Here is a 69,134-nt window from a genome sequence, read left to right as displayed (position 1 = left end):
TGGGGCGTGCGGGGTCAGCTCCCTTGGGGTGCTGGGGGTGGTGGCAGCACAGGATCAACACCTGAAGGGAGTGGGTGGCAGAGGCCCGTGTGAGCAGGGGCTCCACGGGCCGCACCGGCAGGCTCAGCCTGGACCCTGTTGTTCGTGGGCCATTGTGAGGGTTTTAGCGGGAGGTGACTCAGGTGTCCCAGGCCCATCCCTGGAGGCCCAGCAGCCTGGAGGGGGAAGCAGGCAGCCAGGGCTGAGGAGGGGCGGGGCCAGGAGGAGCAGGTGGGGAGCAGGCACTGGGGGTGACCAGGAGCTGAGCTGGCACGAGACAGCCTGCAGTTCAGGCCCCAGCTGAGGACGCACATGTGTGTGTCATGGCTTCCTGGGCGATAACCCCTGAGACAGGATGAGGTCACCCTGGGGCAAGGAGACCTCAGGATTGAGCCCAGGGCCCCCAGCTGCCCCCCAGCTGCTCAGAAGACTGAGACAGGGGGATTCCTCAAGCCCGGGACTTGGAAACCTCTGCCTGGGGCCTTCCACTCCTCGTCCGGAGCCCACAGGCTGTGACACACCGCGTCACCCTGGGACATTGGTGGAGGTGACGCTGCTGCACCCTCCGCAGCTGGGTTTTGAAAGCATCATTAGCCCTGGAGGAGCCCTGAGCCCCCAGGCTCCACCCTCGCCCTCAGAGGCCCAGCTGGAAGGAGAGAGGCCCCGCGCCACCCTGACCCGGGGAGACCCTGAGCAACGCAGCTGGACCCTCCGAGACCCTCGAGAGGTTAGACGGTCACCAGAGCCTTTGTGTATTATGGGAAATAGCTTATGGCCACCAACACCAAGGACTGGGCTGAGGTTTATGGTGGAGAATGAGCCCTGGGTTCGCTCCCCGGCACCACATAAAGCAAATAAATGAAGTGAAGGTGTGTGCCCAACTACAGCTAAAGATGAATATTAGGGAAAGCAAAAAGAAAGAAAGGACAGGTGGAGAAGGGGTCCAGGGTGTACTCGACCTCGTGGGCCAGCGGGAGCTACGGAGGGTGGTGCTCTGCCAGGGTCAGCACTGCGTCCCTGTCCTCAGGTAAACTGGGTGTGGGGCGGAGAGGGGTCTCCCCAGAAAGCCTGGCCACGGGTCTGAGGCCTGGGGACTCTGGGCACAACTGATCTCACCCCCTTCCCCTTCTGCCTGAGTCAGCAGATGCAGACGGAGAGGGCCGAGCCTCAGTTTCCCTATCTGGAAAAGGGAGGCATCCGGCTTAGGCATCTCAGCAGTCTGGCTCTGAACCCAAGGACAGGAAAGGGACATTTGTGTTCACAGTTCCCCACAAGGGTCCTGTGAAGAGAGCGGAAAGGGAGTGGGTGCCAGGGCCAGCCCCCCACTGCGGTCCTTTACCACGGGACACACCAAGAACAGCAGGCAAGACCCAGAGGCATCTTGGCTCCACCCACAGAACCTTCTAGAGACTGTGGGCTCTGTCCGACTGGAAGAGGTTAAGCACCAGAAACGGGGAATCTCCCATCAGGGCTATTTCCAGCTACCAGTGCGAGCTGCCCAGCTGGCCCGGCCTGCAGCCCCAGGTGGGCAGCCCCCTTGCCTGCCTGGGTCACGCGGGAGCTGGAGACCAAGCCGGGAAAGGGCAGGGTGGGGAGGCATCTGAGTGTGCCCACAGGCCAAGAGGGAAAAGGGAAAGGCCCGCTAAGGCTCCTGGGGGTCCTCGGGGTGCCACATGCCAGAAGCACATCACCCCTTGCCCAGGGCTCAGCTGGGCCATACTCCACCCCCTTCCTCCCCCGGGTCACAGGGAGCGCGGCTGGGCAGAGATCATCCCATTGTTCAGATGCACAGGAAGCTGAGGCCCAAGAAAGTGACTCACCCAAGGTCACCCAGCGAGGTGGGGCAAGGTCACGGTATAAACCTGGGCTCTTTCAAGATTCCTTCCTTAGCGGAATGCAGCAGCACCTGCCTGTAATCCCAGTGACTTGGGAGGCTGAGGCAGGAGGATCACAAGTTAGAGGCCAGCCTCCGCAATTTAGCAAGACCCTGTCTCCGAGTAAAATTTACCAAGGGCTGTGAATGTAGCTCAGTGGTAAAGTGTTTGCTTAGTATATATGAGGCCCTGGGTTTGATCCCTAGTACCACAGAAAGAGAGAGAGAGAGAGAGAGAGAGAGAGAGAGAGAGAATTCCCCATCCCCACAGGGCAGCCAGAGCCACTCCCATTATTACACAGAGCACCGTGGGGATGCCGTCTGTCACCTCCTTTAGGATGTTCAACTCTCCCCACAGCCTCCTCTCTCCGAGAGGCAGAGAGTAAAGGTCTGTCTGGTCCAGCTGGCCCAAGTTCAAGTCCTGCCTGGGTCACTCTGTCTGCATGAACCTGGGCAAGGCGGTATCCTCATTCGCACACAATGAAGAAACTAATCCCTCCGCTGGTCACTGGGAGGAGTGTCACTTCCCACACGTGGAGCTGCTAGGACACTGCGTGGAGTAGAAGTGACCTGCCACACAGCGAGGGCAGCTACCACGGCGGCATCGCCCCGCCATAGACCTGAGCCCAAGGCCTCGGCAGCAAAGCCTCGGGGACTCTCCAAGTAAACACTGAAACAGTTTGTGGGGGTGTGCCAACCTGGGGCCCTTGCTGTCTGGGAGAATTCAAGTCCCAGGCCACTGCTGTCCCTGCTGTCCCTGTTGTCCCTGCTGCTCAGCAGAGGCCGGACACTTCCCCGCTTTCTCCTCTCCGCGGTGCCAAGGCGGCTCAGACAGGCGGGCATTGTCCCTCCTGCTGGGCCCAGATCCCACAGCTGCCAGCCCATCTGGGGCGCAGGGTCTTCATGGGACCCGCCTGCTGCGTGTGGGGGGGACATTTGTGTCCCCGTTGCCACGGGAGACTCAGATTCTACACTGGACGCTCTCTCCGGTGTCCTGACGGTGACCCCCGAGCATCTCCGACCAGCAGGCCGAGGGACAAAGCTGCCTTTGGCTGCAGGCGGCCAGCCTGCGTCAGTCCCCCACCAGCTGGAGGCCGGGGAGCCGCCTTGTGGCCCCCCTCACCACGTCACTGAGCACATCTCCTATCTCTGTCATGACACGAGGTGACAAATGTTTCCCATCGATTCTGCTGCTGAAGTGTCTCTGGATCTCTGCCCTCGGTGTGCCCCACGCCCGCTGCCCAGGTCGCCTCACCCTCCTCCTGGCCTGTCGGCCGGCCCTCCGCAGCTAGAGGGAGCTTTGAGAAACGCAGTTCCACCTCCTCCAACCCTGCAGGCTTTAGGACTCTCCTGAGGGCGGGTGGCCTTGGGTGGGCATCCGGACCCTGCATCTGCATCTGCACTGAACCTGTGTGGACTCCTTAGGTCAAGACAGCAAAGACCATTTCTCAGCGTTTATTTGGCACTAGGTATTATAAACAATCTAGAGAGGATGGAAAACACACCGGAGGCTGAGTGTGGATTGATGCAAACATCACACCTTCATAAATTTTGCGAACCTCAGGGCAGGGCTGCTGGAACAGACCCCTACAGACACCGAGTGTGACAGTATTTGCAAAACATCTGGCAGTAGCCGGTGCAGTGGTGCACGCGTGTAATCCCCGGAGCTAGGGAGGCTGAGACAAGAGGATTGCCAGCCAGGGCGGCCCTAAGCAACTCAGCAAGACCCTGTCCCTAAATAAATACAAAATAGGGCTGGGGTGGGGCTGGGGATGTGGCTCAAGCGGTAGCGCGCTCGCCTGGCGTTCGTGCGGCCCGGGTTCGATCCTCAGCACCACATACCAACAAAGATGTTGTGTCCGCCGAGAACTAAAAAATAAAAAATTAAAAAAAAAAAAAAAAAAAAAAAATAGGGCTGGGGTGTGGCTCCGTGGTCCAGCGCCCCTGAGTGCAGATTCGTCCTCTCAGGGAAGAAGGAACGAAGGTTCTGGGCACCCGACGTGGCTGGGTCTGTGCGGCCGAGGGCCCCAGCCCTTTCCCAGGCTGGCTCTGCCTGTTGGAGGTCAGACCTAGGAACTGTTCCCCAAACGCTGGTCTGGACTTGGCTTTTGAGCGTTTATCGCCTTGGTCACCATCTCTTTGTTGCTGGGATTATTTTAAGATCTATGAAGGAACCGCTAGCTCCTGTCCTGTTCAGGACGGCGCTTGCCCTGCACCCAACGACCAGCACTGGACAAGGGCCGAGAAGGGTGCCCACAGCCTGCTGAGGAGGGAGTGGCCACCTCTCCGGCCCCAGAGGGGGAGCGTCCTGGGGTGGCCAGAGGGCAGGGCCTGCCGGTGCCTGAGGGAGCGCCACAGGTGCCACTGCTCAGGGAACTGGCCACGGTTCTGGAAGGAGCCAAGGGAAGCTGGTAGGAAGTGCCGTGGAGGACCTCACAGGGACCACGTCCCATGTTGCCATCACCACGATTATTACTTCATCTTTTTACTGAAGAGTAATATGTATATAAAGAAAGGGGAACCATCTTGTGCGGGTCCAGCCCAGTGAACCTTCCCAAGCTAAACACACAGGTGTAGCCAGATCCCAGGTGAAGAGGGGGCCGGAACCCGGGCCCAGGAAGCTCCCTTGCCCACCCAGGCACGAGTCCTTCCCCCTCCAAGAATGGCCTCCAGCCTGAGTCCTCTCGTCTGTTTATTTTGCTGGTTTGGGCACCAGGGATTGAGCCCAGAGGCACTTGACCGCTGAGCCACACCCCCAGCCTTTTTAGTGTTTTATTTTGAGTCAGGGTCTCCAAAAGTTGCTTAGGGTCTCGCTCAGTTGCTGAGGCTGGCTTTGAACTCGCGATCCTCCTGCCTCAGCCTCCCCAGTCGCTGGGATGACAGGTGTGCGCCACCACATGCGGCTGACACGGGATTTACTGAGCCCAGCTTACAAGAGATCAGCCGCTGCTCCAGAAGAGGTCGAGGGGACCCCCTGACAGAGCCTCTCCGTCCCTCGAGGTGCAGGGCCCAGCACTGCTCCTCTCCCTCGTGCCTTTTGTCCAGGGCGGCTGGCTGGATGAGTGACACATGTCCTTTCCACAGTGCCCTCAGCTCTGTCCCCATTGCCACTGAGGGGGATGTCACATGTCAGGCTGCAGAAACAGTGACATCCTCAGCATTGGCTTGTGTGACCAGCAACTGTCCAGCCGTATCTGTAAGAAGGTGGCTTCCTGCCACCCTCTGGTCCTTGTTCCCAGGTGCCTAGGAGATGGCCGGTGCCCTCCCAGATAATGTGTGTCTGGACATTCCAGCCCAGGTTTGGGTCACTGCTCCCTTGACTTGGCCAGGTCTGGGGGTGGGAAGGGCCGTTCAGCGACGTGATTCTTACGTCCCCCATAGTTTCTCTTTTGTTTAGAGCAGCCTGATTCATGATTGCCTCCTCTTGGGAGCGTCAGGGACCAGGTCTGACCTGCATGGAACCACAGGTGAACCCAGCCTGTGACAATCTGCAGAGAGAAGCTGGCCAAAGACTACACACCACCCCACGCCAGAGAGGCCTCTACAGAAGAAAGAATGGACCCGGTTCACAGCCTCGCCCTGACTGCTCTGGCAGCAATTCTTGGCCAATATGCCAACATGGAGTCCTGAGCTGAAGCTTCTACGTCAACTAGGTTAGTCTCTTCCTCTGTCTTGTCTGTGTCTGTGTGTGTGTGTGTGTGTCTGTGTGTGTGTCTATGTGTGTGTGTCTGTCTCTGTGTGTGTGTGTGTCTGTCTCTGTGTCTGTGTGTGTGTGTCTGTGTGTGTGTGTCTGTGTGTGTGTGTCTGTCTCTGTGTCTGTGTGTGTGTGTCTGTCCCTGTGTCTGTGTGTGTGTGTCTGTGTGTGTGTCTGTCTCTGTGTCTGTGTGTGTGTGTCTGTGTGTGTGTCTGCGTGTGTGGTGCTGGGGATTGAACCCAGGGCCTTGAACACTCAAGGCAAGCACTCTACCAGCTGAGCTATGTCCCCAGCCCTCTTCCTCTTTCTTGACCTCAGGAAATCTTACAACTTTCCTGAAGCCCCGCTGTCTCCGTCACTGCCTTGGTCACTGCCTTGGTCACTGCCTTGGTCACTGCCTTGCATTTCCTGGAACATGGCTTCAATGGGCCTCCTGCAATGTTGCAGGAATATCCTGCATGCCTCTGGGGCTTCAAAGGAACCTCTGTTCTGGATATTGGTACTCAAATTAAAGTGCAGGCACCATTTCCACAAAGTGTCCCAAGACACCTTATTAATCGGAGGCAAATGGTCAGCAAGGGCCGGGCTGGCATTTTACAGTGAAGCTTTGGGTGGGTTTTGAATTGTTCAGTTGTTGGCAGGAGGTGAGCTGCGTGTTTGAACCTGCAGCTCAAGCAACGTGTGTTTCCATTAGATGTTCTTTTTTAGGATCCTTCATAACTGGGACCAGGATAAAATCACATTTTCCTCATGTAATTCCTCCTCCCTGACAACTGTGATTTGAGCATGACATCTTCAGGAACACCCTGAAGCCAAAGGCCACAACGCTGTCCCACTTTTTTTTTTTTTGTACCAGGGATGGAACCTGGGGGCACTTACTTACTGAGTCACATCCCCAGCCCTTTTTGTATTTTGTTGAGAGACAGGGTCTCCCTGAGTTGCTTAGGACCTCACTACATAGCTGAGGCTGGTCTCCAACTTGTGATCCTCTTCCTCAGTCTCCCAACCCACTGGGATTAAAGGTGTTCACCACCGTGCCCAGTTGTCCCACTTTTCTTTAAGGCAGATACACAAGCATACTCTAGTTTGATTCCTCCCATTAAGTACAATTAAAGATTCTAGACACAGCATGTAAAACCAGCAGGAGGAGATTCAGGGGAGGAGGAGGCAGATGAGGATCTCAGGCCCAAAGAGCAACAGGAAGGTGAGCTTCCTGAAACTTTGTTCTCATTTTCCTCCTATATCCCACAGTTAAGAAACCAAGGCTAGGCAGGGTGCCCCGTGCCTGTCATTCCAGCCCCTGGGAGGCTGAGACAGGAGGATCCCAGGTTCAAAGCCATTCTCAGCAACTTAGCGAGGCTCTAAGCAACTCAGTGAGACCCTGTCTTTGAATAAAATACAGAAAAAGGCCCCTGATTTGGCTCTGTGGTTAAGTGCCCCTGCGTTCAATGTCCAGTACCAAAAAAACAAACAACAACAATAAAAAAAATTTGTCAAAAGACATGAGTTTACTGAATAAAGGGAATAAGGAAATCCCAAACAATGTCAACCCAAAGAAATTCACACCAGAGTCAGACTGCTCCTGAAAACTAAAAACAAAGAAAAACAGTCTTGAAGGCAGCAAGAGAGAAATGGCAGCTGACCCACAGGGAAGTACCAAGAAGGACGGTGACTTCTCACGGGAGACTATGGCGCCCGGGAGGAAGTGGCACTACATCTCCCAAGAGATGAGAGAACCACATGCGAGTCCTGGGTCCCCAGAAATATCCTTCAGGAATGAAATCAAGGTGCTCTTGAGTGAAGGAAAAACAAACCTACTGTAAATCAGAACCACATTTCTTCAGACAGAGAGGAAACGATGGGGAGAATATTCTGGAAGCACAGGAAGAACACAGCGTGTAAAACCACAGAGCGAAAGTTGAAGCAAAAATCACCCGATACAGTTCTTGGAGGAATTAGAGGAAATATTTAAGACAATTACATTATAAATGAGAGAGTGAAGGACTCAGAGGGAGGTGAGGTGTGCACACTGTGCTGAAACTGATACAATGTGACGTCTGGAGATCACAACAAGTTCTATCTATATCTATGCACATGCACCTGGAGAAACCACTGAAACACTACATGAATACACATTTGAGGGCTGGGTTGTGGCTCAGTGGTAGAGCACTTGCCTCACATGCGTGGAGCACTGGGTTTGATCCTCAGTACCACATAAAAAATAAATAAATAAAATAAATATTGTGTCCATCTATAACCAAATATTTTTTTTTAAAAAGGAAAACTTTAAATATTTATTTATTTATTTTTAAGTTATTGGCGGACACAACATCTTTGTTGGTATGTGGCGCTGAGGATCGAACCCGGGCCGCACGCATGCCAGGCGAGCGCGCTACCGCTTGAGCCACATCCCCAGCCCAAAAGGAAAACTTTAAATTCTAAAAAATATCAAAATGGAATTCTAAAGAACATTTAAGTAATCCAATAGAAAACAAGAGAGAGAAAATGAAAAAAGTAAATCAGAGAGTAAATAGAAAAACAGAAGCAAGACAGAATTCTTGTGACCCTGACAAAAATTACGTTAGATCATGGTTTAAATACATGACTTGGGCTGGGGTTGTGGCTCAGAGGTAGATCACTTGCCTGCCATGCGTGAGGTCCTGGGTTCAATCCTCAGCACCACATAAAAATAAAATAAAGATATTGTGTCCTCATATAACTAAAAATAAATAAATAAATATTTAAAAATAAATAAATAAATAAATAAATAAATACATGACTTAAAGACAGAAACTGGCTGAGTGATTGGAAAACATTTCCTAACTGCATACTGTCTACAAGAAATTCATTTTAGGTATGACGATACAAACTGGTCAAAATTAAAAGGATGGGAAAAATATATTATACAAATGTTAATGACGAAAATCAGAAGGGACTGTATTAGCGTTGGATGGAGTTTCTTTCAAAGCAAAGGTAATTGCCAGAGGCAGAGAGGACTCCTCCAAGACTCGGCAACTCCAACATGTGTGCGCCACACAACAAAACTGTAGAAGGTGCAGAGCAAGACCTGAGAGGATTAAGGAGAAATAGAGCCTTGGTTATATTTGGAGACTGCCACACCCTCTCACAATAATTGATAGAAAAACTAGAAATAAAATCAGCAAGGATATAGAACTCAGCAACATCGTCGGCTGACTGCATCTGGACAATATTGACAGAACACCACACCCTGCAACAGCAGGCTCCATGTTCCTTTCAAGTGTCTTTGGAATGTATACCAAGATGTGTGTTCCCTAACCACGAAACCAACCTCAGTAAATCTGGAATAACAGAACTTATAGTGTGTTTTCTGACAACTGTGAAATCAAACTAGGAATCAATGGGAGAAAGATAACAGGAGTTTTTTCAAATATTTGAAAAATTAAAACAAAACACTTCTAAATATTCCACAGGTCAAAGAGGAATTCTCTCTCTCTCTTTTTTTTTTTTTCAGAGATAAAGAGAGAGAGAATTTCAGTATTTATTTTTCAGTTTTTGGTGGACACAACATCTGTGTTTGTATGTGGTGCTGAGGATCAAACCCGGGCAGTATGCATGCCAGGCAAGCACGCTACCACTTGAGTCACATCCCCAGCCCCAGAAATTCTCAAAGGAAATCCAACAATACAATGAACTGAATAAAAATGAAAGCATCACAAAGCAAAATTTGAAAGGCAGGTCCAAACGATGCTGATAGAGAGATGGCTAGCACTGACTGTGCACACTGTAGAACAAGCATTCAGTCTCAAGAACAAAGTGGGAAAAGAAGAACAAAATAAAATCAGTAAACAAAGCACGAAACTGGTAGAGATAAGAGCAGAAATCAATGAAACTGAAAATAGAAAAACAGTAGAGAAAATCAATGAAACACAGCTAGAGGAATGAGAAGTTGTACTCCATTGATGTATCATGCATCAAAATGCATTCTACTATCATGTACTACTAACTAGAACAAATAAAAAAAAAATCAGTGAAACAGAGCGCTAGTTCTTTGTAAAGATCAATAAAAATGTCATGCCCCTAGTAAGACTGATGAAGGAAAAGAGACGATTCCAACATCTAGAATGAAGCATGGAGACATCACTACAGACCCTATAGACGTCGAGGGGATAATAAAATAACACTATGCACTACCTACATACGTACAGTTAACAACTTGCGTGAAATGCACCAGTTTCTAAAAAAGGTCTCTCACAACTCACCTAATATGAAATAGTTTGAAAAATCCTAGAAACATTAAGTAATTGACTTTGTAATTTAAAACTTCCCCTAAAAGTAGTCCCCAGGCCCAAATGGTTTCAAAAGACAATCCTACAGGACTGGGGTTGTGGCTCAGTGGTAGAGCACTTACCTAGCATGTGTGAGGCACTGGGATCAATTCTCAGCACCGCATGTTTTTAAATTTAAAGAAAAATAAATGTCTATTGATAACTAAAAATACATATATAAATCAAAAATATTTTTAAAGAAGACAATTCTACCAAACATTTAACAAAGAATTAGTACCAACTCTACACAAAATCCACCACCCATTCATGATAAAACCTCTCCCAAAACATAAGCCAGGCATGGAAGTACATGCCTGTACTTACAGCTAGTCAGGAGGCTGAGGCAGAAAGTTCTCAGGTTCAAGGCTAGCCTGGACAACTTAATGAGACTCTGTTTTTAAATTAAATAAATAAATAAATAAAATAAAAAGATAGAGGACATAGATAAATGGTAGAGCACTTGCCTAGCATGCATGAGGTCCTGAATTTAATCCCTAGTACTCAATGGGGGGAGGCAGGAATAGAGGAGAAATTTCCTTTTGTTGTTGTTGTTGTTGTTACTGTTTGAGATTGAAGATGTACTGTATGCATGGAGGGCTCGCCTGGCTCTGATATCAAAAGCAATAGTTATCTGATGATGTGACAATAGAAAAATGAACTAGGTGTACCTGGTCTTCAAGGAATTCAGGGTCCAGTAAGGAAACATGGGTCTCAGGCAAAAGGAGGAGACAACGTTCTCTGTCTTCAGATTGCCTCTGGGGAGTCACCATCCATCTAACTGCTCAGCCTCCTCCAAACAGAACCACACTGCCGCTCGCTCTCAGTGATCAAAGGCCAAACACTTCCCCCAATGCCGGCTCTCCCTGCTGTCAGCACAGAGCCAGAGGTTCCAGCCAGTGCAGGAGCAAGAAGCAAAAGTGTTCCTACTCACAGAGGACACGTGACCGTCTACACAGAAAATGCCAGGGAACCTAAAAAGACCTCCCAAAACTAATAAGTGAGTTCAGCAAGAGGGCAGAATACAGAAAAAGTATATGCAAAATCATTCCATCAATGAACCCATGGTCACCAAAATTAAAGATATCACTTGCAGCTGGGCATGGTGGTGTCCTTCTGTCACCCAGCAACTCGGGGGTCTGAAGCAGGAGGAGTGCAAGTTCAACGCCAGCCTCAGCCACTTACTTAGGGAGACCCTGTCTTAAAAGAATAAGTAAATAAATAAGTAGGGCTGAAGATGTGGCTGGTGGTTAAGGCCCCTGGTTCAATCCCTGGCACTCCTGAAATTATCACTTACAGCAACTCAAAAAATAAAATGCGTAAGTGTCAATTTATAAAAACCAGGGACACAGGATTTGCACGGTGACAGCTCCAAAACACTGATGAAAGAAGTCGAAGACAAGCAGACAGCCCACGTTAACAGACTGGAAGGCTCCACTTAGTAAAGATGTCAATTCTTCTCAAACCGACACACAGATTTAATGAGATTCGCTTAACAACGTCAGTGAGCCGGCTCCGTGGCACGCACAGGCTTGTCTCCCCAGCTATTCAGGAGGCTGAGGCAAGAGGATCGCAAACTTGAGAGCAGCCAGACAACTTAGGGAGACCCCGTCTCAACTCAAGAATTAAAAAAATAAAGATCTGGGGATGTGGCTCAGTGGTAGGGTGCCCCTGAGTTCAATCCCCGGTACAAAAAAAGAAAAAAATAATAACTCAAAATGAATCATGATCTTAAATGTAAAATGTAAAAACATACAACTTTCAGGGAAAAAAATAGGAGAAAAATCTTTAGAGTCTTGTGCCAGGAAAACAGTTCTCACACTTGACACAAAAAGTGGGATTCATGAAAGGAAAGATTGATAAATGCACTTCACCAAAGTTTATTTTATTTATTTATTTGGGGTGGGGGCACCAGGGATTGAACCCAGAGTGACTTAACCACTAAGTCACATCCTCAGTCTGTTTTTATATTTTATTTTGAGACCAGGTTTCACTGAGTTGCTTAGGGCCTCACTAAGTTGCTGAGGCTGACTTTGAAATCAAGATCCTCCTGCCTCAGCCTCCCGAGCTGCTGGGGCGACAGGTGTGCACCACGGTGCCCAGCCAAAAATGTAAACTTTTGTTCTGTGAAAGACCCTATTAAAAGGACAAAAAGACAAACCTCAGATGGAGAGAAAATGATTCCATCCCTCTTAACTGACGGAGGAACAGTATCTAGAAGACATAGGGAACGCTCAAAACTCAGCAGTTGAAAGAAGCAGCAGGAAAATCCAATTAGAAAATGAGCAAGTGTGCCGAGACATGTCAGGGAGGAGCGGTCTGCAGATGGGAGCTAAGCACATGAAAATATGTTCAACCTCATTAATTATTAGCGAGATGCAAATTCAAACCACAACGAGGCATCATTACGCACCTATCAGAAGGGCTGAGGCCCAAAATAGTGACGCACCAAATGTTGGCACTAGGGGAGGATCAGGCTGTGTCGGAGCTGCGGGTGGAACAGGGAAGAGCAGCCACACTGGAGAACCGTTTGGCAGGTTCTTTAAAAATTAAACACAATGGCGCTGCTGGGCATTCCTCCCAGAGAAGGGAAAGCTTCTGTTCCCAGGAAAACCTGAGCAGGAGTGTCTAACTCCCCAGACCTGGAGACGGCCGCCATCCTGCACCCAGAGACCCCACTGCGGAACCGAGAACGCCCCTCAGCAATCCAAAGCAGAGAGCTGGGGCGGGCAGCTCCCGCGAGGGTTAGGCTGGGTGGGAAAGCCACCCCGAAAGGTCACACGCCGTGTGAGGCCATGCACGAACACTCTTGAAGTGACAAATTCACAGAAACGAAGAACCGGATCGCGGTTGCCAGGGTCGCGAGGCGCAGGGTCTGGAGCGCAGACGGAGGGGTGTAAGGGCGACAGGAGGGATCCTTGGCTGCTGGGAACGTTCTGGATCTTGCCTGTGTGATGTCAGCACCAGGTGGTGGCATCTTTTTCTAGTTTTGCAAGATGTTGTCACTGGGGGAACTGGGTGAGCAGGATTCTTCTGTGTTATCTTACAGTTGCGAGTGAATCTACAATAATCTCAACGTAAAAAGTTGGATTCGCGTAAGCGGCCTCCAAGGTGCCCGCCTTTATCGCAGCACCTCGGGGGGTCTGAGGTGGAGGGTCTCAAGCTCAGGCCAGCCTCAGCAACACAGCAAGGTCCTACCTCAAAATCAAACGCAAAAGGGGCTGAGGGTGTGGCTGGGTGGTAGAGCCCTTGCCTGGCCTGCATGGGTCCTGGGTTCCACCCGCAGAACTGCAAAGAAAGGAGCAGCCAGGTGCGGGGTAGTGTAGGGCCAGCGGGAGGGCGGGATCCAGGGGAAAGCCTGGGACCCGTGTGGACAGCGCCCAGCACCTGACGTGGGTTCAGACGTCCTGGACCAGGGCGGACCAGCTTGAGGGAGGGGAGACTGAGCCTTGGCTGAGATATGACTCATTGAAGTCTCAAGGCACCTGGAAAACAGGCCCAAGGAATGAAGAGAGCCCTTGGTACCTGGGGGCAGGTGAGAAACACACTGGGGTTGGGCTCACCTACTGCATGTTGGTCACTTTGAGAACCAAAAAAATGAGAAATGCTTCATTGTGTTTTCTCCTAAACGAATCCAAAGATGACAGAGTCCTGCACCATTTGGAGACACCAAGGGCATGCTGGCTCGGGGCCACCCAGGTGTGGCATTTTAGAAAGTCAGTCCTTGGGCAGATGGCACCCGGGCTCTGGCGGCAGACCCAAGGAATGACACTCGGGCCAGTGGGTAGACGAGGGTCCCAGCTGGAGGTGGGACCTGTGATTCTGTGGCCCGTCCTCCCTGCTCATGGCCCTATCAGTAACTCCAAGTCCTCTGGAGTCCTGTCAGAGGGGCTGCGGGGAGCACAGGTCTTGGAACGTTCTGGAGACGTCCTGCAGAACCTCCTGTGACGAGTGTCGGCCTGAGGAGATGGCACATGCCGTTGCACAGGCCCAACAGCCTTCAGGGTACCCCTGGCCCCAAGCCTCTCGGCTTCCGCCTCAAGGTCAGAGCTCGGACTTTTTCTTCAAATTGCTGCCCAGAGGAGGGGAGGTGGAGCTGGTTCTCCAGCTGCGTGGGGACCTTGATCTAGAACCAGGGGACCTTGTGAGGAGCCTCTGGGGTGCTGTGGGAGGAGGGGCAGTCCCCCACACTTGGCCCCAGGAGGCCACGCCTTCATGACCCCACCCCTGGCCACCCACAGCTTCCAGGGGAGCTCTTGGGGGTCCTGGGAGTGACCAGGCCCTGCCCACCCTGACCCCAGGGAGGCCCTGGGTGCTTTACCTCCTGCTGCTGGGACACGGGACAGGGCAGGGGAGGGCACTCCCTAGGCTGGAGCAGGGCAGGGCTTGGACCCAGGTGTGTGGGGGGGTCAGGCAGCCCGCAGAAGGTGTGAGGTGTGGGGGGCTGTGGCTGGCGACGGCACCCCTCACTCCGCTCAGGGCGTAGACTCCATGGAGCGACGGGACCAGGGGACGGTGGCAGTCAGCTCAGAGAGCTCTCGGCCTGGCGTCAGGGCCACTGCAGGGGGGACGACTATGTTATCACCTACGGAGGGGCCCAGGTGACCAGCACCCCACCTCGGCCTCCGTCTCCCCAGTTGGGTCTTTTCCCGCCGTTGCTGCCTGTTTGGGACTCTCGGAAGTCCTCCACCAGGCCGGCTGCTGAGGAGGGGCCCTGGGAGGAGGGACACCCCCAGCCCTGGGCCCTGCTGCGGGGGAGGGTGCCCAGGGCCCTGTCCCCTGCACTCGGTCGTGGTCCTCTGGATGGCATCGTCCCAGGTCCTGTCCTCCTCACCCACCCTGGGGGCTTCGGGGCCAGCGAGCTGGGCCTGACGGGGGACTCCTGGGAGGCAGGGTGGAGAGCGGGGTCAGCCCCAGTCTGGAAGCTTCCCAGGCCCCAGACAGGTGGCCGAGAAGCGCCGGGGGAGAACCTCAGGCCCACGCCTGTGCTTTCCGCCTTGATTAGCAAAACATTCTGCATCGGTCACGGGAGGGGACCGCAGCTCCCTGCTGTCAGTCACCAGGGAAACACCAACGGCTCCAGCTGGGCCCAGACCCTCTTCCCACGAAGTCTTGGAGGTCCGGCGCCCTCCCCCACCCAGAGCCCCGGGGACAGGTGTCAGGGGGTCCCCCGACCTCAGCTGCTGCCCACCAGGAGCGTCTGACTCAGGGCTGCCGGCCATGAACACTTGGGCAAAGCCTTCCCCCGCTCAGCTGCTGTGTGCACAGACCCAGGGGGTGCAGACACACTCAGTGCCACTCCCCACTCCGGCTGCCCAGTGTGGGGCACACAGTAGGTCATCATGGATCCTCCTGTGGCCTGTGTATTTCTCCCACCCACTGCCTTGGCCAGCTCCCCACCGGGATCTGAGCCACCCACAGAGAGGACCTTGGCATCCCCAGGGCCCAGCACAGGGCTCCGCGCACAGTAGGAGCGCAGGAAGAATTTGTTGAATAACTGACCGGCAGCCTCACCCAGGCCCAGCCCCGCCTGCCCACCTCGCAGACCTCTCCCTAGGGCCTGCTCCCAGGTCGCTGCCTGACTCTCCAGGAGAGGAGGGGAAGGGTGGTCTCACGTCCCCCTGGGACCCAGGGCACCTCACCCCCACCCCCGACAGTCCCTCACCACCATGTCCCCTGCCTGTCCTGCCTCCTGCCCGGGCCACTCTGGCTTCCCCTGCAGGCCCATGACTTCCTGTAGCCAGGCCAGCCTGGAGGTCAAGGTCACAAGTGCCCAGCAGAGACCGCCTGGCCTCGGATCCCAACCCATGTCTTTCGGACCCTGGAGGGACAGTGACATGCTCCTTGTTCTGGCCATCACGTTCAGAGGCTCTTTGTCACCTGTGTCCCAGGGATCACTGGCTACCACAGCTGACTTGGCAGAGCTCTGCACCCAGCTTTTCATGTGACCCTCCATAATCACCCGGTTTTCCTGGGGCGCCCAGGGCCCAGGGAGGGTGACATGCGCCCCAGCGGTCAGGCCTCCTCCTGGGACCCTCTGCAGGGTGGGGGGGGGATGCTGCCCAGCGCCTGCTCTCCAGGCTTCCCCTCTGCTGCTCACCCCTCCCCCAGGGAGCCTGGTGGCAGGAGACAGGCCTGTGACACCCTCCCGGGAGGAGCCCTCACTGTCCTGGGAGTAATGTCACAGCCCTCACTTCATGTTATCCTCAGAAAATTTCAGGGGGGTGGTGGCTCCATCTCCATTTTTGAGAACACGGGAGGTGAGAGTTGCACAGACACGGCCGGCCACGCCGCAGGGTGTTCCATAGGAACACCTTCAGCGCAAGAGACATAAAAATCCTATTTACAGAGGCTTAGAAGACAAAATGGGGATTTGCTTTTCTTTTACAACTGGGCTTGCCGTGTTCCCAGCCTTCTCTTGACCTCTTCATTTTCTTTATTGCCTCATTACTGTAAAATGGTTGCTGACCCTCCAAGTATCACATTTGCATTCAAAGAGGAAGTGCTGTCTTCCTGGAAGTCTCTGCCTTTTTGCTGAGGGATTGTTCCCACTGTCACATCCCTGAGCGCCCAACTGGCTTTCTCTTAACAATCCATTAGCCAGCATGACATCATGTGACCACATGTTGAGAAACCACCAGTGCTGGGGAGTCCGGTGGCCGGGGTTGGGTTAGACAGATCACAGTCCTTCCTCTGGCTCTGAGATGGCTGAACTTCCGCTGTTCACACAGCAGTCGAGGGTTCTGCTGAGCAAGAAAAGGGAGGGCCGACCTCTGGGCAGAATCCCCATGTCCAGCCCACACCACCCAGAGCAGCTTCCACGGATCACCTCAGCCGAGCCGGGCAGTCCTACGAGCCAGGGCTGGTCTAGGCCGCGTTAGCGGATAAGGAGACAGAACTGGAGAGGGGCAGGCTGAACCCTGTGCCTGCAGAAGGGCGGATGCCGTCCTGTCCTGGGGTCTCTGTCAGGCCACACTCACTTCAGCCTCACTGCACCCATGCCCTCCGATGGCCCTCAGGCACCTGAGTGCCAGGTGCTGACCGCTGACAGCGGCAGGTGAAGGGGCAGGCGTGTGGCTGCAGAGTTCCAAGTGCCACTGGGCACTTGGGAGCTGCACGGGAGCCTCCTGTTCACCACCAACATCTGCTACACCTGGCACCTGGCCAGGCCTCGGGGCACAGGTTGGTGGCTAGGGGACAGACTTGGCCTCTAGGACAGACTTGGGCCAGGCGTGGCGGAGCACACCTGTAATCCCAGCAGCTCAGGAGGCTGAGACAGGAGGATAGTGAGTTCAAAACCAGCCTCAGCAATGGCGAGGTGCTAAGCAACTCAGTCAGATCCCATCTCTAAATAAAATACAAAACAGGGCTGGGGACGTGGCTCAGTGGTTAAGTGCCCCTGAGTTCAATCCCCAGTAACAACAACAACAACAAAGTAGACAGACTTGGCCCATTAGCCCCGGCTGGCTCCAGGAGCTTGGGGAGAGGCTATCTGTATGGGTTCTGAGGGGGAAAGGCTCAGTTCCCCCCCAAGAGGGCCCCCGAGCAATCTTTTATTTTCTTCTCTAATTTTTGAAAAGATTGTGGTAAAATACACATAACATAAAGCTTACCACCTCTGTTTTTGAGTGGTATTTAGCAGATTTGTATTGTTGTGACAGTATCACCACCTTCTGCCTCTGGGTCTCCACATCTTGCAAAACTCAAACTCTTTGTATCCATTACATGCTAACTCCCCACTCTCCCCGCCCCTGGGCTTGGCAACCACCACCCTGCCACTGTGCCTCTGCCCGTTCCCATGAACACAGCCACTCTGAGGCCTTGTGGAGCAGAATCCTCTTCTGTCTGGCTTGTTTCACTTAGTGCATGGTCCTCAAGCTTCCCCCTGTTGGGGCATGCTGGAACTTCTTTTTCAAGGCTGAGTATTATTCCATTGTATGGATGGGACACACTTTGTGTATCCACACCCACAGATGCACATTTGGGTTGCTTCCACCTTTGCACTATCATGAAGGACGCTTCTTGTGAACCCAGGTATACAGATGTCCCTTTGAGGTGCTGCTTCCAGTTCTTTTGGGTACACTCCACGAGAGGTGGACTGGCTGGACCAGATCATAAGTCTGCATTGAGGAACGGCCATACCATTTTCTCCAGAGGCTGGAGAAAATGTACCATTTTATATTCCTCCAGGGGCAGAATGAACTTGAGACTGACCTTGAAGCTGGTCAGACGTGTGGAGGCGAAGGAGAAGGTCGCATGCAGGCAGCTGGGGGCTGAGGGTCCAGGCAGACCACGCAGGGCTTTACAGGTCTCCTTAGTGAGTCTGAGCCCCCTTTGGGGACAGGAGCAGTGGCATGTTTCAAGCATCACAGTGGCTTGACCACTGTGCTGTGAGAAGGCTAAGGGGGCAGCTGAGAGCGAGGTGGACTGAGACGGGATACTCTAAGGTGAGAGGAGGAGACCCAGGAAGAGGGGCTCCATGGCTGGGGGCAGGGAGAGGGAAGACCTGGGACCTCAGCCATGAAAGAAAGAAGGAACGGAGACAGCAGAGCTGCATCTGCAGGTTGGGACCGCGGCCACCCGTGAAGCCCCCAGCAGGCGCAAGTCTGCCTCCTATCTCATGAAATGCTGCTATTTGGTTCACTGTGGATTTGCGCTAATCTTGATTTCTTTAAAATTCTGCATGAAACGATGACATATCTGGGTCGCTGAGGGTTTTTTAGGTGTCCCCTTAATCTTTGCACCTGAAGCAAGTGCCTGTCTGGCCTCACCCTTGTCCTTGCCCCTCAGGACAGATCCCTTCTGTCATTCAACACCACGGGCTGTGTGCCCATCGTTTGCCACAACTGTGCTAGGATCTGGGGACCCAAGAGCAGGTGACATAGTTGCACTTCTCCATCCTCAAGTTTGTGGCCAGAGATAATAAATCACAAGGGACAGATGTTTAGAGGAGGATTTGTTCCGCACCAGCCTGGAAGAGATGAAAGATGTGCGACCCCTAATGAAGTCAAGGGTGCACTTCTATTTCATTGTTTAGCCCCTCCCCCCCGCCTGAACCCCTCCTCAGGGCCTCAGCCCCACGAACCACCCCCTCTTTAGAAACCAAAAGTGCCGGCTGCTCACTTCCTCCAGCTCCTACGCAGCCCAGGCCCGTGGGTCTCACTCATCACCAAAGATTGAAAAACCCAGCAAGTCCTGAACAGGAGCAGAGCGCACCCGGTCAAACCCCGGGCCAGCAGACAGAGCATGGCGCACGGCTCTAGCGTGTGGAGGGCCGAGCTCACGGGCCACAGGCCAGTTCTTGGCACAGCCATTCTGGGAACATCCTTTTTCTTCTCAATCAACCAGAGTCCGTTCCTGTGCCCTGCAATTAAGAATGTCGCCTTCTATAGGAATGGGGGCCAGGAGTGGTTGCAGGTGGCGGCCTTTGGAGGAAACTCGAGAGGCCGGAATTGGTTCTGTGGACGGCTGGGGACCAAATCAGTTGAAATCAGCACATGACAGGGCAGACCTGGCGACCTGTGGCACATGGGGAACAGGACCTGCTTTGCTACCTGGGACCAGCTGCGGTGAAGAGCCCAGGGAAGGCCAGCTCCGAGACTGGGATGCAGGTCCCGACTGTGGAGAGAAGGAAGGGCATGAGGGGCTGGGCTGTGGGGGGGCCCCGGCAGGGCCGGGTGGCTGGCGCCTCAGAGGACAATATCCTAAAGTCTGGGGCTCCTCACTGGCTGGGCAGCTGTCGTGACCCTCACAGACCCACCGCCCTGCAGGATCTTCAGACTGGAGTCAGGTCCAGCGCTCCCTGAGGGCAGGATGGAGTCACCTTCTGTCCCAAACCCAAACCTGTGCAGAGCTTGGCGATTTCGCCTCGTCAGGAACCTGGAGGGTGCCCGGCAGGAAGGAGGGCCGTGGTTTTGCTGGGGCTGAGTTTACTGACAGCTGGACCAAGCTGGACCAAGCAGCAGCAGTTCTTGTTCAGGGTGGCCTCAGCACGGGTGACTGATGTTTCCACCCTGGCTTGTGGGTGGAGAATGAGCCAAAGCGGAGCCCCCCCCAACTGGAGTGGAGAAGACAGAAATGCTGGACATGGTGGAGTGACCACTTATGACCGACCGCCCTTAGCCAGGACCCCTTGTGACAGCCCCACTGCTGTCTCTTCACCAGGGTGGCCAGAGCCACCTCATGGGGGTCCAGTAGCCTTAAATATGCCTCAGCACCTGGCTTAGGGGTCCTGCCAGGTTTCTGGGATGGCAGAGGTCTGGTGACAGCAGTGATCACCCAGCCAGCGGGCACAGCTGTAACAGGCACAGGACCCGGTACCAGTGGTGCCATCAGCAGGGATTGGTGGGCTGACGGATCCCAAGTTCCCAGGGCAAAACCAGCGCGGCCCGGCAAGGACCTCTGGACTACCCCGGAAAGGTCTGAGCCATGGCCACAGTTGGTGGCCCCAGATGAGACCCGTGCCCCCCAGACCCACACCTGACCAGTTTGTGGACCCAGAGCTGCCCAAACAGAGGGAGGACCTGGCATCACATCTGGGGTCTCCCCATGAACATCCCCCTGAAAAGGGCTGTGGCCACCTGAAGGAGAATTCACTGAGCGCTGGAGGGCGGGTTGGAGCTCCCTGGGCCTCATCTGCAACAGGAGGACCAGAACATGTGACCAGGGCTGCAAGGCCATCCAATAGAGCGCTGGACAGCAGAGCGGGCGCGCAGCACTCCGGTCCCTGGCAGCAGAGGTTCCTTGTTGGCTGCCAGCCTCACCCGCCTCCTTCTCATTGGCTGCCAGCCTCACCCGCCTCCTTCTCATTGGCTGCCAGCCTCACCCGCCTCCTTCTCATTGGCTGCTAGCCTCACCAGCCGTCCTGTGGCCGGGCCAATTCCTGGCTGCTGGGAGGAGAGGTGAGAACCACTGCGGGCCGTCATCGAGCCGTTATCGAGCACCTGGAGCAGGTCCGCCTTTGGCAGTGTCTCTAAACTGCGCAAGCGCTCTGTGAGGGCCTGTAGCAGGGGAGCCACGTCCGGTGGGGACCTGGTGTTGTGTGCTAAACCTGTACTGGCCCTGCCTTAAACTGAGGTGACATGTGCAGAGCCTGGGACATGGTGAAGGTGATAGGAAGAAGGGAGGTGGATCAGTGGATGGGTGGGTAGGTGGATGAGCAGGTGGATGGATAGGTGGGTGGATGGGTGGATGGGTGGGTGGATGGGTAGTGAAAACCAGCCTCTACCTCAGAGCGAAGCCTTCCAAGGAAGGGCGCGTGGCCCTTGTCCTTGGAAAGGCCCACAGAGCACTCCTAGGCACATACCCACCCTGCTGAGTTGTTTATCTACAAATAACAGGAGAGATCTGTGGAGCCAGGTGTCCCTGACTCAGTCAGGCTAGGTGGGGACCCATAGCAACCCCCTAGCAGCCACCAATCAGCATGAGACAGGGAAAATACCTGGGATGCCAGATGACCCTCCCAGGAGTTTATGGTGGTTGAGAACATGTTGGGAAACCATGTAGTTCAGCACGTACACCTCTCTCGGTTTAAACCAATCAGTTCAAATGAATCCCCCTCTTGTACTGACCAATCACCCCTACCCAACTTTTGTTCCCGCCAGTGAAGGTGCTAATCATGTTTCAGAGTTGTTTCATGATTTTCCTGCGGTGGGTGATGATTTGCTAAGAGATGTATGTGGGGTCCCTGCCTTCCCCAAAGAGTGTATAAAACCCTGGGCTTGGGGCCTCTCAGCGTCACCAGTTGCTGTGTGCACAGAGGACCCAGCTAGCTCCCAATAAACACCTCTTTGCTGCTTACATCAACCTTGGTCTCTGGTGGTCTTTTGGGGGTCCCGAATTTGAGCATAACAGTAGAAGGATGGGTGAATGGGGGGATGGGGTGGATGGATGGGGGTTGGATGGGTACATGGATGGGTGGATGGGTGGATGGATAGGTAGGATGGGTGGATGGGTGGGTGAGTAGATGGATGGGGTGGATGGGGGGTGGATGAGTAGATGGATGGGCGAATGGGGGGTGGGGGTGGATGGATGGGTGCAAGGATGGCTGGATGGAAGGGCGAATGGATGGAAAGGTAAGTGATAGTGGGTGGATGGACAGGTGGGAAGGTGAGTGGGCAGGTAGCCAGGTGGGTGGGTGATGGATGGATGGATGGGTAAATGTAGACCTGGAGAGAGTTGAAGGCTAAATAGAGGAAAGGCAAATTCAACATGACCGACCTCTGAGGGTGTTCTAATCAAGGACGATGCTTCCCTGAGCATGGAGAGCGGGTTGAAATATCTGATCTACAGCCAGCAACGCCCTCACAGTGGGCCATTCCCAGTCACTGTGGGGTGTGGATGGAGCCGTCCAGCTGCTGTGACTGGGGGTGGTCGCTTGCCTTTCCTCCAACCACACCTCTCATTCATTCACTCAACAGGGTTTGTTGAGGGCCCACTGTGTGCCAGACATGCTCCAGGCTCTGGGGACAGAGTAGTGAACTAGTAAGTCCACCCGGAATTTTTTTTTTCTTTTTCTTGGTTGTGGGGAGAAGCACACACGTCACCACGTGGACATTAGCCATGCAGATCATCAAGCAGGTAGGAGAGTGGAGTGGGTCTGAGGCTGGGGGCCATGCCCTGGGCCGGGCAGCCTCTCAGAAGGGCTATCTGTGTGGAGGCCCAGCGGGAGGGCAGCCGGGAGCAGGCGGAGGAAGGAGGAATGGAGACTTCTCCACAACCCCACAGGAACCTTGGCTGAACTGGGGCTGTGACCAGGATTACTGCAGATGTTGGGGTTCGGGGTTCCTGGGCTGACGCCTTAACTGTGGCAACACCAGACACAGTGTCCACAGAGGGTCTAGGCAGGTCCTCTGGGCCTGCTCCCGTGGCTTTGCCCGCCATGTCTCCTCCATCGCGGACAGCACGCCTGCCTGGGGGTGACACCTACGGCACTTCATAAGCAGGAAATGTTCATTATGTTACTTTATGGAGGTGGCAAATGCTAAGCCTCCAAAGAAGGTGACAGCTCCATGCTCTGGTTGAGAGAAGGGACAGTGGGCTTTGGGCTGAGACAGGAAGGCTTGTCAGGGCAAGGTATTAGTATTTTAGGGCAGGTGCAAGGGGCAGAAAACCCAAAGTAAAGAGTAGCTCACGCAGGAATGTCTTTCTTTCTGTAATAGCTCCTGAGCCGTGGAGTCCAGGTGGGAGCTGAGACTCCCTCCCTCCCTCCTCAGCATTTGGCTTTGACCTCATGGGTCAAGGTCACTGCTTATGCACCAGACATCACAACTGAATCACAGCTAACAGAGCAGATCTGAAGAACAGAAAGTCTTTTTCCCAGAAGAGGTTTCTAGAAAAATGCCATTTTAGCCTGGTGATTGACCCCCAGGCCCCTAGAAGGCCGATAGACTTGGCATGGCTGCCGCCTGGGAACGCACACCAACAGGGAGGGAAGCAGACATAGATGCCTGGGAAGCTCTGTAGCCAGGGGCGGGTGGGCAGCCCAGCTGCGGGGTCCCAGGCTCACAGGTCTCCTGCCCTAGCCATCCCCGCCCAGACGTCTCCTCCTCCCGACCAGAGCCTTTTCTGCTGCCTGGGAACCCAGAACTCTGGTTGCTTAGGGCAGAGGAAAGGGTCCTGCAGACATGAGCGCAGGGCGGGAACCCCAGGATGGACTCTGGGGAGCATTCCAGAAGGAGAGCAAATGAATGAATCCATGGACCAACCCATGTCAGGGAGCCCCAATGTTACTCAGTAAACATCAGCCACGTGGCCTCTGAGAGTCCTCTTAAACACTCCCCGTGACAGGGAGCTCACTACTTCCAGGAGCAAGATGGCTTCAGTTTTAGATTGTCAGCTTCAGGGTAGACAGCACGTGGGACTGGAACACATTCAGCATCTTTCCGTGTGCTGTTCCCGACTTCAGGAGCAAGGGAAGGCACAGGGGCCAGGGCGCAGCTCAGGGGCAGCGTGGGGAGGCCCTGGCGTGCACCCCAGCACCAAAAAATAATCAAACCAATGAAAAAGACAAGGCCAGGAGCCGGGGGCTGGCGCTTGGGGACGGCCAGTCTCCCCCCCTCACGTTTCTGGGGAGGCTGTGGCCAGGTGGCGCTGTGCCTTGCCACACCTGGCCCAGGAGAAGCTCAGTTGTGCTTCCTCCTCCAGCCTCCCCGACTGCGCCCTGCAGCCCATCTCCCGGGAAGGGTCAGGGTCAGGGTCAAGGTCAGGGTCAGGGTCTGAGCCTCGGGCCTCCAGAGCCACGGCGGGAGCGCGCGCCCTCCCTCCTAGCACGCGCCCGGGCCGCAGCTGCGATCGCAATCGCGCGAGCCTGGGGCGCAAGCTGCGGCCACCGCCTGCCAACGCCGAAATGTTGACAGTCGCGCGCGATGCGACGCCAGCACAGACCGCCAGAGAAGTCGCTGGGTTTTCGTTTTGTGGTTATTTCTTTTTTTTTACAACTTTAAATACGGAATATAAATAAATTTTACATTTAAAAAATAAAAGGAAAGCCCCCAAAAATATAATCACCGACTTTACAAACTGAAGGAAGCAGGCTGGGGGTGCGGTGGGAGGCAGAGGAGGGAGGCACACACCCCCCCAGGGCCTCCAGGTGCATCTCAAAGGGAGGGGGTGGGGTGGGCGAACTCCCTGGGTGCTTACCGCAGACCTGGAGGGGACAGCGGGGACAGCAGAGCCCAGGCCTCTGTGTCACCATACCAAGGGCTCACTCCTGTCTGACTACTCTAAGCCACAGCTTGGGTCAGAACAGGGGCAGTCCACACAGAGCCTGTGTGTGTATTAGAGACAGGATTCTTTTCCTCGGATACTTGACCTACATCTTCCAGAAACTGTCATAATAAATAGACAAATCGGCTATATCTAGGGTGTGCAGAATGCTCCCTTGCATGCAGTGCCCTTGTGCAGTACACACCCTGAACAACCTTAAATGGCAGTCTTGGCTGGGTTGGAATACGATGGGCAGGTCTCCTGCTGCCCTGGCCCCTGGCCTTCTGCCTTGGAGAAGAGTGATCTGGGTCATCTGGGGCCTCAACCAGGGGTCCAAGAACCCCTTGGTAGAACAGACTGAAGGGCCAGGACAAGAGGAACACCCAGGGTGGAGGTAGAGAGATGAAACAGAAGAGGAGGTGAATTGGGTGGCACCGGGGGAGGGGCGGGACGGGAAGAGCAGGGGACGCTCAGGTGGCTGTCCAGGCTCACCTGAGGAGTGAGCCTCATCTAACCTGCCAGAGGGCCCTCAGCGCCTGCCCAGGAGTCCCGTCTTTGAAGATTCATACATATAAAGGGAAAGGAGGCCACTGTGAGCAGAGGGCCCGGAGGGGACAGGGCGGCAGGTCTCCAGTCTGTGTCCCCGACGCCTGGTCCTGGCCGCAGGAGTTGGAGAGATCCAGGTCACCTAGGGGTGTCTCCGGGAGCTGGCCCGGGGTCCAGGGACCGGGTCCTGAGGGCCTCAGGCGGAGTTCCTCGGGCCAGTCCCCAGCACTGGGCGGGTGGGCCACACGAGGGGTGGGGTGGGAGACCCTGTCCCCTCTGTCTCTTGCACTCGGGTCCAGGTCCTCGGGGCCGGGGAGGGAGCAGCGGCGACTCGGCCCTGGTTTCCTTCTGGAGCTGCTGGGCAGGGTGCCGCCGGGAGGAGGGTGGACGGACGTGTGGAGGGCGGGGGCAGCACCATTGGCCGTCCGCATCAGGCATCGAGACAGACGGACGAGGGGGACGACATGATCACTCCAAGGACCCCATGGGGGCAATACAGCAAATACCACGTTAAATAACCCTGCGGGCCAAGCAGAGGGACATGGTCAGGACGGCCAGGGTCCACCCTGCTCTCGGCAAGGCCAGAGGACCCGCCGTCAACCCCACTCCCAGCAGCGCTCCAGGCCGGGAAACTGGGGCCGGTGGGGGGACTCGGGGTCTAGACTGTCCTCTCTCCGGAGGACAGCTGGAGCCTCCGAAGTCCCCCACCCTGCCCTGTGGACGAGCCACTGGTGACAGAACAGAGGAGGGCGAGTCCTCGGGGTGCTCTGTAGGGACAAGGCCTCCCCAGGTCCACCCGCCCACCCCGCCCCAGGCCTCACCTGCCCACTCTCCTGCCGATGCGATGCCCTAGGCCCCGAGGGTCCCCTTCAGCGCCGTCCTGTCGTGTGTGTGCTTGAACTTCCGGTGCTTCCCCTTGGGGGGCCGGCGGACTCGCACGGTCCGAATGGTCACCCGAGTCTGGGGTGTCCTGGCTGCTCAAGAGAAGGGAAGAGCCATGAGCACGGCCATCGGGGGGTCTGCCCTCTCCACCAGGTGGTCCTCTGGGTGGAGGGAGGGACAGGAGGTGCCCTGGGGCCAGGCATCCCGGGGTCCGGTCCCAGCCCCCCTGGTCCCCAGCTGAAGAGGCCCGGGGACCATCACTGAGCCTCTCTCTGCCCCATCTCCATCTGTGAAATGGGGGCACAAGACGGGCCACCTCGAGCACCAGAGGGGGGGATAAGTGACAGTCCTGCAAAGCTCTCTGCACACTCCCCACGGAGGGAGGGCTCAATGTGGCGCCCGCCCTCCCGCCTGGGGCTGGGCCTGTCATCGCCTGCCCCTCATCCAGAGGCAGTGGGGGTGCTGGGCCAGAGTTCAGGCTGGGGCTCAGGCCCCAGGGTCCAGATCCAGCTGCGGCCTAGTGTGTGCTCAGCCTCTAGACCTCAGAGCCACGTCCTGGAGACAGCAGCCCTGCCGCCCAGGCTTATATTCATGCCACAGTCTTTTTTTTTTTTTTTTAGAGAATTTTTAATATTTATTTTTTAGTTCTCGGTGGACACAACATCTTTGTTGGTATGTGGTGCTGAGGATCGAACCCGGGCCGCACGCATGCCAGGCAAGCACGCTACCGCTTGAGCCACATCCCCAGCCCCATGCCACAGTCTTAATGTGAAGGAGACACAGCCCAGAGAACCCAGACCTCTAGTGTCCCAGAGGGTTCGCTACCTCACAAGGCAGCTGGTGGCCAGGGCAGACCTCTAGGAGGAGGCTTCTAAGCTGAGACCCAATTGAAGAGAAGGAGCAGGGCTCCTGAAGAGCCAGGGGAAGTGTAGTCCCAGCACTAGCATGAGCAAAGGCCCTGAGGCAGGAAGCTATCCAGCCACTTGAAGGTCCCAGCCCTGCTAGGGTGAACAGTACTAGATACTGGCAAGGCCTGAGGACCAGCTAGGGGCTACCTCCTCATGTAGGGCCTTTCAGGCTGGGAGGAATCTAGATTGTTCTCCAGGACAATGGTGCCTGATCTGATTTCCACGCTTAAGAGGCACCGGCTGCCAGCTGCTACAGGGGAGGTAGGCGACAGCTGCAGACTGGGAGCAGGCCCTGGGAGGGTGGGTACCTCGCTGCTCCTGGGAACCCGCAGGGCTCCGGGTCACAGGCCGCGCAGACACCACCGTCTCACACTTGCAGGCCAGGTGGTCCTCCAGGGTCACCGTGGCCTTCTTAAAGGTTGGCTTCTTCCGCACGATCTCGATCTTTCTCACCTGGAGGACAGAATCAGATCAGCCCTGGAGCCCCGAATGCCGGTGCCAGGGAGTCGCACGGCTGGCTGTTCCCACCTGTCCCTGGAGCCCAGCTTTCCTCGAAAGCCCAGGGAGGAACCTGCAGGACCCATGTTTTGGCCTGAACAATGGCAGGGACTTGCCCTCTGCCCCTGGGAGCTTTTCCATCAAAACAAGCCCTGCGGTGGCCTCAGCCCCTGGTCCCCCAGAGAGGGAGAAAGGCATTTCCGGGCTGTCCTCAGTCCTGGGGCACCAGCCAAGGCCAGGGCTGGCAGAGGCAGGAGATGGTCGTCTGGAAGGAAGCGGGGCGGGGGTGGGGGGGTGGTTAGGGGAGGGAGGCGGGAAGGGGGAGGGCGGCAGGCAGGTGTGTGTCTGTGTGTCCAGAGCTGGAAGGGCTGGGGACGGGGACACCGTGGCAGCTGTGGGTGGAGCCTGACATTCCTAATCTCGGGCACTGGGCCCAGGCCAGGATGGCAGGGACTGGGCACAGGCCACCCGGTAGCCCAGGGGAAGGGGGTGTGGCCAGGCGGAGCCAGCACCAGGCAGTGGTGAACACCTGGCAGGTGCACAGGGGAGGCCTGACCAGGGGTGCAGAGCCTGTCCACACCCATCAGAAAGGCTGGTGAGGCTCCTGGGCCCGGCCCTGCCCAGCCTGAGGCCAGAGCCCTCAGGGACAGTGGATTCTGCACATTGCTTGGGACCAGTGTCTGTCCCCTGGGGTGTTTTCTCGCCTTCCCTGTTAAAGACACAGCTTGGCGAAGGGATAAGAGAAGTAGTCAGAGCGCAGGACCCCTGCCCGAGCCTTTCTGAGACCCCTGAAAAGGGGAATCGTATCAAATGTTTGTGGACATGTCTCTGAGGAACACCATGGGATTTTATAAAGTAGGAGAAAGCGTCCATTTCTTGACGTCCCACGAGCAGCCCCGCTGGGGCTCAGGCCTGGGCACACGGGTCCTGACACTGTTCCATGCCCCTCTGCGCCCCGGACCGGGAGGTGGCGGGACGGGATGCGACGCACCTGCACGGGCCGCAGCTGCACCTGCGCAGGCCGGCAGCGCACGTTGCGGCTGTTGCAACAGCCGGAGCAGCGCTGCACCTCGACGCACGGCGGCCACACCAGGAAGTTGGCGTTGGTGCGGTCCAGCAGGCGCCGCGAGATCTCGAACACCTCGGTGCGCGTCTTGCACTCGGCGATCATGGCTGGCTCCGCCGCCGCCAGGGGCCCTACGGGGAGGGGAGCCGCGTCAGGAGGGTCCTGCCAGAGCCCCTGCCCGGCTGGAGAACGGGCAGCGCCCCTAGCTGCCCTCCTGGGACCTGGGTGCCTGTCCCACTTCCTTCAAGCCCAGGGGAGGCTGCAGCCCTGGCGATTGCCAGCTGAGGGTGGGGACTTGGTGGGTGGGGTGCTCAGATCGCCTCTGGCCAGCGCTGGCCAATGCTGGGGCTACTGTGGTTTTTCAGAGAAACTGAAGCTCCGAGCACTAACCCACCCGATGCCACAGATGGCGGCCAGCCCAGACACGTCTACAGTGTTTTGAAGACTGCAGGTGGGCAAAGGGGCCCCAGGGTGATGCTGGCCTTGCCTGGGAAGGCTTCTCCAGGGCTGCTGACCTACTGTCTCCTTGTGGCCTCGGCTAAGGAGCAGGAGACAGTCCTGGGCCCTACAGCTTCAGGCCACAGCCTGGAGCACCGTGGCAGATGTGCAGCCCACAGAGTGCAAGCGACAGCAGCAGGTTGGGACCCTGGCTCTACGCTTCCTACTTTCGAACCCTCACCTACTTGCGAACCCTCTCTGGGCCTCTGTTTCCAAATCTATTAAATGGGGACAATTGCATCTACCTCTAGGGTTGAAGTAAGGAACAAATGAGTGTTAAAGTGCCCAATTCAGGAACAGTGTGGGAACAGAGGGCCTGGTGACTCAACTCCAGGGTCACGCTCTCCCAGCCCCACTCAGCCCGCGGACGGGGGCAGGGCGTGGAGACAACCCCTGGCACGCTGGCTGGCTGTGTGCCCTGGTTCTTCTTCCCTGGCTCCTACGCTGTGAGGGGACGCTGTGGGGACCCTCGGTCTTACCCAGGCTCCTCCTCCCACGAGAAGAGCTTTCTGGCTCGCCTCCGGGGTGAGTCCGAGTCACATTGAGGTCCAGCTCAGCCCCATCGTCATCTGCAGGGAAGTGGACATGCTGTTGAGCACGGCTGCCACCCAACACAGGCAGGAGCTCCGGGCACCCGGCCGGCCCCCACTCCATCGGGCAGGGCCCTCCGCCCTCTGTGAACCCAGGGCCTGGGCTCGGGTGAGGGGGGCCCCCGGCAGAGCCCTAGGCGGCCATGAGGCTGGCATGGTGGAGGGTCCGCCTGCATCTCCAGGGGACTCCAGCCCCACTCCGGTCCTTCAGCCACATTTTTGGCCAGAACCCATGTCAATGGAGTTAAAAATAATCCTTCCCTCTGCTACTGTGAGCAGCCTGCAGGCTGCGGACCCGCGCCCTAGAGGCCAGCTCCCAGTGCCCCTCCGCCCAGCGTTCCCACAGGAAGTGCAGGATGAAGAAATTCCCAGAATCCCCGGGGGGCAGCCAGCCCTGAGCACAGCCCCTCTGGAGCCGCAGCGAGGGGCTGGAGAGGGTGGGGTGGGAGCTGGTGGCAGGGAGAGGGGGCAGGGGGCGGGGTCCACTAGGGAGGAGCTGGGCCACGTGCCCTTGCCAGGTCGCGCCTCACCCCTCATCCTGCCCGCCCTTGTCCTCCCAGCATGGCCATTATTCCTGTGGTCACTGACTACCTCGCCCCTCTCTCAAGGCTGGGCCGCTGCCATCTCTGCCAGTGGCACTCCTCGGAGACACTGTGACCCTCTAGAGAGGGTGGTAGAGCTGGCTACTGGGAATGGCGGGTGGGGAAGAGTCAAGAGCTCAACCCTGAAGCTCGCTCATGAGCCAGCAAACCAACAAAGGGGTGCTGGGGACCAGTCCCGCTGCCTGTGACTGGCCATTGGCCCCATCAGGACAAAGGCCCTGCTGACTGCACCCGATGTCCAGGGTCCCAGGCTTGGAGGGGACAGTCCTGCAGGGAGCCTTGACTGGCCAGCTTCCCATCAGCCGTCTGTCTGTCCCTCTCCCTGCCTTCCCTTCCCTCTGCCATCTCTGGAATGTCCTGGTGGGGAGGAGATGACTGGAAGATGTGCTTTGTGGAAATGTTAAGTTGATTAGGAAAAAATAGCCACATGGCTGCCCCGGGACAGTCCTGCCATTGAAAACCTCTGTCCAAGATCCGACCCCACGGGGTGTGGAGGGGCTGGGGGTTGGCCTTGGAAAGCAACTGCACAAAGGCTAAATTTGGAAGTTGCCCCATTGTGTGGCCAGGGCTGGCCAGCCGGGCACGGGCGGGGCTGTGGGAGACTCGGGTGGGGGCCTGGGAACAATAGGTGGCCCAGCTGGGCCCCTCCAGCGGCCGCTGCCCCCCAGCCCCCCAGCCCCGGCGGATTGAAAGGGCCCGGGAATGCTTTTGAGAGGGCGCCAGGGGCCCAACGGGCGAGGAGACAAAGGCAGGAAGTGCTGTTCCCCCGTAGATAGCGCCGGGCAGGGATCACAAAGTGACAGAGACGGGACCCCAGGGGGAAGGGGACCCGGGGGTGCAGGGGGGGTGCCGGCCAGGGCTCCAGGGACCAGGCCAGAGGTTAGAATAGAATGGAATTCGCTCTGAAGACCGCGTTATAAATACACCCGCCCCGCCCCGCGCCACGTGCGCCCAGGGAGCACGTGCCCGGCCCGGCGCGCTCTCGCCACGGGCAGGGCGGGCACGCGCAGGGCTGCTGCTGGCCTGGGCCAGGTGTCCCCGGGAGACCTTGAAGGCCTGGACCCGGGCCAGGGGGCAGGGCAATGGCTCCCCGGCACCGCCCTCCGGGAGGGTCCACACCTGGAGACACTCAGCACCGCCCCGGGCTCCCCAGCCACACGTGGGCGCTTCCCCGCCACACCCCACATCCAGGTACCAACCTGTGCGCCCTCCGTCTGCCGAGGCGGGTGTGGCTGGGCCCTCCCTGGAAGGCAGGAGGGCTGCAGGGGCCCCAGGTCTCTGGGTCCCTCCCAGCTCCCCCACAGAGGCCAGGGCATGGCAGAGGCACCAGGGGCCAGGGGCCAGGGCAGGGAGGAGGATGGATTTACCTACGGAGTCACTGTGCAGCAGGCGCTGGAGGTCCTGGAAGGAGCGGATGGAGCGGTCACTCAGCATCTCATAGAGTTCCTCGGGAATGGGGTCCCCCTGCCAGGCAGACACGGGGACTGAGCAGCCTGGTAGGGGTGTTCCCCACTCTCCAGCACTGGCCTCCCCTGTGGAAGGTTCTGGCAGGGTCCCATCATGAGCAAGTGAACAGTGAAGCTGGGCCAGACAGGACCCAGGGGGACAACCAGGAACACCAAGGCCTTGGGACTTGAACCTCTGAAATGCAGCTCATTGTGACACCCCAGCCCCACTCCCCAGGAGCCCCAGCCCGATTCCAGCTGCCTGTTCAACTTCTCCCCTCAGACCACAGGTTCGGGAAGGCTCTGGCAATCAGAATTCTCTCTGCTTCTCTCTCCACACCTGAACACTGAGGACAGCCGGCACAGACCACAGGTGACCTAATGACCCCATTTTACAGATGCGAAGACAGAGGCTCCACGGGGATCATCCTCTGCCCGTCATCCCATTATCAGCAGGAACCGTACCCAAACCCAAGTCCTTGGTCAGCAGAGCCTGTCCTCCAGCCTCTGGGTACGAGAGGCGTTTAATAAATGCTTGTAGCGCTGGATGGTCTCTGGAGGCCACCTGTTCAGGTCTCGTGTGAAAGAGGAGAGAGGGAATCCTCAGACTCAGCTGGGGAGACCTGCAGCTGCCCCAGGCCCCACCAATCTCTATTTTTAGGCTGCCCCTGGCCTGTCACCAAACACACTTGAAACTTAACAAGCACTTTACCAGGGCCTCAGTCCTGCGGAGCCCAGCTTCCTCCAGGGAAACCACAGATCCTACAACAACACGAGAGGTCACCACCACATCCCCGTGGTCCCAGGAGACCCAAGGGCCTGATGCCAAAGAGGTGAGGAGCAGAAAAGTCTGAGAGGCAGAGTCTGCTCCACCCACCAGTCAAGGGGAGCAGAAAATGTGACCGCCGCGTGTGCATGTGCGTGTGCATGTGTGAGTGACCTGGCCACATGCACATGGAGGACTGTGTGGCCTGGGGAAAAGCCCTGAGAGAGGGCAGCAGACTGGCCAGACGTTCAGCCTCAGTCTTCTGGACTGAGCAGGGAGGAAGCCCTGACCCTCTGGGGTGAGATCTGAAGGTGGGCAAGGGGCAGGAGGGGGCAGAGAGGCTGCCCCTGCCCCGCCTGAATGGGAAGGGGGTCATCTCAGCCCCCAGGCACCCCACCTGGAAAGCTGTGTTTCCTCCACGTTTGTGGGGACCCAGGGGTGGTGACACGCACCCACAGGATTGCTCAAGCCCAGGAGTTCAAGACCAGCCTGGCCCCAGGCCAAGATCTGGTCTCAAGGAAAAACAAGCTTTGGGGGCCTTCACACTTGTAGTGCTGTCAAGGACACCCCTCCAGGGGCACAGCGGTGTCCTGCTCTGGCCCCCATGTTGACTGGAAGCTAGAAAACTTGGATGGGGAGTGTGATCCCTGCCAATGTCCCTGCAGCCCAGCCGCAAGAGAGAGTCTACACTGCAGTGTTTTCCAAATGTCCACAAAGTATCCAACCCACTAGCAGAGGCAGGTGGGTGGTCTCCAGGGAAGGAAGCTCCTCTGAGTTTGGTCAGACCGAAACTGACAGTCTGGCGCTGGATTACATGCTCCATGCTGCTATCTACTGCTGTGTGACCTCGGACTGGTCAGTGCCCCTTTCTGGTCCTAGCTCTCATCTGTGGATCAAAGGAGTTGAAAAATATTCAACTTGATTCTAATGCTGCCTGGAGGCAACAGGAGGAGCAGAAGAAAGCCAAAGTGGGGGTACCCCGCCAGGCCTCCCAGGCTCCCTCGGTGTGGAGAACGGGAAGTATTTGTCGAGTAATCATTCAATAAACTTCCAGGAAGGGGCCCAAAGGCTTGTCCTCCAGCCAAGGTCTCCTTGCCCACTGGAGAGCTGGCCACAGCTGGTAGCCTGGCAGACAGGCAGACCCCCAGCAGGCCTAGGGATGGATGCCCCTGGCCCAGGCCTCCAAGGCTGGGGCAGGGACAGCACAAGACAGACTGCAGAGGCAGGAATACCGTGCATACAGCAGGCACTCAATAAATACTGGTATAATGCATCAAGGACTCTCTCCCCTCCTCCCTGGGGTCCTCTCCAATATGATTTTCCCACCTCCTCCTCCAGAGGGCCACCGGGATCCTCTTCCCCAACCCCTAAAAGTCCCCCCTCCAGGCGCCAGGCCTTTCCTACTTGTGCTTCTGCTAATCTGGCCACTAGACACCCAGGGTTCCCAATGAAGCCCCGGTGTGGCAGCAGTGACACAGCTAACAGTTGTCACCTGCTGACCGTGATCCATGAGCTCCCCACGAGCAAGATGCTGATCAAGCCACCAGTCCCAAGAGGCCAGCAGCACTTCTACCCCATCTTCCAGATGGGAAAACGGAGGCAAGCCACCAGTCCCAAGAGGCCAGCAGCACTTCTACCCCATCTTCCAGATGGGAAAACGGAGGCAAGCCACCAGTCCCAAGAGGCCAGCAGCACTTCTACCCCATCTTCCAGATGGGAAAACGGAGGCAGGCCGGGGTCTAAGGACAGTGAAGCACAGCCGGGTCCTCCTCAGGCCCAGCACGCCCACCTTCTCCCAGCCCACGGGGGGTGGGGGGGTGGGTCCAGGTGTCCCTGCTCTCTGCTGATGCCCCAGGGCCTCAGCATGGCTGAGGGCCCCACTGGCTCTTTACCCCTGTGGCACAACAGTGGTATTTCCATCGCAGTGACTGGACTCCCCGGGGACACTGGCTTAGCTGAAGGCATTCTGTGGTCCCGAGCAGGGGAGAGCTGCTAGTGTCTAGTAGGGGGCGGCCGGGAGGCGGCCCAGCACCCTACCACGCACAGGACATCCCCACACGATACAGCAATACTGACCCCGGTGTGCAGAGGCTGAAAGACCCCACAGCAGAGGGGAGAGGTATCCCACCCACTAGCCAGGGCATCCTGGATCCAGGGAGCAGGTCTTTTAACTCTCAAAAACCTCAATTAGCAGGGCGCAGTGGCACAAGCAGGGCGCAGTGGCACATGCTTGTAATCCCAGAGACTCAGGAGGCTGAGGCAGGAGGCTCTGAAGTTCAGGGCCTGCCTGGGAAACTGAGACCCTGTCTTAAAATTAAAAAATAATAACAACATCAACAAGGGCTGGGGATGTAGATCAGTGGTAGAGCAACGGTGGGTTCAGTCCCCAGCATAGCTCCCCCCAAAACCAGCCCCAACAACAAAAACCTTGGCTTCTTGGTCTTTTAGACGGACTAAGGAAACCTCGCCCGGGGCCGTCACTGCAGAGCAGCCAGCAAATAGCCAGTACTTAATGAGGGTCACTGTCAGTATGGCTCCTTCGAGGGCAGCTGCAAGTGGCACGCGTGCCCTGGGCCAGCAGCACAGGATATTTTCAAGAGGACAATGAGTGGGTGGAGAGCTGCCCGCCGTGGGAGAGCGACTGCATGATCCCCTGCGTTGGGCCACAGGAAATGGCACCGCAGCCCCACACTGACACCACCTGGTGCTGTGGGGGCTGGCAGGTCCCTTCCGGGACTGAGGGTGGATGAGGGGTAGGGACAGTCAGCCTGTGGTCAGCTCCAGGATGTGCTGCCCTGACTTCAGGGACACCTGTCTGGAGTCAGAGGCCACTCTGGGTGTGGGAGGATGAGCTGCCCGGAGCCTGGCTTCCCTGGCCCCAGGTTCTGGAGGCCCCAGGTGGGTGCCGCCCCACCTCCGTAGACAGGAGAAGAGGCCTGGCCCCTGCAGAAGCTGCCCCAGATCTCAGGCCTGAGGTTCTGGCAGGGCGAGGGTGTGGCCAGGACACGGCTGGGGCCAAGCCAGCCCCGGGAGCCAAGGCAAACAGCCTCCTCCCGCCCTGCCCCCAAAGCCAGCTGCCAGAGGTAGGAGGGCACCCAGGAGCGGAGGCCAGGTGAGCTACCTGCTCCCAGCAGACTGGCACATCAAAAGGGCTCGAACCCCACCCTCCACCTGGGCGCACGCAGACACACTCTCCAGCAGGCCCACGGCCCGGCAACCAGGGGTGCTGACCTTGGCCAGCAGAGGCAGAGGCCCACTAGGCTCCGCGTGCCCGGTGGCCGGGAGCCACGGCCTGATCTAGGTGGGATGCGGAGCCAGGCCCTGTGGGGAACCCTGGCCAGGCGGACCACAGACGCCCTCTCCACCAGCTTCTCCCTCCCTCACTTCACTTCCTGTGGCTCCTAGGACCCTCCCTCCTGCTTGGCCTCCCGGCCTCTTGCTGCAGCAAGAGAAAATGTCAAAGCAGGAAGCGAAGAGCGAGAGGCCTGTCCAGCGAAGGCAACCATCACCGCCATCACTGCTGCCACCCCGAGGGCAACTCCGCTGCTCCCTGGGAGCTGAGTGAACCCAGCCTTCTTGTTGCTCTTTTTTTTTTTTAAGCTGGTAGAAGCTGAGGCCCCGATAGAGACACAGAGAACACCTGATGGTCCTTCCCCTCTGTCCTTTCCTATCCTGGCAAGACAGAAGAGAAACAGACACCTGTTTCTCAGGGTAGGATGGGAGGTGGTCTTGAAAGCCCGATGACTTTTCCTCTGGCCTGGCCAGAGAACAGTGTGCCATGAGGGCCACCCTGGGGGCGAGGATGGAAGGAGGGGTGTTTCTAAAGCTGGCCTGGACCCCGCCCCGCCCTACCATTCACTGTCCTTTCCACTTATTTCCCAGTTGTCCACCAAGTCCCAGGGACCCTGTGATCCAGACAAAAGCCCCAGAGTGTAGTTTGCACTCCGGTGGGAAAACAGAAAACAAACAGCTGAATACCCAGAAAAACGAAAATAGTCATCATAGAAGGAGCATCTGGAAGACAGGAGGGGAAGATTTTGCCAAGGACTTCTAGAAAACACCTCACCCCCCCCCCACCCACTTCCTGGCTCTTGCACCTGAGCCTCCAAATCCCGTCTGACCTGGATTGCACACCTCCAGGTCTGGGGGGGGGGGGGTTTGCAGCAAGCTGGTTTCCGCCCCTAAGGCTGGCAAAGGGGGAGGCAGCCAGGGGGTGAGAGGAGGCCCCCCCCCACCCCTTCCCAGCAGAAAGGTGCTGAGGCGCAGGCATCACATGACAGGGGCAGTCTACCTTGCCGGAAGCCAGCTCAGCTGATGGAGAGGGGACCTCAGAGGCCTCTGCAGACTCTGGGCCCAGCACCGACGGAGCTCCCATCCCCCTTCCCAGCTGCAGAAGCATCCCTCCGGCATGCCCTAGGACAGGGCCACCTCCCGCAGCAAGCCCTCCCTGAGTCTCCCTACACTGGCAATTCACTCTGAACTGGTCCCAAAATGAACAGGTCCCCTTCCCATCCAGGTCTCCTCCGCAGCGGCCGGAAAGCTTTCACAAACTGCAAAACACATCCAATTGTGGGTCCTGCGTCCTGTGTTCCTGTGTTGGAGGACACTGACTAAAGTCAGGAAGGGACGTGTCTGAGCCTCTGCCCCAGGCACATACTCCAGGAGTTGAAGAGGTGGTGCTGGAGGAAGCTGAAATGGCCAGGGGAGGCCGCGGGAAACCTCCAACTGGTAGCCAGACTCTCCAGACCCGCCTGAATCTGCAGGGCAACAGCCCAGGATAGGAATCCATTGGTGGTGGCCCCGGGGCCCTCCTATCTTGGAGGTTCCCATCAGCCTTACTGAAAAGAGAAATGCTCTAGACATCTCTGCTCGCTTCAGTCACATCAGCGCCATTTACGGTCACATGGGGGTGGCTGAGAAAAGCAGAGGGGTAAGGTTTGAGGGGCGCCAAACTGAACTGACCAGGCAAAAAAAGGTGGGGGTTGCTATGGAGTCCAGACCCAATGGAGGCTTCCGTCGCCCTCCGAGGACCCCAGGAAGGAAATGGGGTCATTGCAGAGGCGGTGAGGTGCCAGGGCCAGTGGTGGACCCACCTGTTGCGCGGGGGCGGGCACCTGGCACTGGGTGTACGGAGCCGTGCGTTCCTGTGTACGTGCGTGGGTGTGCGCGCACGTGTACTCAAGCCGCGTGTGCAGGGGCCATGCGTGCGTTTGTGTGCGGTGCGCGCGCGTGTGTGTCCCGAGTGTGCACGGGCGTGGCAGCGGCGGGCGCGCGACCTGGCCGCGGTAGTGCGTGCCCGCCGCCGGAGCGCAGCATCGCCTCCGGCCAGGAGTGTGCATGCGTGGGGTGAGTGAGCGAGTCGGGGGGCCGGGCGGGGTGGGCTGCGGAGAGCAGCCGCGGGGCGCCACCGTTCCCAGGACGCCCTGGCACCGGGCCAGCCCCCCGGTCCCGCGGCGAGGCGGCAGCTGGGGCCGGCCGGCGCCCCCATCCCCAACAGCTGGCCGCGGCCCGGGGGGCTGCGGGAGAGGCGAGGAGGGGACGTCGCGAGAGGCCTGCGGGCGGCCGGGCCGAGCCCCGCGTCCTCCCTCCCGGGTGCGGGCCGCGGGGGGCGGCCGCGGAAGGGCGGGGCCCCAGGTCAGGCTGCCGGCGGCCCTCGAGGAGCCCCGAGAACAAAAGGAGACGGTGACGGCTCCTTCGTGGTCAAAACAACCTGCGCTGGCGGCGGCCCAAGGCCGGGCCGCGGCCTGGAGCCCTCCGCCTTAACCCCTTCGCCGCCGCCGCCTCTAGGCTGCGCCCCGCTGGAGGCCGAAGGGGCTGGCGCTCCCCGGGAGCCGGCGGGGTGCGACCTGAGGACCGCGGCGGGGCGGGGGCGGGACAGGACCCAGGCTCGTCGCCTCCCGAGTGCCCTCCTCCCCTCCACCTCGCGCCTCCTCCGGCCCCGCCCCCTTTCCCACCTGGATTCCGGCTGGACTTGCCAACTCACGGCTACGTGCGCCTGGCAGGGTGGGGGCACCGATCGAGACCCGGTCGCTCCCGCAGCCGTTTCTACACCCCATCTCCCTTGCAGCTCGGCTTCTGCAGGCGGCGCGTTCCGCACCCAGCATGCGGGGGAGAGAGGTGCTTCCTCTCGAAGGGCGCGGGCGCAGGTATGGCGGGGCCTCAGGCACACACCGCCCCGGGGGCTGGATTCCTTACGAGCCCCAATCTTCTTCCTACGCTACGCGCCCAAGTGCCCCAAACCTACCCGTGCCTGTCGGTCTCCCTGCCTCTCTCCCTATGCCAAGACACAACTGCTTCTGGACAGTTCGAGTGCCAGGCATGCCCTGCGCGGCCCGAAGTGCCCACCCCAACCCAGAACGTTAGCCAGGGTGGGACCCGAACCCCAGCAAAAGGTCGGCGTGGATGTCACGGGTGTGTAAGCTCGCACCTCCAGGACAGGCTGGGTCCTGGACAGAACCTAAGGCCAGGCTGGAGCCAACGTGGGTTCGGAAGAACGCCCTGCCTTCTGCACCTCTGGCACCACCCCACCCCCTCTCCCCCAGCTGGGAAAGGTCTTTCACTCAGGTTCTGGGGAGGGGGCAGGGTCACACACACCCTCCCTAGAGGCTAACAGATTCAGGGACATAGATTCCCCCCCATGGAAAGAAAGCCACTGCTGCTCCCTTCCCTTAGAGCCTAGCCCCTCCGGACCTCGCCTTCCAGTCCTCGGGGTCACCCAGCGCCCGGCGCCAGGCTCTTGAGCTGGAAGGGTCCAAAGTTCACTGCAGGGAGAGGAGGGGGCGGCCAGGCGTGGGGGTGGGGACGATGAATGCTGAGAACCAGCCCCAGCCGCCGTCGCAACTCACCTCGGCGCTGACCAGACGCAGGTAGCAGCAGAGAGACAGGAAGAGCGCCCAGCAGCGATTCATGCCGACTCCGGGCCCGGCCCCGCGGGGCCCCGGACGCGTAGACGGAGCGCGCCGCCCCCGCGGCCAGGGCGGGGGGCTGGGCAGGAGGGTGGGTTCGGCTCCGGTCCGCGGCGATCAGGCGCTCAGGCCGCTGCAGCCGCCGCCGCGGCTCACCCGCATGGCCCCCGGGCGCCGCCGCCCCCGGCCCCGGCTCCGTCGCTGGGGGGCTGGGGAGGACCTGGGCACGGGACCAGGGTCCGAGGCCGCTACCTGGGCGGATCCCGAGCCCGCGCGAGCATCCACGGCCGGGGGGCTGCGTCGCGAACCAGCCAAGGCGTCTAGCCGTGTGGGGGCGCGCAGGGGACTCCAACCTCCGAGAGGAAAAGGAACGCGGCAGTCGGTGGCTCGTCTTCCCTTGCCGGCTAAAGGCGTTTTCCTCTGCCCGCTGGCTTAGTTTTTCTGCAACATTTTCTGGAAAGGTCCCCCAAATCAGAAAGCGCAGGGCTGGGCACCTCAAAGCGCGAGTCTTCCAAAAAAAACTTTTTCCAAAGTTGGCTCTGCTGCGGCGGCTCGAGCACCCGGGCAGGGAGAGGTGCAAACTCCCGCCCGGGCCGGGTGGGGGGGCGGGAGCGTGTGCGCCCTGGCGCGGGGCCCGGACGGCGGGCACGGCTGCTCCGCGCGCGCTGCGTTCCCGCTGCGCGCTCTGTCCGGCCGGGCCGACAGGTGGACGCGGCGCGAGTCGGTGGGTCAGTCCGCCCGCAGGCTTGCAGCTCTGGGCGTCCTCTGCGGGTTGAGAGCTGCGGCTGCTCCGGCTTTCTCTTTGCAACGAGGCTGGAGGGTGGGATTTTTTTTTTCCTTTTTGCGCGTGTGTGTATGTGTGTATGTGCGCAAAATATCTCCCAGGAATGAAAGATGGGCGCTGGCGGCCGGAGGGGAACCCTCAGGGAGGCAGCGGGGGAGGCCGCGGGCGCGCGGGGAGGCAGGCGGGCCGCTCCCGGCTGCAGGAGGAGAAGTTGCCACCCTTTCAGCTGTTCCGGCTTTTATAAAGGAGAAGGGAGAGTGGAGAGGTGGGTGGAGACAGCCTTTCCTCTTCTGGCCGGGAGTCAGCGCCAGGAGGGGGCTGGAGCTTGGGGAGGGCCTGGGGTGAAGGCGGGGCTCCTAGGGGTCTCTGATAACCGGGTAGCTCCTCTGCCCAAGAATCTGGTCGGGGGGAAAGAAGATCTAGGGGCGACGATCCCCTTCCCCCACCCTCAGCATAGGGACTGCTGACCTGTTAGGAGCCCACGTGGTTAGGGATGTCTCCAGGGCCCCAGGCAGGAGCTCAAGCCCCTCCGGGACCAGACTGAGCAGCCTGGCACCTGCATCGTGGCTCCGGACTCAAGCTCTGCAGCCTGACAGCCTGGATTCAGATCTGCCCTGGCACTGAGCAGCTGGGTCACCTTGGGCAAGTCACTTCCCTCCTGTGCTCCCCATCTCTGCTCAAAGTGGGGACAGGGTTAGGGTTTGGATTAAATATCAGAAAGATCCGGAAGCACCCAGCTGAGCTCCAGGCACAGGGTAGCCCTGCAGACCCCACGGCCACTTGGCTGCGAGCTGGGTCTGCGCATCCTCCTCTAGCTGCTGCCTGGCACACAGCGGCTCCGCCAGCTTGGGTGGAATTGGAATTTGTTGAACTGCAAAGTCACAGGAACCCCACCACCCCACCACCCTGCCGCATCCTCCAGCTCCACCAGATCCAGCAGTCGCCTGGTGTTTACTACCTCCCGCAGCCTGGTCCCTCCCGCCCACACCAGCACTCACACAGTTAATGCCCTCCACCCCCAGCGCAGGGAGTGCTGTGTCCCTGCCTTCAGCAGTCACACTGTCACAGTGACACAGTCACACTCGCCAAGCCCAGCACACAGCCACAGGCCCACCGCCTCTCATCCACTCGCACAGTCCTGTCACCTGTCCTTTGTACCCAGATGCGACCCGGGTTCCGGCTGCCGCTCACACCTGCACACACCGAGTCTTGCAGCTGCTTCTCTCTGGACCTGCACCGGGCGGGGCGAGCCTAGGGAGGAGTTCCAGAGGGGCCTCTTTACAGATGGCCACAGGCACCTGTCCTCCCTGATGGCTGCCTGGCGGCCTGGTGCTGAGGTTGGGAGGTGACCCAGGGCAGGTGGCCAGGCTTCAAATCTTTAGTGTCCCCAGGAGGGTTGTTTAGCCTCAGGACCTCAACTGTCTCCTCTGGGAGCTGGAGCTGTTCCTAAGGTGGAGGGAGGGAGGGATGTCAAAGAGGCCTGGTGGCATCTTGGGGCGGTGGCAGTCTGTCGTCTTTGTGGTGATGGGTTCCTGGGTATGGACTTCTGCAGAACTGAAGCAGGCAGTCCTGTGTACCTCGGGACACTGTGCAGAGCGTTTGCCCACCCCGTGGAGTGGTCTGGAGCTCAGATGCAATAGTCCCTGCTCACAGAGACCCTTACCCCGGGGACCCCCCCATGCGGACAGGCCGACACATGCATAAGCAGATAAATTAGGGAGGCAAGGTCACAAGCAAAGGGGGAGGGTAATCCCTACACACTTGACTTGATGTTTAAAGATTTAGAGATTAAAAGACAATTTTGACCTTGATCTGTGTCCTCACCTAAAAATGAGAATAGCTACCATTACTGTTGAGCAGACCCTGTGGGGGGAGTGCTCCTTTGTCCATCTAGCTTCTCAGTGCTTCTGTGAAATTTTACTTCTGTGTTTCAGGTGAGGAAACTGAAGCACAGAGGAGCCAAGCAACTTGTTCAAGGTCACACAGCCAGTGAGTGATAGAGGCACAACCTGACCCAGGTGGACCAGCTACCAAGCCCCATGCTTACCAACCAAGCCGAGCTGTTTCCTGGCAGGCGACGACGATGACGAAAAGAGTGACACATTTTGCACGGGGCTCTTGTGAGCATCAAGTGCATTAACACATGTGACAGAGTGAAGCACTGAGAGATGCAGTCAGGAAGGAGACCAGTCCTGGCGTTCGGGACCTCCCCATCCCTGAGTGAGAGAGAGAGACTCCTCCACAATCCAGAAGTGGCAGGACAGGGACCAGCAGAGGCATTAGGAACCACCTGGCACCTGGACCTAAATGCCATTAGGAGCAGAATCCCTTTCCTGCACCTTCTCCTGGCAGACAGGTGGCTGCGGAAAGCACACATCTGCCTCTTCTTCGTGGCACCTCCTCCAGGGAGCCCTCAGGCCCAGTGCTTGCTCTGGGCTCCCCAGTATGTCCTACCATGCCCAAGTGTCAGTCTAGCCCTAGACAGTTCAGGGTGAAGGAAGGTCACAGCTCCCTGCGTGTAGTAGTTGCTCAACTAAGTGTTTACTGAAGGAACAAATAAATGAATAAACATCTTGCCTATTTCTTTCTCTGAATCCTGGCCGGTTTGTAGCGTGAGACTTTAGCCTCAGAACCATGGGGACCTGTGGGCCCCCCTCCCAGGAACACAGTGGAGAATCTGGAGGTATCAGATCGGGGAAGGCCCCACCCATGTTCCACATTAGGGCCATCGGGGGATTGTGCCCTCCTGGAGGGAATGGGTCACGGACCCCAAACTGCACCCCAGGCCACTAACAGGTGGGAGCCCAGCAGGAAAGCCAGCAGCCACTGCGCAGCATGCAGGTGGGGCCCGCCCGGCTGGGCTTTCTGGACTGGGCTTTAGATCCACTCAAGCCCCCTCAGAGGAAACCACCCTCCACCCCGGGTGGGGCCAGGGGAGGAGGAGGGCCCACCCCCAGGTCCTGCCCACTAGTCCAGAGGGGTGGGGACCCGTGTGTCCCGGGTCCCTGGGTCTCAGAGGAGCCTCGTCTGTGAGGACGAGGACTAAGGGGCCGTCCACGCCCAGGCTGTGGGTGGCAACCCGGGCCCCACCCGCCGTGTGGCTGCCAGCAGCTCCCAGAGCCCCCGCTCCCTGTGGGCAGGGCCTTAGGCTACCTATAAAGCACCTCCTAGCCCTTGCCCGCGTCACCTCACAGTCACCCAGTGAGGGAAGGAGGGCAGCACGTGAGTGCCCACAGAGGGGGAAAGTGGACCTCAGAGAGGGAAGAGGCAAAGCTTCCCATCCAAGATGACTGGAGTTCAAATCCCTGCTCCACCCTTTACTAGCTGTGTGACCTTGGGCAAATTACTTAACCTTTCTGAACCTCACTATGAAATGCAGGCAACCCAAGTTCCCACCTCACTAGGTTCAATGAGCTAATATATCTGCAGGGTTGAAGCACATAGCCCTGTGCAGATGTAGGTCATCACCGTGGTCATTCATCCTAGCTGTGTGTGTGCGAGCATACACACCCACACACACACACACACACCCTACTGGAGTTCCAGAGCCAGAGCTGGGGGGGGGGGGGGACAGGGCTGGAGGGACCACAGGCTTGCACCTGGGGTGGAGGGGGGTCCCCACCAGGTTCTGCCCTCACCCGTCACCCTGGTGAGGCTCAGGCTGCTGTGCCGGGGACCCCAGGAAGGCAGGCAGACAGACAGACCCCAGGCCTGGGCCAGCCCCGGAGCCCACCCGTGGCCTTGGGACCGGTCCTGTGCACAAAGGCGGGGAAGCGCCTGTTTGTTTTCCTGGGGCTCCGCGGGCATTTTTAGCTCCTCCAGACGAGGAAGAGGATGTGGATGTTTGGATGTCGTGGTCCAGTGGCCCGGCAGCTCCCTCTACCCGCCTTGGACGCTGGCAGAACTGGAGCCAAGCCCTCCGGGGTAAGGGGAGCCAGGCCTGTGGCTGGGAGAGCCTGCGGGGCTGGGTAGAGCCACCCACCTCGACACAGGACAGCAAGGTCATCTCTCCCAGAGAAGACAGGTCCACCTGGGCCTCTGCGGGGGTGGGGGCTGGCCCGGAGGAGCTCCCGGCCCCCGGTACTGAGCACCAGGGCTGTGTTCCTGCCGAGGCCCGCAGCCCGTGAGGAAGGAAGTATGACCAGCCCCTGAGTCCTCCGCTCTGCCTTGGAGGGCTGGTGCTTAGAGGATGCTCACACCCGGAGAAGAGGAGACTGAGGCTCAGAGAGGCAAACCAGCTGGCCCAGCATCCCCCAGAAAGGAAGTGGCAGCACCAGCATTTGACCCAAAGCTGTGATGCCAAAGCCATTTCCATGTTACAGGAGGCTTCCCCATGGTGGGCAGAGTGGCCCGCACTGGTTGTCCTGGTGACTCTGACTTGGGAGGCTGAGGCAGGAGGATCACAAGTTTAAGGCCAACCTCAGCAACTTAGGGAGACCTTATCTTAAGATTTTAAAAAAGGGGGGCTGGGCATGCAGCTTACTAGTAAAGTGCCCCCCCTCAAAATATTAACTCAGTGCATCCCCGTGTGGACTAATGGGGGAGGCCCAGCCTTTTCCTCATCCTGAGGCACCCGGGAAAGGTATGAGCTGGTGAGGAGCAGGGTTCCGGGCCTCCAGCACCCACCCATCTCCCCAGGGCAGGAAGCCGTGTGCTCCCTCAGGAGAGAGGCTGTGTCCTGGATGTGGGTCAACTTGCCCTCTGCAAATCAGGGCGGCCTCCTGTCCCCTCCTAAGGAGCCGACGGGGGATTCTGGAAGGGACGGGGCAGGAGAAGCCCAGGCAGGGAGGGGGCAGCCTCTCTTGCCAAAGAGAACTCCTTGTAACCTCAGGGAACCTGCCTGTCAGAAGAATGGGAAGCAGCCAGGTATAAAAGGCACAGATGATCCCTATCCATCTGAGCAGAGGCACCATGACACTGTCAGGCAGCTGCTCCAGGCCCGGGAGGTACTGTCACTCTTTCAAACTGCACAGCGCGCCTGCAAGAGCTTGGCCGTCACCACCCTTCTTACAGATGGGGAAACCAAGGCCTCCGGCGGCTTTGAGCTGGGATTCGAACCCAGGCAGCCCAGCACCAGCAGCACCCGGTGAACCTCTCCCCCACCCACCCGACAGGCCAAGCGAAGATCGTGTCTGCCCTGGCACCTCGGCTGCCCTCACTTCGGAGTTTGACGGGCTACCTCTGCACCTGGCTCTTAGTTGTGCTGGGAACCTAAAAATAAAGCCTCTCTCTTTTTTTTAAAGGCAAACATGGTGATGCTGCATGGTTCACTCCCACATCAACTGCCCGGACCTCCCAATCACCTAGGGAAGGTTTGTTTTCCCCACTTACAGACAGAAAAACTGAGTCCAAGGCCTCCGTGTTCTTATCTGCAGAATTGGGGTGCAGATGGTCTGGTTCTGGGGAGTATGTGCAGATGAGCCGGTGCCCTGAGGGTGTCCTCACAGAGGAAAGGTGTGACTACCAGCTCACTGTGGGGAGCCCCTGTCCTGGAGGTGGGCCTACAGGCCCAGGCAGACAGACAAGTGCACACACAGCCCGGCAGCGGTCACAGGAGTGGGTCGCACAGGTAGGGCAGGTCGCCCAGCAGGTGTGACTGACTGTCTCAAGAGTGCTCGGTGCTCCTTGGGGGCAGATGTACTCCCAGTCACCGTGCACATCCCCTGAGGTCACCCAGGTATTGTCCGTGGTCCTTGATGGGGGCTGGAGGCTTCCCGCCGCCCCTCCCCCCACCCCAGGGCGGTGACACTCTTCCTTGGGTGAACACAGGGCTCTTGATGTCGTGGGACCACATCTGGAACCTGGTGAGTGGACACCGGTGCTCAGCACGGAGAGGGCTGGGGAGTGGGTGCCTGGTTCCAGTGCCCCTGCTGGGGTGGGGCTCCCGGGTCACCAAACTCACTCCATCCCCACAGTGGGGGTGGCATGGGAATGGCCTGCCCGCGTCACAGAGGGGAAAACCAAGGTCGGGAGGGAGACAGTGATTTCTAGATGGCTCAGCTGCCTAGAGCTGGAGCTGGATCCTAAGTCCCAGGACTCCCAGGACAGGGCTCCAGGGAAGGAAGGGGAGGCTTGGGGATGCAGCCGGCTGCAGGTGGGATCTGGCTGGTGCGCAGGAGGGTGAGCCTGGGTGGGGGGGGGGCAGCGGGGCCTGGGGAGATAGGCAGCTCTGTGTGTGCACCCCAGCTACACAGGCCTGTAAACGCGGGGACTGGCCGGGCAGGTGACACCAGGGTGCCAGCCCTGGCCACCCGGCCATGAGCCCCGCACAGGCCGGAGGAGCCTGCCCTCCGGAGACCACCGCCGGGTGGAGGATGATCTCAGCTCCCTCCGTCCCCCACCCCCCCAAGCTCCTTCCTGTTTTGATGGAAGGAAAAATTTTCAGCTTTTCCTTCTTTATTTTTCCAGACGGGTGACTCGCTGGGGAAAGGAATTCCCCCTCCCCACGCCGCCGTCATGCCTGGTATCGATGCCATAGATCCAGGCCCATCCTGTTGTGCTGGGACAGTGGCAGTTATTTTTGGGTGCCTTGCGGGGGTGGCGCCCCAGGGGAGGGGATGTGGGGTGCCAGGCTGCCTCCTTCCAGTCCTGGTCCCCCCCAGGCTCCTCCCCGCCCCCACCGTCCTCCGGCCGCGCTGGGGGGAAGGAAGCCCCGCTCCCTCCGCGGGGTATAAATAGCCCAGGTGGTTACTCAGCCGCGGGAACATGATAACATGAGTCACCCGCGAAATCAAGACAGCGCCGTCAGCCGGGCACCGCCCCGGGCACCGCAGAGGTGGGCTCCCGGGAGGGGCTGCGGTGCTGGGACAGCACCGTGCGGGGTCCCAGCCGGCGGAGAAGCTGCCAGGCCACAGGCGGAGTGGGACAGCTCGGCGTCCCCGCCCTCTCTGCGCATCTGGAGGGGCGGCTTCCTTCCCAGGGCCCTCCCCAGCCAGGAAGGAGGAGGAGGGCAGGGGCCACACTCCCAGCATCCTTGGGTCCTCCTCTCCCTGTGCCCGTCACATGGGGCGTACAGAATAAGTCCATTGGAACTTTTGGTCCCCTTGCCCCATTTCCAGGACAGGTGGCTTTTGGGGTCCCCTGGGCCTCGATGGGGACCTGTGGGATGGAGCAGGGGGTTGGGCAGCAGCAGAAGGGCCTGCGGGGCCGCGCCCACCACAGTGGCCCTGAATCGAGGACACTCTGCCTAACACCTTCCTCTGCGCCTGGCTGCAGCGTGGGCCCAGAAACAGGACACCCTCAAGGACCTCGCGCGGAGCCATGTGACCAGCCAGGCGGCAAGGCCAGGGCCTGGCCCTGCAGGCTGGATCAGCAGCCACCCAGCTCCGGCTCCTCACCCAAGTCCTCTGCTCCGGACTCATCTCCAGAGCCACACAGGCCCGACCCCGTTGCCATGGCAACGGGCTCTGGAGCCAGCGCAGGCCAGGCCACGTCTCCCATCCGCCTCGGGCCACCAGGCCTGGTGGGGACAGCAGGGCCACATGGGAGGGAGGAGCCCACCACACCTGTCCTGGTGGGGGAGTGTCTGGCGGGGCACAGTGGGTCTTCTGTCCAGGCCGCCTGTCGAGGCACTGGGGTGACCATGTGACCACATGGCTCTGTCCCTGGGACTGAGCCTTAGGACCCCAGAGTCAGGGGGAGATCGTGAGTCTCCTGGCTGTTGGGAGGTGGCACAGCTGAGGGCTGAGCACTGGGACCCCGGAACCCCCACCTCGGCCATGCAGCACCCCACCATCTCTGGCCTTTGTCCAAAGGGGGCCCCCAGAGCCGCGCCCCTGGCTCCCAACCCTGGCCTTGTCTCTTCTCCAGGAGACACAGCCCCACCCTGCCCCTGCCCCCTGCATGCCCAGACAGCTTGGCATGGCCCGGACCCCGCCATTCAATGGGTAGCCTGCCCTCTGGCCCCTCACACAATAGGGACTCCAGGAATACTGTCCCCCAGGCTGAATCAAAGGCTCTAAATTTAGCCCATCTGCTCCTGCGAGCTTCCTGCCCCTGCTCCCTCCTTTCCAGGCGATGAGGTCACCCCGGAACCGCCTGCCCTGCAGCCAGGCCGGGGGTTTCCAGGTCCGGGGTGTTCTGCTGCTCTGGGGGACAGGGCCTGGAGCGTCCTCCTCCCTCCAGGGCCCTGGGGCCCCTCCTGCTCCTGGCCCGGCGGCCGACGTCCTCCTGGCCACCCCGGCCGGGCTGAGTCCCGGGAATGTCACCAAAATGACTTATGGAGAGTCCAGTCCATGCTGGCCCTGCGCCCAGGAGAGGGCAGCGGACCGGACCGGGACAGGTCCTGCCCTCTCGGCAGGGACAATCAGCAAGTAGACCATAAACCAACCAGACAGTGTCACTCATGGAAAGTGGCCTGAAGGAAATAAAGGAGAGATGCCATCACGCACCAGGGTGAGCGGAGGGCATCGCCTGGAGGGGTCAGCGAAGGCCCCGGGTGACACCTGAGCCGGGGCTCGGATGACCAGAAGAACTATTCGAAGATCTGGGTGGGGCTGCACCCTCCAGGCCAGCGGAGGGTGAGGCAGATGCCGGGAAGAGCCCCCTGGCTCCGGGCGCAGCTGGGGGGGGGGGTGACTGCGAGGGGGCCGTGTGCGGGGCGGCCAGCGGCCCGACTCGGTTTTAAAAAGCTGTGTCGCTGGCACATGGACAGGACCAGGAAGGACAAGAACTGAGCACCCTCAACTGCGGGCAAAGGCACCTTGAGGAGTTTCCTCCTTTAGTCCCTTCATGAGTCACAGTGGCCCAGAGAGGATATGTGTCCCACAGCAGGTCAGCTGTCCCCGGAACACCGCTGAGAGTAGGTAGTAAGAGGCACTTGGTCACCTGCCTTCAGCCAGCAGCATCCCCTCCAGGCTGAGCTAGGCTCCATGTGGGGGTGACGGTCGGCAGAGCCCGGAGGCCCGATCCCTGAGCGGGGGAGGTCCCCTGTCTGCGGCCGGCTCCCTCCCTCAGCACTGACCAGCTGCCACCTCCCCTCTGTCCCTCCCTGAATGGCTCCACGAAGCTCCTCTCCCCCACTCCGCCAGGAACCCAGGGTAGGCAGGGAGTGGGGGGCCTGGAATGTGGCCCTCTGATGCCACACTGTGTGCCAGCCTCTGCAGAGACCTGGGGGGCACACAGAGGGACCATCAGCTCTCTTCCAGAATGGGGAGGCTGGCAGGGGCCAGCCGAGGAGGGCAGGTCTCAGCTGGGGGACATCTCCTGTTGGAGCTGCTGTCCCTGCTTCCCCCAGGGTGGGAGCTGAGACCTAGCAATGGTGACCCTACCCACCCCTGCAGTGTCTCTTGTCACAAGGGCTCAGTGTGAGCATTTAGGAGGTGACAGACCCCAACCCAGGCCAGGCTTACCCTAGCACTCCTGATCTCCCCAACCCGGCCCCTGAGAGGACACTGAAAACCTCTCTGCTGGCCAGGGGGAGCCCAGGGAAGGCAGAGCGAATGGGAAGTGGGATACTCAGTGAGGACCCTGACTCCAGCTGTGTGACCTTGGGCAAGTGACTAAACCTCCCTGAACCTTGGTCTCCTCATTTGTCTAACAGCAATAATTACAGGGCCTAACCCGCTGGGGTTCCTGGGGCAGAGGAGTGAGTAGCTGGGGGTAAGAGGATGTTGGGGTTCACGCCCCCCCAGTGGTCCCAGGGTGCTGGAAACCTCTGATGAGGGTCAGGAGCAGCTGGAGGAGCCGGGGCCAGGAGAGGTGGCGAACATCTACCCAGTCCAGATCCACGGTGCACGGGCACTGGCTCCGCCAGGCTGTGGCAGGATGGCAGGATGGCAGGCGGGTGAGGACTCCTCGCCCCGCGGCTGAGCCCCCTCCCTCCGCAGCAGGACCCAGGCCAAGGAGGCTTTATTTTTAAACCTCAAACAATGGCTGGCCCGGCTCAGCCTCTCCTCCGAGGACAGAGAGAGCATGGAGCGGAGGGGCCAGGCTTCCTGGGCCAGCATTCCTCCCCAGAGGACGCCGCGCCCTCCTCCAAGACAGGCACGGAGCCGGCTGGCCCTGCTTCTCAGCTGCAGGGGGTCGGGATTCCAGGGTCTTCAGCAGCCCCCGCCCTGGCCAGGCCACCCACCCCACCCCCACCCCCTCCAGCCCTCGCCGCTCCCCAGGGCAGGGGGACACCGTCTCCTGGGAAGGCTCCCCCCGACCTGTCCAGCACCCGTGACCCCCTGACGCCCCCAAGTCCCCTTGCTCACAGCCCTGCGGGAAACTCCTGCCCCTGTGCAGCAGGACACTGTCCCTGACAGTGACCTGCGGTGACAGTCGAGCCAGGCAAGGGTGACTGGATGAGAGTCGGGGGGGGGGGCAGCCTATGTGGGACCCAATGTCAGCCCCTGCGTGACCTTGAGCAGGACCCATCACCATCCTTTGTCCCGTCATTTCCTCTTCTGGGCAACGGGGACAATAAGCCACCCCACGCCATCACACGGCGAGAAGGGTCTTGGCTTCTGGGTGGGCAGGGGACGCTGGACATGGGGGCCCAGCCCCTGTGGTCCCGACAGAGACCCACAGACCCACACCCCCGCCAGGCCACCTGCTTCTCTCCCAGGTCTGCCACTGTCGGCCTCGGACCTGGGAGGTCAGACAGGTCACCGCCATCACCTCTTCAGCTGCAGAACGGCGGAAGCCACCGCGAGGTCAGAGAAACACGAAGCTGGGCGCCGGGTGACCCCAGAGTGTGGAGGACACCGGGCGTGTGGGGACAGGAACGGGCACCAGACTGTGGCACGTGGGCCACAGTCCCGCGTCCTGGGCGAGGCCATGTCCAGGCCTGGGGCCTGTGTGGGCTGCAACCTTGGGTGAGCGCCAGGGGGGTGCAGGGGGGCGCGAGGAGGGCGTGCGGGGGTCCCCTCCTGGCCAGTATCGTTTCCTGCTGGACAGGGAGCACAGGTCACCAAGGTCCCCTCTCTCCTGAGCCTGGCCCCCCCACCCCAGAGGGAGACTCCTGGGGAGGAGAGGGACGGTCCAGGGAGAAGGGAAGGGCTTGGCGTCTCCTGCCTGGGCATCCTGGCTCCCTGCCTGTGACACTGCGAGACGTCCTTGGCCATCCCCCCATTCTGTGGGACTCTCCTTTGTCCACTACGGGGACCCAGTGTCCAGAACAGCACCACGCACATAGTAGGTGCTCAGCGAGCTACGCGACTGCCACCTCCGTGACCAGGCCCAGAGCGTCCCGCTGCCCCAGGGCCCCTCCTGCCCCTTTCTCAGGCCGTCCCTCTCCAGCTCCCTCCCGGGCAGCCCCGACCTGCCCTTGGGCACCTGAATTTTGCCTTTTCTAGAATTTCTCATAAGCAAGAGCGTGTGACCACCGACACCTGCCTCTGCAGAGCCAGCTCCCGTGGCCACGGGGGTCAGAGGAGGGGCCATCAGAAGGTGACAGGTGACAGGCACAGGTGACAGGCCCAGGAAAGGTGAAGGGAGGCCTGGCTGGAGAACTGATTTGGGAGGACTCTGTGGCCAGGTGGGAGTCTGGGCCTGGGGCAGCTGCCCAGATCTAAGAAGGGCCTCCTCAGCAGAGGCCAGGAGAAGTTGCGGGGGGCCGGGGGGCTCACAGACACACACACAAGTGCACACTCACAAGTACTGAGCACACTCCTGCTCACACATACAAGGAGGAGAGCAGGCCAGGCCCAGAAGGACGGCTCCGAGGCAGACGCACGAGGTCCAGGCCGAGGCCTGCTTGGTCCCTCTTCGCTGCCCAGGAGAACCCCCTCCAGGCTGCCCAGGGGAGCCGCGGCTGGCCAGGGTGGGCTGGCTGAGTGGAGCGCGCTCCGTGGCCCCTGAGGCTGTCACGGGAAGCAGCACTTGGTTCTCTGGACGCTGGCCTCTGCAGCCCCAGGCGGCCACTCTAGGACACTCAGCCGCCCACACAGTCCCAAGTCCAGCCACTGACCACAGCTGTGTGAGACCCCAAGCCACACAGCCTTGCTCAGCCCTTCCTGACTTCCTGACGTGCAGAAGCTACGAGAACAAGCTGCTTCTTGTAAGTTTTTTTTTTTTTTTTGTGGGTGGGGAGGGTACTGGGGACTGAACTCAGGGGCACTCGACCACTGAGCCCCATCCCCAGCCCTATTTTGCATTTTATTTAGAGGCAGGGTCTCACTGAGCTGCTTAGGGCCTCACCATTGCTGAGGCTGGCTTTGAACTTGTGATCCTCCTGCCTCAGCCTCCCGTGCCACTGGGATTACAGGAGTGCACCACCGGGCCTGGCTTCTTCTAAGTTTTAAGCTACTAAATTTGGGCTGGTTTGTTACACAGCAGTAGCTAACGGATCAGGATCCACTGCCAATCCTGTTGGATCAATGGTCAAAATAACCCACCACCAGCACCCAAAACCAGGCCACTGTGGTCTCCTGCCTGGCCTCCCGCCCTGTCCTTGACTCTGCCATCCATGCAGCACCACAGCCAGAGGCTCTGCTCAAAGCCCCCAGTGACTCCCTCGGAGCCCAGACAGGGAGGCACGGCCCTGTGCAACCCCACACCCTCCCTCTCCTCCGTCCCCCCACTCCCCTAACTCACTCCACTCCAGCTCTGGGGCTTCGGGCTCCTCCCCAGACTCACCAAGCACACCCCTTCCTCAGAGCCGCCACCCATGCTGTGCCCACTAGCTGGGGTCTCCCTTCCCACCGGCTCCCACATTCTGGAATGTGAGATGCCACCCATCAGCAGGCCTCCCCGACTCCTGCCCCTGCCTCCAGTACCCCCAGCCTTCACGTCCTGCTCCTGCTCCTGCTGAGGCTGGTAAATCCTGCTCGGCCTTTCGCTGCCTGTCTTTCTTGTGTTTCTGCAAGCCCCTGCCAACAGGGACTTTCTATGGTTTATCTTCAGTGCCCAGAGCAGGGCCTGGCCTGCCATGCAGCTGTGAGTGAGTGGATGGATGCATGCATGACTCATCTCACCCCTGATGGTGACAGGGTGACAGGGAGAGCGCTGAGCCTTTCAAGACAGGTTGCTCACAGGAAAAAAAAAAAAAAAAAAAAATCCAAGCCAGGCACCATGGCGCACACCTGTAATCCCAGTGATTCTGGGAGGCTGAGGGAGGAGGATCGCAGGTTCGAGGCCAGCCTCAGCAACTTGGCAAAACCCCATCTCAAACTAAAATTTGAAAAGGGCTGGGATAAGGGTCCGTGGAGAGCACTCGCCTATCGTGCACAAGTCCCTGGACTCAGTCCCGAGTACCAAGGGGAACAATTCCACTAAGAAGTGCACAGAGGACCTGAATAGACATCCCTGCCAAGAAGACCTACAAAGGCCAAGATGCACGTGGAGAAACGTCTGCACCACGAATCACCAGAGAGACGCAAATCAAGCCCCCGGAGAGCTCGTGACCCATCAGTGTGGCTATCATCAAAATCACAAGAAATAGCAAATGCCGGGTGAGAACGTGGAGGAAGGGAGAGTCCCAGACCTGTGGCCAGCACCGGCAGGACAGCCCGCAGAGCGGAGCTTCCTCAAAACACAACACCGAGCTCTGCTCCCCTGACCCCGCCACGGGGCCCAGAGCCGGGGACAGGAGTGCAGCAGGTCCGAGGTGTGCACTCCGCGATGATCCCTGCAGCGTCCTTCACGGTCCCAAGAAGCGCCCTCGACCCCAGCATCCATCGGGGGATTAGTGGCTAAAGAAAACGTGGCCTGTCCACAGTGGCCTCCCACGCAGCCGGAAAAGAGGGTGATTCTGTCATGTGCAGCAACACGGGTGAGCGGGAGGAAGTGGCGTGTGGGGACGCGGGGACAGGGAGGGAAAGCCACGTGTGCTCACTGATAGGCAGAAGTTGAGGAAGTGGCAGCAGTGGAGCAGCCCTGAGCAGAGCCAGGGTGGCGGCTGGAGCAGGGATGGCGGGGTCAGCGCGCAGGCTGGACAGGAGGGTGACCGCATGCTCTGCAGCGCCCTAGGATGGCCAGGGCTGAGGTCATTGAGAGAGTATTGCAACATCGTCAGGAGAGGGATCCTGAGAGTTCCCAGCGCAAAGAAAGGATCCATGGTAAAGTGATTGGCACTACAGTCACCCTGATCAGCACACAGTGTGTGCATGTAGTGAGATACCACGCCGAACCCCAAAATGCACAATCATCATGTCTCAATTAAAAATCAACATTTAGAGGTGCAGCGGCGCACGCCTGTAATCCCAGTGGCTTGGGAGACTGAGGCAGGAGGATCGTGAGTTCAAAGCCAGCCTCAGCAAGGCACTAAGCAACTCAGTGAGACTCCGTCCCTAAATAAAACACAAAATAAAGAGGATGTGGCTCAGTTGTCGAGTGTCCCTGAGTTCAATCTCCAGTACCTGCCACCAAATTAACATTTAGCAGGTTTGGTGGTGCACACTGTAATCCCAGAGACTCAGGAGGCAAGTTAAAAGCCAGTCTCAGCAAGAGTGAGGCCCTAAGCAACTTAGCAAGATTCTGTCTCTAAATAAAAAGTGCTGGGGATGTGACTCAGTGGTCAAGCACCTGTGGGTTCAATCCCTGGTAGCAAAACAAAATCAACATTTGAGTTTTTAGAAACTAGGTTGCTCTCCTGCCCATTCAAGCTGCACCTCGTGCTTCAGAAACGCTGGTGGGTCATTTGCCTGTTCAGCAATGCTGGTGCAGGGACAGGGTCACAGCACGTCAGAACTTTCTGGAACCTTTGAACCAGATCTTCTCCAGTCTCAGGGCTGCCACCCTCAAGCGTCGAGTTACCTTTGCCTTAGCTTTCACACGTCCACCAAGGGGCAGGGGAAGATTCACCCCGCAGCTGTGGAGCCCTGAGCCCCAGCACCTCCCGAGGAGCCCGCCCACCATGCTCACCATCACCCAAGTTTCCCTTAAAAGAAAATCTGGAGACTGATGCCCCTAATGGCCCTTAAGGCCCTGCCCTCAAGGTCATCCTGAGAAGCTGGCGAGTTACTGCCCTGGGGTGGTGCCTGGCACAGAGTGGGCATCGAGGGCCAGCTCTGTGCTTGGAGCCAGGAGTCCAGGTGAACAAGACAGACTACGCCCCGTCCCAGCGGAGCCCATGTCCAGGCCTGGCCAGGCGGGCAGGTGGCCCCTGGGGGAGCCTCGGCAGACCTGGGGGTGAAGGAGGAGGCCAGCGGCTGGAGGAGACCAGAGAAGCCAGGGTGCTGGTGGGCTTCCCTGTCCCCACCTCTGAGGGACAGCTGCGTGCTGCTCTGCCACCCCCCCCCCCCGCCTTCTGAGCTCAGCCCCACCCAGCCCCAGCCCAGCCTCCACTTCCCCTTCCCCTTGAGACCACGAGGGCAGGGAGCACAGCCTTTCCTAGACTGCATTCCCCGCCCCTGCAGAGGGCGGAGCGGGCACAGCAGGCGCTGGACACAGCAGCTGACCCTCCTCCCCTTCCCCTTTCCCAGCCCTCCTGGGAACCTGGGGCTCCCCCATGCATCAGACACACTCTGGGCCTGGACGCCCCTCCTGCCCTTCTCCATCTGACTGGAGCTCAGCTGTCACCTCCTCTTCCCAAAACTCCCTGAGAAAATGAATCTTGTTCCTGTCTACACCCCAGCGCTTAGTGGACGGGTGGATGGGTAGATGGGTAGATGGATGGGTGGATGGGTGGATTGGTATATGGATGAGTGGGTGGATGGATAAATGGGTGGATGGATGAGTGGGTGGGTGGATGGATGGGTAGATGGATGAGTGGGTTGGTGGGTGGGTATATGTATGAGTGGGTGGGTGGATGGATGAATGGGTGGGTGGGTATATGGATGAGTGGGTGGATGGATGGATGAATGGGTGGATGGATGGATGAATGGGTGGGTGGGTGGATGGATGGGTGCATGGATGGATGGGTAGGTGGTGGGTGGGTAGATTGGTGGGTGGGTGGATGGATGAATGGATGGGTAGGTTAGTGAATGGGTGGATGGATGGATGGATGGGTGGATGGATGGATGGATGGATGGGTGGATGGATGGGTGGCTGGATGGAATGGGTGGCTGGATGGATGGATGAGTGGGTGGATGGATGGAAGGTGGGTAGGTGGGTTGGTGGATAGGTAGGTGGGTGGATGGATGAACATTAGTTCACAAAGTGACCTCCTCAGAACCCTGGATCAGGGCTGCCACCCTCAAGCGTCAAGTTACCTTTGCCTTAGCTTTCACACGTCCACCAAGGGATGCCTCCCACACCCCAGGGGCAGTGGATGACTGGGTGGATGGATGGGTGGATGGGTGGGTGGGTGGATGGATGGATGGATGGATGGGTGGGTGGATGGATGGATGGGTGGATGGATGGATGGGTGGGTGGATGGATGGATGGGTGGATGGATGGATGGGTGGATGGATGGATGGGTGGATGGATGGGTGGGTGGATGGATGGGTGGATGGATGGGTGGATGGATGGGTGGGTGGGTGGGTGGGTGGATGGATGGATGGATGGGTGGGTGGATGGGTGGGTGGATGGGTGGATGGATGGGTGGATGGATGGATGGGTGGATGGATGGATGGGTGGGTGGATGGGTGGATGGATGGGTGGATGGGTGGATAGTGGGTGGATGGGTGAGTGGGTGGATGGATGGGTGGATGGGTGGATGGATGGGTGGGTGGATGGGTGGATGGGTGGGTGGGTGGATGGATGGGTGGGTGGACTGATGGATGGATGGATGGATGGGTGGGTGGATGGATGGGTGGATGGATGGGTGGATGGGTGGATGGATGGGTGGGTGGATGGGTGGATGGGTGGATGGATGGGTGGAAGGATGGGTGGATGGGTGGGTGGGTGGATGGGTGGATGGGTGGGTGGATGGGTGGATGGGTGGATGGATGGATGGATGGGTGGGTGGATGGATGGGTGGGTGGATGGATGGGTGGATGGGTGGATGGATGGGTGGGTGGATGGGTGGATGGGTGGATGGATGGGTGGAAGGATGGGTGGATGGGTGGGTGGGTGGATGGGTGGATGGGTGGGTGGGTGGATGGGTGGATGGGTGGATGGATGGATGGATGGGTGGGTGGATGGGTGGATGGATGGATGGATGGGTGGATGGGTGGATGGGTGGGTGGATGGGTGGATGGATAGATGGGTGGATGGGTGGATGGGTGGATGGATGGGTGGATGGATGGATGGGTGGATGGGTGGATGGATGGGTGGATGGATGGGTGGATGGATGGGTGGATGGGTGGGTGGGTGGATGGGTGGATGGGTGGATGGGTGGGTGGATGGGTGGGTGGGTTGGTGGATAGGTGGGTGTGTGGATGGATGAACATTAGTTCACAAAGTGACTAATGTGTCCGAGGAAAGCCATGGGTCTATGAGGAGCTTCTTCGCGTTTCCTGAAGCAGCAGCTGGGAGGGTCTAGCCACTCTCAAAGCCCAAGTCACAGGGTGGACCTGAGCCAGGCAGCCTTGTTTCAAATCCTGGCCCTGCCCTTCGCTGACCTTGGGTGAATTTCTCAACCTCTCTGAGCCTCATTTCCCCACCATCAGTGCTGTCTAGCAGAATGGTTCTCAACATTCACAGAGGTGACTGTGGGAAGCCGGGACCCATGAAGATCACTGGACACACACGAGTCCTTAATTAGGTCTGTGGCCCTGGTCTGGGTCTATAGGATGGCACACACGTGTGTGCGCACAACTACTACTTGTGAGAGCACAGGAGGAGGCCAGGGTGCCCGACTGAGGTCCTCTGGCTCACATGGCACCCTGGACAGAGGCCACCAGAAACCCCAGGCCCTACCCAGCTCCTGCTGGCCCAGGCTGAGGGGGTGTGCGCCACCTGGTTCCTGCTGGTGGACACACTGCTGCCCAGAGACGTCGCCATCCTCCCCTCCCGGGCCCTCCCAAGGGTGATGAGGCAGGGGGACTGAGGGACACTGCCGGTGACCTCCTCCCAACAGACGGAGCTTGCGGAGACCCCCTGGGAGACGCCCACCCTCACCGCGGACCCAGTCCCCCAGGGAACGGCGACTGGAATCACGGTCACAGCCAGAGTAAGGTTTCAGAGACCCCGGCCACTCAGGGGTCCCACTCAGCCTCCTGGTGCCTCCCCCGAGGGCCGGGGAGATGGCTTTGTGTAAAGAGGGAGTTTAGGAAACTTAGAGGCCTCTGGGCAGTGCCTTCTGCGGAGGACGGCCAGGCCCAGGAAGGTTGAGTGAGTCCCCACAGTCACAGCCTGGGGAAGAGCCTGGACGCTGCCGCTGGCCGAGCTCCGCCCTCACCATGAAGTTCCTGGAAATCACCCCCGTTCAGACTCGGGGACAGCTGAACCTCTGGGGCCAAAATCAATCCCGGGGATTCCCTGGCAAGAACACTAGCATCTTTTGGGGTGTCTGAGGCTAGAGCTGCTCTTCCAGGATCCGATAATAATGACACCACTGGACACACGGACGGTCAGGCCCATTTGACAGGACGTACCACTGAGTCCCAAGGGGTTCGCCCAGGACCACGGCAGCGGCCCTGGTTCTGATACTCGGCCAGCACCTGCAAGCCCAGGACCCCCCCTGAGCAGTACCCCCCGGGACTCGTGCAGCTGGACAGGTCTCACACAGCCCCACCCCCGTTCCCAAAATGCTATTTTTTTTTTCATTTCTTTACTACAAAAGCGACAATACAAGCTTACTTACAAAATCTGAAAAATGCAGAAAAGTCAAAATAAGGAAGAAAGGTCACCACCCACGGCCCCCCACCCAGAGACCGTCATTGTTAAGGCGTGATGTATTTCCTCCTATAGTTTTTTTGTTTGAGGACTTTTTTTAAAAAAAACCACGGCTGAGATCATACTGTATATTAAAAGAAAAAACTGCCAACGGTGGCATCCTGCTTTGCAGCCCTGCCTTTAGATCACGGGCCCTTTTTCGGTTATTTTGCCCCCATTTCTTTTTCCTTTCTCTGAGCTCCATTTTTATTGGCCGCCTAATATTTGGTCCAGTGGAAGTTCCATAGTTTATCTAGCCATTCCCTTCTTGTTGGGCATCACGGTTATTTCCACTTTTTTGAAGTTATAAATAATAATGGATTTTGATTGGTATCTCTGTATTGAAAGGCTTGTGTTTTCCATATTTAGGGAACTCCTAGGTACCAGGCTGGTGCCCTCAGCCCAAGTGCCTCCCTGGGGACCTGGGCCACCCCCAGTGTACCAGTGAGCAGAGAGGCCTTCAGAGGTGACAGCCCTGCCCCAGGCGGTCAGCCAGGCCCACAGCCTTCCTCAGCTTCCCGCCCTGCTGGTCATTCGTTCCTTCACCGAGTTCAACAGATGAGGGAAGCTACTCTGTGCCAGGGGCGGGCCTAGGCCCAGAGATACCACTGGGGACCCAGCAGACAAACCTGGGTCCTCAAGGCACTGCCACCTGCAAGGCATGATGGGAAGGAGGGCCAGTGCAGCCTTTGCAAACTGAGGTCTGCTCATTTGCATATTGTCTCATTTGCATACCATCTCATTTGCATGCCACCCAGGGAGAAGTGGGCAGCTCTGAGGGCAGAGCCGTGGTCTCCTGGGCCTCACACTCTTTCCTAACATCTGGCCTTCTCTTAAAAATTGGGAGATTTAGCCAAAACCTTAAGGGGAAAGGCCACACCTTAAATGAGAGCACTTACCAGGCTACCTGGGTTGATGTCACCAGGTGGCCCCAACCCACTCCTCCTCAAGGGTTTTATTTTTTATAGAGGGGGGGGGGTTGAGCCCTGGGGCACTTTACCAGTGAGATAGTTCTCTGGTTTTTGTTTGTTTTGTTTTGTTTTAATTTTTTTTTTTTTTTAGAGTTTTTTTTAATATTTATTTTTTCCTTAGTTCTCGGCGGACACAACATCTTTGTTGGTATGTGGTGCTGAGGATCGAACCCGGGCCACACGCATGCCAGGCGAGCGCGCTACCGCTTGAGCCACATCCCCAGACCTTAATTTGTTTTGTTTTGTTTTTGTTTTGAGGCAGGCTCTCACTAAGTTGCTGAGGCTGGCCTCAGACTTAGGATCCTCCTGCCTCAGCCTCCCAGGTCACTAGAATTGGTGTGCACCACCTGGCCAGGCCACCCCTCCTCAAAGGGTTTCTGATAAAAGAAACCAGTGACCACGGGGGCAGCGAGCCCCACCCCAGCCTCTTGCCTTCTGTCCAGGCCCAGCCAGGTCCAGCTCCCTGGGTTTCACCTCTCTGCGAAGGATCCTTCTCCCCAGATCCCAGGCTTCCTGCACTGAACAATGGGACCGGGATGTCCCTCAGCCTCTGGCCTGCAGGAGTGTGGGGACATCTGACCAGGACACCAGTCCTATTCCGGGAACCCAGGGAATGGAGCCACGGCGCCGGAGAGGGCCAAGGGGTGGCGAGGCCAGAAGTCCCTGTGCCCCTCACTGAGCGCCAGCCTCTGGCAGGGAGCAGCAGCATCGGGACGCGCCTGGCCTGAGCCAGGGCTCCACCCTGCTGGGCCGCGCTGTCCCCACTGTAAAATGAAGAATGACAAGGTCACCACCACCACCCCCAGGAGCTGGGGGGGCAAGGTGAAGCCGGGCAGGGGGTGCAGCGACTGAACCCAGAATGCCACCCCGCCCCGGGCAGAGTGTGTGGCCTTGGGCGAGCGGCTGAACCTCTCTGTGCCTCTGGTTCCTGGTCTGTAAAACCACGAGGCTGATAAATTAACAGCCCTGGGGACAACGGCAGCGTTTCACCCTCGAGGTGCTTGAAGGACGGGCTGTGCCCTTTTGTCCTCACCAAAAGTCACCTTGAGGCTTGGTCCCCAATGTGACGGTATTGAGAGAGTGGGACAGGATTTAAGAGGTATCAGGCTCTTCCCAGAGAGCAACGCCCTCTTGCAGGACTGGGGTCACTCTCATGGCGGCAAGTTCTAAGGCCAAGCCCCTCCTGTTTCGTCTCTTCCACCTGCATCTGCTTGTTCTTCCTCATTTCCACAGGCAGGAAGCACGAGGCAAGCAGATGCTGACAGCACCCTGTTGGACTTCCCAGCCTCCAAAACTGTGAGCCCAAATAAACCTCTCTTCTTCATAAATTCACCAGTGTTAGGCATTCTGTTACAGTAACAGAAAACAGACTAAGACACGTGGTGATTTAAAACGTTGCACACATCTTTTATCTCGCAATTCAAAAGGCCTGGATGTCGGCCGGGCTGTGTTGCTTCTGGGGGAGGACCCGTTCTCTCCCCTTTCCAGCTTCAAGAGGCCACCTGAACTCCTTGGCTTGCAGCCCTGGCCTCCATCTTCAGATCTCCCCTCTGTCATCCCACCTCCCCTCTGACCCCACCCTCTCCTTTCCTTCTACTTTGTTAACTTTTAATTCTGAAGAACTTAGGTCCATAGAGGGGGTCTCCAGATACCCTACCACATCCCCTGAGGGCATCTCCATGACGACAGCGCGTCATCACACTGGCACAGCCACGTCGCTCCGCTCGCTCTGTGAACTACAGACTTGATCCCGAGGTCACTAGTTTTTCTTTCCTTTTTTGGTACCAGGGATTGAACCCAGGGGAGCTTCACCACTGAGCCACACCCCCAGCCCTTCTTTTTCTAGTGACAGGGCCTCACTAAGTCGCTGAGGCTGGCCTTGGACTTGTGATCCTCCTGCCTCGGCCTCCCAAGTCACAGGGGTCCCAGGCGTGGGCCACTGTGCCCTGCCGTCACCAGCTTTTCTGCTCATCCCTGGCCCTGTTCTCTGATTCCTTCAGGACCCCCTGGCATCTGGCCTTAGTCCCTTAGTTCCCGCTGTGTCCCCGTCTGTAGTGCTTCCTGACCTGTCCCTTCCAGGAATGCTGCTTGGGCACTGTGTAGGGGTCCCTCCATTTGGGGTTTTTCTGGGTGCTTTATTGAGACCCAGCTCACATGTCACACCGTTCGCCCATCTAGAACGTGCCGCTCAGGGCCGGGTCCCTCACCTGCTGACCGGTCGTGGGAACACGGACACACCTGGTTGTAGCCCTGAAAGTCTGGGGTCCCCTGCCTCCCGCCCACACAGACCTGTGATGGCGCCAGGCAGCCGGCCGAGGGACCTCAGCACTGAGTCCCTCGTAGGGTTGCCCACGGCCCTGCGGGTCGGGCGCGGTCACCTACGCGGCTGTTACCAGGCTCAGGTGCACCTTCCCGCCAGCCGCCTACGCCCCGGGCCCCCGCGGGACTCGGCTCCTAAAGGCCTGGTTAGCCCTGTCACTGCCATGTCCCCAAGGCCCAGATGGGGCCTGAGACAGCGAGGCCAAAGTTCCCCAGCAAGCGCTCTCCTCGGAGCAGGGTGACAGCACGTGAGTGGGACAGGCACCCAGCCCAGGGCCCTTCCCTCTCGCCTCGCCTCATCCCGGCTCTTCCTATTTTTTGAGGCAGGGTCTGGCTCAGGCTGGTTCAGGAACATGGGATCCTCCCGCCTCCGCCCCCAGAGCCCCAGCACAGGCGCCGCTGGAGCAGCTGTTTTATGGGGGGGACCAGGGATTGACTGAGGGGAATCGACAGGAGCCTCATCCCCAGCCCCCCACTTTATATTTTATCAGCTGCTTAGAGCCTCGCTCTCACTGAGGCCGACTCTGAACCCGCAGTCCTCCTGCCTCAGCCTCCTGAGCCACCGGGACCACAGGCCACGGCTCCCGGCAGAAGCAGTTATTTCTGAAGCCACCATCACACAGCCGCAGAGTCCTCAGGCTCCCCCACGTCCACACCGGGCACGGTGACCGGGTGACCGGCCGTCCACACCTGCTCCCGAGTTTGCCAGGGCCTGACCGAATGCGCCGCCCTCGGCTCCATTGCACAGCCAAGAAACTGGCCCCAGAGGAAGGAGCTCTGCGGCCCCTCACAGGGGCCCACGTGCATGGCCCCGGGACAGGGACACCGTAGGCTGGGGGCCCAAGGGAAGCGACGCAGCTGTGAAAACCTGAAGTGACCCGAACCCCGGTAACTGGCCCCTGCTCCGACCTAGTGTCCCCGCTGCAGGGACCGCACCAGAGGCCCCAGACTCCTCCAGAGCCAGGATCCAGTGGGCACCGCTGCCCTCGCCAGGATCCTCCAGGCACCTGACTGGCCCGTGCCCAGGCCACACTGGGTGTGACGGCTTTGAAATCTGCCATGTTCTGCACATAGTAGGTGCTCAGTGAAAAACGGAGTGAAGGGGCCCCCCAGTGCTCACCCCCACCCACTTCTCACCCACCCTTGGCCTCAAGAGGGACAGGCACCGGTGCTGCGGGCGGTGCCCGTCTCCGGGGCCAGTGGGTGACAGGGGCAGCCGGGGCGGAACAGGAGAGCCGTGAGCGGCCTATCTCCGGAGGGAAGTGGGCAGATAACAAGCGCTCACTTTCCCGCGGCCGCAGGCTGCAGATAACCCAGGAGGAGCCACCCACCTGCCGGGCTCCCCACCCCACTATCACCGCTCGGGCTGAAACCCAAGATGCAGCTCGGAAGAGTGGCGGGGACCACGGCGATAACAGGGGAATTGCAGCAGAGGATGGTGACTCCCGCGTCCCTCGGAAAAGGGCTTCTAGGCGGCAGCTGCCCTTCCCCAAGCTGGTCCACCCCGTGCTCACCAGTGCTGCCCTAAGACACAGCCTCTGCCTGGACAACCCAGGGCCCTTCAAAAGTCCCCAGTCCAGCCCAGTGTGGTGGGGCACACCTGTGATCCCAGCGGCCCGGGAGGCTGAGGCAGGAGGATGGCGAGTTCAAAGCCAGCCTCAGCAATGGCGAGGCCCTAAGCCACTCAGTGAGACCCTGTCTCTCAATAAAATACAAAACAGGGCTGGGGACATGGGTCAGCCGAGTGCCCCTGGGTTCAATCCCTGGTACCCCCAAAAAAAGAGCCCAAGGGAAGCCGATGCGCTGTCCAGCCCTCTTGCTAACTAATGAAGAGAAGCTGAAATCAGAGAGGTTGGGAAGCCTGTGCAAGTCACACAGCATTTTGACACCAGAGGAAGGACTTGAACACAGGTCCCCCAGCCACTGCACGTTCCTCTTTAGCACATCAGGCTTCTGTCCTCCAATACTGTGAGGAGGGAGCCTGGGGGTCAGAGACACCAGGTCTAATTCCAGAAGAAGGGCTGAGGACTGGAGAGGAAGGAGCCACAGGCGTGGGGAGGGGCCCAGAGTCGGGAGCGGGACCCCAGGTTCCTGTCCCCAGCTCCGCCACCGACTCACCACGACACCTCGATCACGTCCCTCCTCCTCTCTGGGCCTCAGTGTCTCCATCTGCCCAAACAGATGAACGTGGGCTGTGGGGTCGCCAGTCCCAGGGGCGCAGTCCAGGGCCGCCCTCCCCCAGACTTAGCAATTCTGTGCCTCAAAATGAAACAGAATGGGCTGGGGGCAGCTCAGAGGTGCAGCCCTGCCTACCATGCCTGGGCTCTGGGTTCAACCCCCGGTTCAAAAAAGGAAAAGAAAGAAGGAGGAGCTTCAGAAACGCACCAACTGCACTAGGGAAGGAGTCCCACCCAAGAGGCCGCAGACGGGGGGACCCCCTCTACGTCAAATGCTCAGAACCGACCCATTTTCAGACAGAGGACATAGATCAGTGTTTCGGGGGCTGGGGGAGGCGACCTGGGGGAGTCGGGTTCCTGTGGGAGATGATGAACATGTTCTACGTTGGAGGGCGCCATGGTTGGACCTCTCTGCAAATACTCTCAAAACCACTGAGCTTCAAATGCCTGTGCTTTTTACGATCCGTGAATGACCCCTCGGTAATGTGCTTAGGGGCCGGCGGTGGTGGCGCCTGCCAGGCGGGCAGCTGAGCCAGAATCTGTCTCAAAAATAAGCCCACGAGAAGGGCCAGGGCCGTGGCTCCGCGGCAGAGCGCTTGTGTAGCCTGGGCGAGGCCCGGGGTCGGTTCCCATCGCTACCAACTAGGAACCCCGGGTGCTGCACCCCTGCGCTGCGTCCCCAGCTCTACTCCTTTTTTGAGACAGGGTCTTGGTAAATTGCCCAGACTGGCCTCCATCCTGCAGTCCTCCTGCCTCAGCCTCCCGAGTCACCGTGCCCGGTCGAGGATCATTATTCTTGTTATTTTCACTATCATCGTTTTTTCCCTTACACCAACCTAGAAGGTGGGCGTTTGGCAGGGAAGGCAAAGTGAGTCCTGGAGAAGTGGGGTGTCCAGCAGGAAGTCAGGGGCCCCGACACCTCCCTTGGACACGTGAGAGCGGGGCCAGGGCTGGGGGCCAGGCAGCCTTCGGGTGGGGAGGAGGGCGGGAGCCCTCAGCTGCGTGTCCTCCTGCCAGGCCCCGGTGGACGGGGAGAGGGGACCCCAGGGCCCCAGGGCCCCGCCCTGGAAGGCAGGATGTAGCCGCCCGACGTCGGTGGGGGAGGAGGCGCGGGGGCGGCGCAGGAACCGCATCCCGGGACCAGGAGATGGGAACTCCAGGTGCTCCTGCCCCGCTTCCGCCGCAGCCTGGGGAAGAGGCCTCGCGCCTCCCGGGACGCAGCGCCTGGCCCCGAGCCCAGAGCCCTTCCTGCACCCGGTGCCACACTTCCGCTCCTTCTGGGGGGCACAGGCCGGCGTGACCCGGGCGCCCACGGGCCCTGGGGGTGAAGCCGCCTGTGCCAGGCGCCCGCGGAGAACGAGTGAGCAGTGGGCCGAGGCGGACCCCAGGCGCAGAGCCTGCTTGTCCCCAGAGTGGACAGCTGCCCCGGCCGCAGCCAGCTGGGCTAGACCTGATTTTTGAAGAGAAGCCGGAAAGGTACCTGGAATCTCCAGGTCTCGGACAGGCTGGCGGGCCAAGCGCGCTCCCGGGCAGTGACAGGCCGCGGGCCACCCTCAGCAGCACCGGGCGGGTGGTGGACACCCAGGGAGGCCCAGCGGGGAGGGGAAGGGCCTGCGGAACCCTCAAGTCGCCCGGGGGCTGGGGAGCAGGGCCCAGCCGCAAACCCAGGTCCCCCCAGACTCGCAAAGCTGCCCCACCAGGCGATTCCTGGGTTTAAAAAACAAACCGCCACCTTCCGCCCTCCATCTGTCCCCTCCGTCGGGCCAAGGAACAAAGGAGCACCCACCCAGGGCGGCTGCACGGGCGGCAGGAAGCACTTTGTGTGTGGTGCCGGTGGCCACCATTGTCCTGGACGCTGCCGTCCAGGGGGCGTGTGTCTGGGGCAGAGCCAGAGGGTGAGAGCCCCGTGGCGGGCACTGCGAGGCCACCCGTGGCAGAAAGCTCGAGGACAGCCCAGTCCCGGTGGCCCTCGACGGCTTTGATCTCTGGACACGTGGACATCAGCTCCTCAGGAAGGGGTCGCTGGGGTCATTTGTTCTCCTTCCCCCTCATTCATCGTCCACTCCTGGGACAGGAAGGGGCACGTGGAGGGGCCTGGGCGGCTCCCTGGGAGCTGAGGATGGGGCAGGGGGCTCACCCTGGGTCACACAACCCAGGTTGTGGAATGTGGCTCTGGGGAGGGGCCAGGGGCGTGGCTCTTCCCCACTGGCCTCCCTCTCAGTGGAGGCTGGCCTCCAGCCAACCCGCCCCGGCTGCCTCATGTTCCTTCCCTGAGCCACAGGGGCAGCCCCAGCCCCCAGCCAGGCCCCACACTCCTGCCTGCCCAGCTGGACTTGGAGCAGCTGGACTCCTTCCGGGAATGGCTCAAGCCCCAGGTCCAAAGGCCACCTGTGTCCAGCAAGACGTGTTCCCACCCCCGAATCTCCGGTCCAGCTGGAGCTGCCACAGCCCCCGGCACCGCCTGTGTCTGGGAACCCCAAGACATCCTGCCCCAGGTGGGGCTTGCAGCAGGATGTCCAGGGGAGCTGTGGTGTCCCCTTGGGCCACGTCCAGCATTGCAGGAGGGGATCAGCACCCCATCGACTCCTCTGATGGAGAGACCAGAGAGATCAGGCCACTTGGTTAAAGTCACACAGCAGGAGGAAGACATCGCGGTGCTGGGTCAGGAGCCATGGAGGCCAGTTTGGTTCATAGAGCAAATATGCAGATGCCCTGGCCCACTGCTCCCTGTCCCTCTGCCCTGCCTCACTTTGTCCCCAGCAGTTGTCCCCTCTGGGATAGACCACAGAGTTGGATGTGTGACGTCATCTGTCCCCAGGAGGTGTGATGTTGTGGGTCGAGTTGTGTTCCCAGCACCTTGAACCTTAGACTCAGATTATCTGGGGTTATTTGGGGGGCCCTATGTGAGCACAAGGGTCCCCCAGATGTGGAAGAGGGGACAGAAGAACATCAATGTCAGAAACATTGGATGATCCTATGCTGATGGCTTTGTTTGCTGTGGTGGTTGGGTTTTGTTTTGTCTGTTTGCCTGTCTGTCTGTCTGTCTGTCTATTTGTTTGGGTGCCAGGGATTGAACCCAGGGGACTCCTAACCAGGGGAGCCATATCCACAGCCCTTTTTTCTATTTTATGTTGAGGCAGGGTCTCGAGGAGTTACTTAGGACCTTGCTAAGTGGCTGAGGCTGGCCTTGCACTTGCGACCCTCCTGCCCCAGCCTCCCAAGCCGCTGGGATCACAGGCTAGCCCCCCATGGTCCACGCACATGCAGCCCCCTTGTCGTGTCCCTGGGTGGAGGACTGGCAGGCGTCCAGGGCCACTTTTCCTCTTTCACTATGACACACAGGCCACGAGGGTGCAGGAGAGCACGTGGGCCAGTGTTCTCAAGAAACGCCTGGGCTGCCCCTCGCTGTGTGGGGCTGGGCCCGTCACTCTACCTCTCTGAGCCTCAGTGTCCTCCGCTGTTGAATGGAGTACTGATGAAGCCTCCCTCACCACAGCGCTCCTGGGCTGCGCCGCCCCAGGTGTCACCCCACCCTGCAGCTCGGCCTGGGCTGGGGCTGTCCCCTGGAGCCTCCTACCGCCCAGCCCAAGGTGCTCGGCCTGCAGCCCTGGGGCCTTCGAGGTCGGGGCTCCACTGAGCTCCACCACGCTCACGGGGTCACATGCCAAGTGGGCTACTTCCTGCTGGGGACTTTGAGCCTGTCACTCGCCCTGTGGCGGGTCTGGGCCTCCTCCCCTGTACAGGAGGACGACGATGACCGGAGCCCCCAGGGGACACGGTGTGAACAGGGATGGGACAGACACACTTCCGGCCCTTCGGCAGCTCGGCCCCGGACGGTGGGAGCCCCTGGGGGAGCTGGGAGCTCGGCCTGGGACCGGGCAGGACTTCCTGAGGACGGGGCACACCGAGGTCCTGGGGCAGCCGCTGCACGGGGCGCTGTCCTGGGGGATGGGCGTCAGCTGTCCTGGGCCACAGGCGCCCCGGGCCAGGCAGGAAGGTGGCGGGTTTCCTGGGTTCCTCAAGTTGGGGGACGAGGCCAGAGCAGGGCCGACCTGGCAGGTGGTTCCTTGTGGCCAGTGCTGGGCCTGCCCGGGAAGGCAGCCACCCCGGGCCCTCCCTGTCGCCAGCCAGCGGTCAGGCTCGGGCGGCCTGATGCCCCCTGTGCTGACTCATGTCCGCCCGGCTGGCCTTGGCGCAGGGAGGGGCCGACCCCTCTCCAGGCTTGACCTTATCAGGCCTGGCTGTGTCCAGCACTGGACATGGGCAGGGCCTCGGCACCTCCCCTCCCCCAGCCCTGGTTGGGCAAGGCCCGCATGAGCTCATGGGAGCCCCAGGCAAGGAAGGACAGGCAGGGCGGTGGCCCAAGAGGGACCAGAGCCACAGCCCGCCTGGGGTGTCCTGTGGGCTTGCCCTCGGCCCCCTGCCCGCTGGGACAAGGCTGGGCACCGGCTATTTTTAGTTCCCAAATGAGGACCAGTGGGCCCTGGATGTGGCAGCTGCTGCACTGCCCTGGCCCTGCCCGGCCCGGGGCACACAGGGGCATGCGCCCAGCATGAAGCTCACGCAGGGAGACGCGCCCAGGCGCAATAGCACTCACGCGGCTGCACAAGCTCCTACGGGGACAGGAATGGGCCCGGGGTCTGTCCACGGCCTCACACCTGCAGGTGTTCCCCCAGACGCTTCGTCGAACCTCGGACAGGCAGGCACCCTCACCCCAGGAGCCTGAGCGGCTGAGCGTCACTCAGCGGTGTAAGGGTCCCCAGAGTGCCACCCATGTCTACTCACACCCGTCCCCTGCTCCACAGACTTCAACCACTAGCTGGCCCTTCTGATGGTCCCCTCCAGAAGGCCTGGGCCTGGGGCTGTGACCAGGCAAAGACTAAGAGAAGGACCTTGGAGGAGACAGTGCAGATGGCTGGAGGTGCACAGAGGCGGGG

General features: G+C 59.2%; 1 protein-coding gene and 2 long non-coding RNA genes across 7 annotated transcripts; 2 read left to right on the top strand and 1 right to left on the bottom strand.

The window, feature by feature from the left end:
* Nucleotides 1-24,340: 24,340 nt before the first annotated feature.
* On the bottom strand, nucleotides 24,341-39,920 carry Pdgfb (platelet derived growth factor subunit B). The gene is made up of 7 exons (XM_026411485.2): nucleotides 39,263-39,920; nucleotides 31,574-31,670; nucleotides 29,494-29,583; nucleotides 28,442-28,647; nucleotides 27,261-27,405; nucleotides 25,984-26,136; nucleotides 24,341-25,682 (listed from the first exon to the last, which is right to left on the bottom strand). Exons 1-6 carry the CDS (start codon nucleotides 39,323-39,325, stop codon nucleotides 26,012-26,014), a joined length of 726 nt encoding a protein of 241 aa, XP_026267270.2. The 5' UTR covers nucleotides 39,326-39,920; the 3' UTR covers nucleotides 24,341-25,682; nucleotides 25,984-26,011.
* A 21-nt stretch (nucleotides 39,921-39,941) lies between these two features.
* On the top strand, nucleotides 39,942-42,700 carry LOC144254810 (uncharacterized). Its single transcript, XR_013343599.1, has 2 exons — nucleotides 39,942-40,142; nucleotides 42,041-42,700. It is a non-coding gene; the product is annotated as an uncharacterized LOC144254810 (long non-coding RNA).
* A 5,217-nt stretch (nucleotides 42,701-47,917) lies between these two features.
* LOC113198673 (uncharacterized) lies at nucleotides 47,918-54,154 on the top strand. Of its 5 annotated transcripts, XR_003302874.2 has the most exons (6): nucleotides 47,918-48,500; nucleotides 48,760-49,144; nucleotides 49,739-49,890; nucleotides 50,717-50,905; nucleotides 51,386-52,089; nucleotides 52,935-54,154. It is a non-coding gene; the product is annotated as an uncharacterized LOC113198673 (long non-coding RNA). The 5 variants fall into 5 exon arrangements; XR_003302872.2 differs by having other exon boundaries at nucleotides 47,918-49,144; XR_013343629.1 differs by having other exon boundaries at nucleotides 47,918-49,144; nucleotides 50,656-50,905.
* Nucleotides 54,155-69,134: the final 14,980 nt, after the last annotated feature.

Source organism: Urocitellus parryii, chromosome 5 (assembly GCF_045843805.1).
Source record: "Urocitellus parryii isolate mUroPar1 chromosome 5, mUroPar1.hap1, whole genome shotgun sequence".
Classification (NCBI taxonomy): Eukaryota; Metazoa; Chordata; class Mammalia; order Rodentia; family Sciuridae; genus Urocitellus; species Urocitellus parryii.
This window is presented reverse-complemented; position numbering and strand designations above follow the sequence as displayed.

Bases quoted from the DNA above. Each gene is read 5' to 3' on its own strand.
- Pdgfb (XM_026411485.2), bottom strand. From the start codon at position 39,325: ATGAATCGCTGCTGGGCGCTCTTCCTGTCTCTCTGCTGCTACCTGCGT. The intron at 29,584-31,573 runs GTAAATCCATCC...ACTTCCCTGCAG, and splicing joins GCTGCACAGTGACTCCGTAG to ATGACGATGGGGCTGAGCTG. The intron at 27,406-28,441 runs GTGCGTCGCATC...TCTGTCCTCCAG, and splicing joins TGCAGCTGCGGCCCGTGCAG to GTGAGAAAGATCGAGATCGT.